This window comes from Rhinolophus sinicus, chromosome 3 (assembly GCF_057876585.1).
Source record: "Rhinolophus sinicus isolate RSI-liver-muscle chromosome 3, RSI-T2T, whole genome shotgun sequence".
Lineage (NCBI taxonomy): Eukaryota > Metazoa > Chordata > Mammalia > Chiroptera > Rhinolophidae > Rhinolophus > Rhinolophus sinicus.
In genome coordinates this window covers 100,006,546-100,078,634 of record NC_142503.1, presented here as the reverse complement: position 1 = coordinate 100,078,634, position 72,089 = coordinate 100,006,546, and the positions used below count along the sequence as shown (strand labels likewise).

General features: G+C 38.4%; 1 protein-coding gene and 1 pseudogene across 4 annotated transcripts; both read left to right on the top strand.

Annotated features, from left to right (window-relative positions):
* The first annotated feature begins 26,196 nt into the window (after positions 1-26,196).
* ZNF713 (zinc finger protein 713) lies at positions 26,197-71,816 on the top strand. Of its 4 annotated transcripts, XM_074328518.2 has the most exons (6): positions 26,197-26,572; positions 44,861-44,955; positions 45,697-45,785; positions 55,347-55,473; positions 56,520-56,612; positions 68,589-71,816. In XM_074328518.2, the coding sequence occupies exons 2-6, from the start codon at positions 44,946-44,948 to the stop codon at positions 69,617-69,619; spliced, it is 1,350 nt and encodes a 449-aa protein (XP_074184619.1). In that variant the 5' UTR covers positions 26,197-26,572; positions 44,861-44,945; the 3' UTR covers positions 69,620-71,816. The 4 variants fall into 4 exon arrangements, with proteins under 4 accessions (XP_074184619.1, XP_074184621.1, XP_074184620.1 ...); XM_074328519.2 differs by lacking the exon at positions 44,861-44,955 and having other exon boundaries at positions 26,198-26,572; XM_074328520.2 differs by lacking the exons at positions 44,861-44,955; positions 45,697-45,785 and having other exon boundaries at positions 55,295-55,473.
* On the top strand, positions 46,292-49,031 carry LOC109438907 (interleukin-13 receptor subunit alpha-1-like; annotated as a pseudogene).
* Positions 71,817-72,089: the final 273 nt, after the last annotated feature.

The following is a 72,089-nucleotide window of genomic DNA, read 5'->3' as shown; positions in this document are numbered from 1 at the left end:
CATCCACTATCCCTCTGTACGTTCCCCAAATTAATTTTCAAACCCCCATGACCATCTTGTGGTTACCGACTATTTTTCAAAACCTCTCACCTTCCACTTATCCCCACCCCCCCGCCCCTCTAGCAACCCTCTGTTTTTCTTCCATGTTTCCAAAACTGTCTCTGATTAGTTCATTCACTTATTCTTTTCTTTAGATTCTGCATATAAGTGAGATCATATGGTATTTGTCTTTCTCTTTCTGACTTATTTCACTTAACATAATGTTCTCTAGGTCCATCCATGTTGTTGCAAATGGTAAGATTTCTTTCTTCTTTATGGTTGTGTAATACTCCATTGTATAAATGTACCACAGTTTCTTAATCCAGTCATCTACCGATGGGCATTTCGGTTGTTTCCAGGTCTTGGCTATTGTGTATAGTGCTGCAATAAACATAGGAGTGCATAAAGATTTTTGAATTGGAGTTTTGGATTTCTCCGGATAGATACCTAGGAGTGGGATTGCTGGATCATAAGGTAGCTCCATTTTCAGATTTTTGAGATACCTCCAAACTGTTTTCCATAGTGGCTGCACCAATCTGCATTCCCACCAACAGTGCACCAGCGTTCCCTTTTCTCCACATCCACGCCAGCACTTGTTGTTTGTTGATTTATTGATGATAGCCATCTTGACTGGGGGGAGGTGGTATCTCATTGTGGTTTTTATTTGCATTTCTCTGATGGTTAGTGAGGTTGAACATTTCTTCATATGTCTGTTTGCCATCTGTATGTCCTTTTTAGAAAAATGTCTCTTCATGTCCTCTGCCCATTTTTTAATTGGGTTGCTTGTTTTTTTGGAGTTGATTTGAGTGAGTTTTTTATAAATTTGTGATATTAACCCCTTATCAGATATATCGTTGGCAAATATATTTTCCCATTCAGTAGGATTCATTTTTGTTTTATTGATGGTTTCCTTTGCTGTGAAAAAGCTTTTTAGTTTGATGTAATCCCACATGTTTATTTTTTCTCTTACTTCCCTCGCGCGAGGGGATATATCAGTAAAAATCTTACTCCGGGTAATGTCTGCGAAGATTCTTCCTATATTTTCTTCTAGGAATTTTATGGTTTCAGATCTTACATTTAAATCTTTAAGCCATTTTGAATTTATTTTTGTATGTGGTGTAAGGAGGTGATCCAGCTTCATCTTTTTGCATGTGTCTGTCCAGGTTTCCCAGCACCATTTATTGAATAGACTGTCTTTACCCCACCGTACATTCTTGCTTCCATTGTCACAGATTAAATGGCCATATAGGCATGGATTTATTTCTGGACTCTCTATTCTGTTCCATTGATCTATGGGTCTGTTTTTATGCCAGTACCATGCTGTTTTGATTACTGTAGCCTTGTAGTATAATTTGAAGTCAGGTATTGTTATACCTCCCACTTTGTTCTTATTTCTCAAGATTGTTGAGGATATCCAGAGTCTTTTGTTATCCCATATAAATTTTAGGATTATATGTTCTATTTCTATGAAAAATGTCGTTGGTAGTTTGATAGGAATTGCATTGAATATGGATATTGCCTTAGGCAGTATGGACATTTTAACTATATTAATTCTTCCTGTCCATGAACATGGTATGTGTTTCCATCTATTTGTATCTTCTTTCATTTCTTTCTTCAGTGTCTTATAATTTTCTGAGTACAGATCTTTTACTTCTTTGGTTAAATTTATTCCCAGGTATTTTATAGTCTTTGGAGCAATTGTAAATGGAATTGCTTTTTTAATTTTTCCTTCTGATGTTTTATTATTGGTATATACAAATGCAACTGATTTCTGAATATTAATTTTGTATCCTGCTACTTTACTAAATTCATCTATCAGCTCTAATAGTTTCTTGGTGGAGTCTTTAGGGTTCTCTAAGTATAGTATCATATCATCTGCATATAATGACAGTTTTACTTCCTCCTTACTGATTTGGATGCCTTTTATTTCTTTTTCTTGTCTGATTGCTGTGGCTAGAACTCCCAGCACTATGTTGAATAGAAGTGGAGAAAGTGAGCAACCTTGCCTTGTTCCTGATTTTAAGGGGAATGGTTTTAGCTTTTCCCCATTGAGTATGATGTTAGCTGTGGGTCTATCACATATGGCCTTTATTATGTTGAGATATGATCCCTCTATTCCCACTTTCTTAAGGGTTTTTATCATGAATGGCTGCTGAATTTTATCAAATCCTTTTTCTGCATCAATTGATATGATCATATGATTTTTATTTTTCATTTTGTTAATGTGGTGTATCACATTAATTGATTTGCGGATGTTGAACCACCCTTGCATACCAGGGATGAATCCCACTTGATCATGGTGTATGATCTTTTTAATGTATTGCTGAATTCTGTTCGCTAGTATTTTGTTGAGGATTTTTGCATCTATGTTCATTAGCGATATCGGCCTGTAGTTTTCTTTTTTTGTGGTGTCTTTGTCTGATTTTGGGATCAGGGTGATAGTGGCTTCATAAAAAGTGTTTGGGAGTCTTCCCTCCCTCTGGATTTTTTGGAAGAGTTTGAGGAGAATAGGTGACAATTCTTTTTGGAACGCTCTGTAAAATTCACCTGTAAAGCCATCTGGTCCAGGGCTTTTGTTTGTTGTGAGATTGTTGATTCCTGATTCAATTTCCTTGGTGGTAATCAGTCTATTCAGGTTTTCTGTCTCTTCTTGAGTTAGCCTTGGAAGGTTGTATGCATCTAGGAAAATGTCCATTTCTTCCAGGTTGTCAAATTTGTTGGCATACAGTTGCTCATAGTAATTTCTTAAAATTTTTTGTATCTCTGCGGTGTCTGTTGTCACTTCTCCTCTTTCATTACTGATTTATTAATTTGGGTCCTCTCTCTCTTTTTTTTAATGAGTCTGGCTAAAGGTTTGTCAATTTTGTTTATCTTCTCTAAGAACCAACTCTTGGGTTCATTGATCTTTTGTATTGTTTTTCTGGTTTCTATTTCATTTATTTCCGCTCTGATCTTTATTATCTCCTTCCTTGTACTCCCTTTGGGCTTATTTTGTCGTTCTTTTTCCAGATCCCTTAAGTGTGAAGATAAACTGTTGATTAGTGATGTTTCTTGTTTCTTTAGGTAGGCCTGCAGTGCTATGAACTTCCCTCTTAGGACTGCTTTCGCGGCATCCCATAGATTTTGAGTCGTTATATTTTCATTTTCGTTTGTCTCGAGATATCTTTTGATTTCTTCCTTGATCTCCTGCTTGACCCATTCATTATTTAGTAACATATTATTCAGCCTCCATGAATTTGTGTGTCTTCCAGTTTTTTTCCTGTAGTTCATTTCTAATTTCATAGCACTGTGGTCAGAGAAGACAATTGGTATGATTTCAATTTTCTTAAATTTATCCAGACTTGCTTTGTGGCCTAACATATGGTCTATCTTGGAGAATGTTCCATGTGCGCTTGAGAAGAACGTGTATTCTGCAGCATTGGGGTGGAATGCTCTGAAAATATCGATTAAATCCAAGTGGTCCAATGTGTCATTTAAGGCTGTTGTTTCCGTATTGATTTTCTGTCTGGAAGACCTGTCCCTTGTTGTCAGAGGTGTGTTGAAGTCCCCTACTATGATAGTGTTACTGTTGATCTCTGTCTTTATGTCAGCCAATATCTGTTTTATGTATTTAGGTGCTCCTATGTTGGGTGCATAAATGTTTACTAGGGTTATGTCCTCTTGTCGAATTGATCCCTTTATTATTATATAGTGCCCATCTTTGTCTTTTAATATTTTCTTCATTTTAAAGTCTATTTTGTCAGAGATAAGTATTGCAACTCCAGCTTTTTTCTCATTTCCATTTGCATGGAATATCTTACTCCAACCCTTCACTTTCAGCCTGTGTGTGTCTTTTGATCTGAGGTGAGTCTCTTGTTTACAGCATATACAAGGGTCTTGCTTTCTTATCCACTCAGCCACCCTATGTCTCTTGATTGGAGCATTTAAACCATTTACATTTAAAGTGATTATTGATAAGTACGTAGTTATTGCCATTTTTAAATTTGTGGTTAGATTGTTTTCATCTTTCTTCTATTTACAGAAGTCCTTTTAGTATTTCTTGCAATGCTGGCTTGGTGGTAATGAATTCCTTTAGCTTATTCTTTTCTGGGAAGCTCTTTATCTCTCCATCAATTTTAAATGATAGCCTTGCTGGATAAAACAACCTAGGTTGTAGGCCTTTGTTTTCATCACTTTGAGTATCTCCTGCCATTCCCTCCTGGCCTTCAATGTTTCTGCAGAAAAGTCATTTGATAGTCTCATAGGAGTTCCCTTGTATGTAACCCTCTGTCTTTCTCTTGCTGCTTTTAGGATTCTCTCTTTGTCTTTAATCTTTGCCATTTTAACTATAATGTGTCTTGGAGTGGACCTGTTTGGGTTTCTCCTGGTTGGAACTCTCTGCACTTCCTGGGCTTGTATGTTGGTTTCCTTCATCAGGTTAGGGAAATTTTCAGACATTATTACTTCAAATATGTTCTCAATCCCTTGTTTCTTCTCTTCACCTTCTGGTATTCCTATGATGCTCATGTTGTTGCGCTTGATGTTATCCCATAGTTCTCTTAAACCATCTTCATTGTTTTTTATTCTTTTTTCTTTCTGTTGTTCTGTTTGGGTGATCTCTGCTAACTTGTCTTCTAAGTCGCTGATTCGATCCTCTGCTTCATCTAACCTGCTGTTAATTCCTTCAAGTGAGTTCTTTATTTTGGTAACTGTGTTCTTTAGTTCTAACTGGTTGTTCGTTATGATTTCTACATCCTTCTTGATGTCCTCTCTAAGCTCCGTAAACATTCTTATCATCAGTATTCTGAACTCTGTCTCTGATAGTTTGGTTTCCTCTGCTTCATTTAGTTCCATTTCTGGAGCTTTCTTCTGTTCTTTTATTTGGGATATGTTTCTTTGTTTCCTCATTCTGGCTGACTCTCTGTGTTTGCTTCAATGTATTAGGTAGATGCCCTGGAGTTCTTAGTTCCTGCTGGATTAGTATGTAATAAATGTCCTTTATATTTCACTTGCACTACTTCGTTCTTCTCCCCTGCGTGTGCTCCAAAAGTGACTCTTGTGTTGTGTATATTGTCCTGTTAAAGAAGATCCTTAATTGCTTTTCGCTTGTGAGTAGGTGGGGTTAACTCCTAGGCTGACTAGTTGTGAGACTTGGCTCTGACCACGCAGAGTATTCTGCTGCGTGAGGGTTGACCGCTTAGATGTGGGTTGACCGCTTAGATGCGGTTTGGCCTGTATGTGCCTGTAAAGAATCCCCTCTGGGTGTGTCACTTGTAGGTCAAACCCGGTAGTACTCTGGATTGGTCTGGAGTTGGCCGCTGGATATGTTGAATCTTGTGCCTCTTAAGCTGGGCACTGGTAGGGCAATTACAGAACAAAGCAAATCACCAAGCACAACAACAACAACAAGGAAAAAATTAAATACATTCACATGTAAAAAACAATCGACAACCCCCACTCGACACAGGCAAAGATGTCAAAGATATAAAGACAGATCAAAACAGAACAAAAAACAGCGCCAGTTGTGGCTTAAGCCCACCAAGTAATCTCCAGGTTGTTCTCTGCTTTAGCACAGAGTCCCCTGCATATTGTGCAGGTAGAGCCGGTCACCTGGTGCCCAGAGTAACGTTGGGGCTGCAGCTTTAGATGCGTGGGGCTGAGGGGTCTGGACAGTAGTTTTTACAAAGCCAGTGCAGTTTCTGCCCTTGCCTGCACATATGCACACTGAGAGTAGCACCACCAGCCCTGTGTCCAGTTCTCCTGAGTCTTAGGGCACCTCTTCCCTGTGTGTGTGTGGCGGGCAGGAGATTCCTCAGCTGCTGAAAGCTGAGAGCTGCGTCTGCCACTTACTGCTGATCCCTGGGAGTGCCTCCACTGATGTAATTGCCCCGCCCTAGGCAGGCCAGAAAGAGTGGGGGCTGGGGATGGAAAGAGGGGTCTTCTCTTTCCCAGCCCAGCTGTGTCACACCCCACCTGCAGGCCAGAAACGGTGGTGGCTGGGGATGCAGGAGACTCCTGTCTCCTAGGCCAGCGCAAACCACACTCTTCTCAGCCTCTTCCCTGGGCCAGAGCCGCCCTCCAGTCTTCCCAGAGCCCACACACCAAGGCTCCTCTGTAATCTGACACTGCTCTTCAGATCAGGAGCCAGTTCAAGTCTCTGGAAGGGTGGGGGCAGGATTGGAAGAGCGGGGGGAGGGGCCCAGGTATGGAGTTTGTGTCCTTTGTCCAGACTAAGGCTTAACTGGGGGTATCAGCTGACGTTAATTGCCTCAAATGCTAGATATGCTGCCTCCGCGGGGGAGAGGTCTGCTGTGGGACGCAGAGTAAAGAGTCCGCCACCTGGCTTTTGTGTTCTCTCTTTTGTCCTGGGAACCCCTGCATCTCTGCAGCTGGGGATGTGGTTGCCCCGCCCTAGGCTGGCCAGAAAGGGTGGGGGCTGGGGATGGAAGGAGGGGTCTTCTCTTTCCCAGCCCTGCTGTCTTACACTCTTCCCGCAGGCCAGAAAAGGTGGTGGCTGGGGATGGAAGATTTCCCCCTCTCCCAGCCCAGCTCCTAGCCTCCTCCCTGGGCCAGAGCCACCCACCTGTCTTCCCGGAGCCCGGGCACCAATGCTCCTCTGTAATCTGTCACTGCTCCTTAGTGCAGGGGCTAGATCAAGTCTCTAGAAAAGCAGGGGTAGGGTCGGAAGAGCGGGGGGAGGGGCCCAGGTATGGAGTTTGTGTCCTTTGTCCGGCCTAAGGCTTAATTGGAGGTAGCTGAAGTTATTGCCTCAAATGCTGGATATGCTGCCCCTGCGGCGGGAGAGGTCTGCTTTGGGACGCAGGGCAAAGCGCCCACCTCCTGGCTTCCGTGCTCTCCTCCGTCCTGGGATATCCTGCATATCTGTAGCCGTGGGTGTGGGTTGGATTTTCACAGGCACAGGTGCGGAGCAGATTTCCACAACCCAAGGGTGGGGGCCGAATTTCTACAGCCACAGGTGTGGACCGCGATTCCAACCCGCGTCCCCACTGCCGCCGCAGGTGTGGCGTATCTCCGCTCCGCTCCCTTCCTTCTTCCCCTGCTCGCCCAATTTTTCCCCACCTGCAAGTAATCCCTGCACGAGTCTCTTCGCTGGTCTGCTGATGAGCAGAGAGTCCTTTGATGGGTTATAAGCTTCCCGTTTCTGATAAGATCTGATGGAGAACTCAAAAAGTGCGCCCCGCTGCCGCCATTCCTATCCAATGACATTTTTTAAAGAAATAGAACCAAAAAAATCATCAGATTTGTTTGGAACCATGAAAGACCCCAAATAGCCAAAGCAATCCTAAGGAAAAAAACAAAACATTGCTGGAGGTATCACACTCCTTGACTTTAGCTTGTACTACAGGGCAACAATAATCAAATCAGCATGGTATTGGCAGAAAAACAGACACGTAGACCAATGGAATAGAATCGAGAACCCAGAAATAAAACCACATAAATATGGACAGATAATATTTCACAAAGAAGCCAAAAACATACAATGGAAAAAAGACAGCCTCTTCAGTAAATTATACTGGCACAATTGGAAAGCCACATGCAAAAGAATGAAACTGGACTGCTATCTGTCACCTTGTACCAAAATTCATTTAAATGGACCAAAGACTTAAGCATAAGACGTGAAACAATACACTGCATAGAAGAAGACATAGGTACTAAACTTGGGTTCAAAGAGCATTTTATGAATTTGACTCCAAAGGCAAGGGAAGTAAGAGTTAAAATAAATGAATGTGACTATATGAAACTTAAAAGCTTCTGTGCAGCAAAAGAAGCCATTGATAAAATAGAGGCAGCCAACCAAATGGGAGAAGATTTTTGCAAACAGTGCCTCCAATAAGGGGCTAATATCCAAAATATACAAGGAACTTGTACAACTCAACAACAACTAAAAACAAACAACCCAGTTGAAAAATGGGCAGAGGACTTGAAGAGACATTTCTCCAAAGAGGACATACAAATGGCAAATAGACATATGAAAAAATGCTCAACATCACTAATCATCAGAGAAATGCAAATCAAAACCACAATGACATATCTCCTCACCCCAGTTAGAATGGCCATCATCAACAAAACAAATAGGAACAAGTGTTGGAGAGGCTGTGGAGAAAAAGGAACCCTCATACACTGTTGGTGGGAATGCAGACTGGTGCAGCCCTTATGGAAGGCAGTGTGGAGGTTCCTCAAAAAATTACGAATAGAATTGCCATATGACCCAGCAATCCCTCTCCTGGGTATCTACCCAAAAAATCTGAAAACATTTAGAGATAAAGACACGTGTGCTCCAATGTTCATTGCAGCTTTGTTTACGGTGGCCAAGACATGGAACAACCAAAATGTCCTTCGATAGATGAATGGATGCAGAAGTTGTGGTGTATATACACAATGGAATACTATTCGGCGGTAAGAAAAGATGATATAGAAACATTTGTGACAACATGGATGGATCTTGAGAGAGTAATGCTGAGTGAAAGAAGTCAGACAGAAAAAGCAGAGAACCATGTGATTTCACTGATATGTGGTATATAAATCAAAAGCAACAAAAGAACAAGACAAACAAATGAGAAACAGAAACTCATAGACACAGACAATGGTTTGGTGGTGCCAGAGGGTAAGGGTGGGGTGGGGGTGGGGAGATGAGGGTAAGGGGGATCGAATATATGATGATGGAAGGAGAACTGACTCTGGGTGATGAACACACAATGGAATTTATAGATGATGTAATACAGAATTGTACACCTGAAATCTATGTAATTTTACTAACAATTGTCACCCCAATAAATTTAATAAAATAAAAAAAATTACGAATAGAATTGCCACATGACCCAGCAATCCCTCTCCTGGGTATCTACCCAAAAAATCTGAAAACATTTAGAGATAAAGACACGTGTGCTCCAATGTTCATTGCAGCTTAGACATGGAAACAACCAAAATGTCCTTCGATAGATGAATGGATAGAGAAGTTGTGGTATATATACACAATGGAATACTATAATTGGTTGTTACACAGTAATCGTGGGGATGTAGGGTATAGGATAAGGAATATAGTCAATAATATTGTAATATCTATGTGTGGTATCAGATGAGTACTAGATTCATCAGGGTAATAAATGGGAGGGGGGTTAGGAGGCAGGGTGAAAAAGGTGAAAGGATTAAGAAGTACAAATTGGTAGTTACAAAATAGTCATGAGGATGTAAAGAGCATAGAGAATATAATTAATAATATGGTATTGACTATGCATAGTGCATGGTGGGTACTAGACTAGTCAGGGGGACCACTTCTTAAATTATATAAGTGTTGATCCACTATGCTATACACCTGAAATTAACATAATATTGAATGTGGGGCCAGCCCAGTGGCTCAGGTGGTTGGAGCGCTGTGCTCCTAATGCTGAGGTCACCAGTTCGATTCCCACATGGGCCAGTGAGCTGTGTCCTCTACAGCTAAGATTGTAAACAATGTCTCTCCCCGGAGCTGGGCTGCCATGAGCCGCAGGAGGTCGGTGTGAACTGCTGTGGGCTGCCGGGGGCTGCTGTGCTGCCCGTGGGCTACCGTGCGCTGCCAGGAGCAGCCGGTGGCCAGTGTGACTGGCCGGCAGCCAGTGTGAGCAGCTGGCAGCCAGCATGAGCAGCCGTGGGCTTCTGTGTGCAGCCTTGAGCAGCCGGCAGCCAGCATTAGTGACCGGCAGCCAGCAAGAGCAGCTGTGAACTGCTGTGAGCAGCCGACCAACAACTGGCAACTGACTGCCTCAGCCTGGGGGAGTGCAAGGCTTATAATACCAGCATGGGCCAGGGAGCTGTGTCCTACATAACTACACTGAGAAACAATGGGGTGGGGGAGGCGAAAGAAGGGGGATAAAAAACTATTGAATGTCAAAATAAATAAAGTGTAAAACAATAAACAAACAGACTCATACAACAACAGCAAAAATTTGATTAAAAAATAGTCAGAGGACCTGAATAAATGTTTTTCTAGGGAGGATATACAAATGACCTACCCACAAAGATGCTCAATATCACTAATCATCAAGGAAATGCAAAGCACCACAATGAGATATCACTTCACAACTGTCAAAATGGCTATCATCCATAAATAAAAAAACAAGTGTTGATGAGAGAGGAGAAAAGAGAACACTCGTGCACTGTTAGTGGAATTGTTAATTGGTGCAGTCACTATGGAAAACAGTACGGAGGTTACTGTAAAAAATTAAAAATAGAATTACCATATGAACATACTCAGCAATTCCACTCCTGGTAACCCAAAAACTCCAAACACTAGTTCAAAAAAATTTTGTCCACCTACGTTCACTGCAGAATTATTTACAATAGCCAAGATATGAAAGCAACCTATGTGTCTATCGAAAAATGAATGAGTAAACTAGATGTGGCACATATATAAAATACAACATTACTTGGCCATAAAAAAGAAGGAAATCTTACCATCTTTGACCTGTGGATGGAACTAGAGAGTATTATGCTAAGGGAAATAAATCAGACAAATACAAATACCACAAAATTTCACTTATATGTGGAATCTAATAAACAAAATAAGTGAAGAAACAAACTCATTGATAGAAAACAAACTGATAATAGCCAAATGGGAAAGGGATTGGGGGCGCAATAAAAAGGGGAAAGGTAAAGACATTAGAAAAAAGGAAAATTATATGCTAATATCCCTGATGAACATAGATGCAAAAATCCTCAACAAAATTTTAGCAATTCAAATTCAGCAATACATTAAAAAGATCATACACCACGATCAAGTGGGATTTATTTTCAGGATGCGAGGTTGGTTTAATAACTGCAAATCAATTACCGTGATAAACCACATAAACAAAGTGAAGGGTAAAACTCATATGATAGTATCAATAGATGCAGAAAAAGCATTTGACAAAATTCAGCACTGATTTATGATAAAACTCTCAGCAAATGGGGAATAAAGGGAATGTACCTCAACATAATAAACAAGGTATATGACAAACCCGTGGCTAACAGCATACTCAATGGGGAAAAGCTATAAATATTTTGCTTAAGATCACGAAAATGACAAGGATGTCCACTCTCATCGCTGTTATTCAACATAGTTTTGGAAGTCTTACCCACAGCAATCAGACAACAAAGAGAAATAAAAGGCATGCAAATTGGAAAAGAAGTAAAACTGTTATTATTTGCAGATGACATACTATATAGAGAGAACCTAAAAGATTCCACACACACACAAAAAATTATTAGAACTGGTAAATGAATTCAGTAATGTAACAGGATACAAAATTAATATTTAGAAACTGTTTGCATTTTTATATGCCAATAGCAAACTATCAGAAACAGAAATTAAGAGAACAATCCCATATACAATCGCATCATCAAAAAAATACTTAGGAATAAATTTAACCAAGAAGGTAAAAGACCTATACTCAGAAAACTATAAGACAATGAACAAAGAAACTGAAGAAGATACAAGTAAATGGAAACATATACTGTGCTTATGGATAGGAAGAATTAGTATAGTTAAAATGCCCATACTACCTAACACAATATATAGATTTAATGTAATCCCTATCAAAATATCAATGGTATTTTTCAAAGAAATAGAACAAATAATTCTAAAATTGATATGGAATCATAAAAGACCCTGAATAGCCAAAGCAATCTTGAGAAAAAAAGAACAAAGTTGGAGGGATCCCACTACCAGATATGAAACTATACTACAAGGTTATAGTAATCAAAACAGCATGGTAGTGGCATAAGAACAGACACATAAATCAATGGATCAGAACAGAGAGCCCAGGAATAAACCCATGCCTATACAGTTATTTAATTTGTGACAAAGGAAGCAAGAATATACAGTGGGGTGAAGACAGCCTTTCAATAAATGGTGTTGGGAAACCTGGACAGACATATGCAAAAAATGATACTAGACCACCTTCTTAAACAACATATAGGAATAAGCTCGAAATTCATTAAACAATTCAATGTAAGACCCAAAATCATAAAATTCTGAGATGAAAACAAAGGCAGTAAACTCTGACATTGCTCTTAGTAATATTTTGTGTGTGTGTGATATATCTCCTCAGGCAAGGAAAACAAAAGAAAATATAAACAAATGGGACTACATCAAACTAACTTTTTTTTGTTAACCCTCTATGACAAGTTATGCTCTTATAGAAGTGTATGTGGACTTAGGTGAAAAAAAACTAAAATGTTTTGCACAGCAAAGAAATCCATGAACAAAATGAAAAGACTATCTAGCAATTGAGAGAAGATATTTGCCCTTCATACATCCAATCAGGGGTTAACATGCAAAATATATAAAGTACTCATACAATTTAATACTAAGAAAACAAGCACTTCGATTAAAAAATGGGCAGATAAACTGAATAGGCCTTTCTCCAAAGAAGACACACAGATGGTCAATAGACATATGAAAGATGCTCAATGTAATCAGAGAAATGCATTTCTTAATGCAATCAGAGAAAGGCACATTGAAACAAATTTCAGCATTGATTTATGATAAAAACTCACCTGTCAGAATGGCTATTAGCTAGCAATAAACCAACAAACAAGTGGTAGTGAGGCTGTGGAGAAATGGGAACCCTCAAGCACTGTTGGTAAGATTGCAAAGACTTATTCCTGATGACAGGCAGGAAGGAAAGGGAGATCTCAGTCCTACAACTGCAAGAACTGATTTCAACCAACAACCTGAATGACACTTGAAGTATATTCATCCCCAGAGCTATCAGAATGGAACATAACTCTGCTGGCATCATAATTTTAGTCTTGCAAGACTCTAAACAGAAGACCCAGGTGAATGACACTATACCTGGATTTTTGCCTTACAGAAGTAATAGTGTGTTAATTGTAAGCTACAAGGAACCTGCCAAACCATCCACACACTTGGATCCTTTAGGCAAGCTGACTACAGGCCAAATATTATCATAATTGTGTCAGAAATCACTGGTCAGAAAAATTAGAAAATTCAAAAGTGAAATACTTCATCACACCAGAATTTCTTCACAAATTTTTTAAAAATGGTACACTTGAAACCTATATAATTTTACTATCTATTGTCATCCCTGCTGCAGCCCTCATGGCCAGAAGGGCCAAGAGATTGAGAAAAGACAAGGAGACAGGAAAGCTGGGATCAGGAGGTCCACCGCCCATGGATGGCGGAGCAGTGGCACAGTCTTTATTTCATACAGAGTATATATACAGTGTTAGAACAGTTGTTTATACAAACAAGTATTAGCAGAACAAGCACATATCAGTAGAACATTTTGTTTTGTGTATTGGCAAGTTTCTATGTCTGTGGCTGCATTAGTGTTATCTTGTACTTTCTGGGAAGATGTTGAGGTGAGGCTTCCCATGGGAATGACCTTGCAGGCTGCAAGGCCCTTGTCAGCTAACAGCCTGCTCCCTACACATCCCAATAAATTTTAACTTAAAAAAATGAAAATAAGTCTGCAACTAAAGTAGATTTGCTAGGTTCCTCATGAGTCAACATATGTTATAGATTCTGTTCAGTTGTTGTTTGTCAATGCGAATTTTGAAGTGACTAAAGGAGTCAATGCTAATTTTGAAGTGACTAAAGAATTAGCTTTTATGAATAATCTGTGTACAACTTCAGGAGAGAATATTTTCAAAGAAAGTTGAGAAAACCCTCATTCAGTACTACATCAAGTGGAATTTGCTAGGCAGGTACTTTGTGGAAAATACTTAAATCTACCATGGTTTATTGAACGAATAATGTCTACAGTAAACTTTACTTGGTCTCATGAACTCAACCATTGTTAGTTTCAAGAATTTTTGTCAAAAATAGAAAATAGAATTCCGGTCATCAAAATGGCAGCGTGAGGTGAGCCTCTGTAAAGCTCCCCTGGAATTTACAACTTATCAAACAACAATAACTCCACAAAGGACTCCCTGCACAGCAGACATGCAAGACGTAGATGCCCACTACTTAATTCACCTAAAGGTGGGCGAATCGTGCGAGCGGGAGAGGAGGGAAGGGAGAACTGCGGAGATGGAGCCGCATGGGCGAAGGACACAGACCTCGCTCAGTACTCCAAAATCACTGCATCCCGGAGCTAACTCAGCTGTGGGAGAGGGAAGATCTAGGACTGTTAGGGCTCCGCTTATGGCCCACAGGGCTGAGGGGGCAGCATATAACACAGCTGAACCCAACGCTCACAGCAGAGACCTTGGAGAAAAGACTGAAGGAGGAAGGCTGAAAACGGTGGTTTAAGCCCTCACTGCTGAGCAGAGAATGGAAGCCTTGGGCACTGAGACTAGCCGCCCACTCTCTACCCTCCCAGAGCTCGCCCCGTCCCCACCTGCCGGTGCTAGATACAGAACATTAGCAGTGTCAGATCAAAAGAACAGAATATTTGCTGTTCTGAGAACTGTGGACCATAGACACAGATTCGCAGCACAACTAGTTCTGGCAAAGGGGAGAGAGCTGTGGAACCAGGAATGGCTGTGGGGCTGGTCACCGCCATTGCTCTGGGCCACCTCTCACAACCAACCATGACCCTGGCCCCACCTATCTGGGTGGATCCCTGCAGGAGTAAACAGAACTGCTGAAACATACGGACTCTGAATCTGGTGCAGGAAGAGCTTTGGAACTTCAAAAGCTCTCCGCATACCCACACAGACACTGCGCCCTGTGACCCAGGTGAACTATTAACAGAGGAGTAGCCCGTCTCTCAGGGAATCCCCCCCATTGTGTGAGAAGCTGGAATAGTGCAGAGAAAACATAGCACTACCGTGTGAGAGAGAGAAAAAGGCTGCAGTCGGAAAGAAAATAAAACATTCTACCAACAAGTATTGGAAAACAAAGGAAAGGCTTCTTCCTGTCAACCTGTTGCAGAACCGACTCCTTTACATGTCTAGGAAGAGAAATAATAAATCAGTAACTGCCATGAATAACCAAGGCAACAAGATAGCTCAAAAAGAAAGTGAAAAGTCTCCAGAAAAAGAGCTTAAAGATATGGAAAATGTGACTTAAATGACAGAGAATTCATGATTGCAGTTCTGAAAAAACTCAACGAGATACAAGAAAACACAGAAAGGCCATTTAATGAACACAGAAAAACAATCAAATAACAACATGAGCATTTTACAAAAGAGATTGCAATTTTAAAAAAGAACCAAATAGAATTGCTGGAGATTAAGAACTCAATAGAAGAAATTAAGAATGAAATAACCAGCTTAGGTAGTAGAGTTGACCAGATGGAGGAAAGAATCAGTGACATCGAACCCTGGAAATTACACAGAAGAAGAGAGAGACTTGAGACTTCAAAGAAGTGAAAGAACTCTACAAGAACATTCTGACTCCATCAGAAAGAGCAATATAAGAATAATGGGCAAACCAGAAGGAGAAGAAAGAGAGAAGGGAACAGAATATATTCAAACAAATTGTCGATGAGAACTTCGCAAACTTGTGGACAGAACTGGACCCTCGAATCCAAGAAGCAAATAGAACACCTAATTACCTCAATCCCAACAGGCCTTCTCCAAGGCACATTGTATTGTTGCTGTCTAAAATCAACGACAAAGAAAAAATCCTCAAGGCAGGGAGGGAAAAGACGACGGTAACCTACAAACAACTCAACAACAAAAAAACAAACAACCCAATTAAAAATTGGGCATACAACCTGAAGAGACATTTCTTCAAAGAGTACATACAAATGGCAAATAGACATATGAAAAAATACTCAACATCACTAATCAGAGAAATGCAAATAAAAACCACAATGAGATATCACCTCACCCCAGTCAGAATGGCTATCATCAACAAGACAAATAGTAACAAGTGTTGGAGAGGCTGTGGAGAAAAAGGAACCCTCATACATTGTTGGTGGGAATGCAGACTGGTGCAGCCGTGATGGAAGGCAGTGTGGAGGTTCCTCAAAAAATTATGAATAGGATTACCACATGACCCAGCAATCTCTCTCCTAGGTATCTACCCAAAATTCTGAAAACATTTATACATAAAGACACGTGCGCTCCAATGTTCATTGCAGCTTTGTTTATGGTGGTCAAGACATGGAAACAACCAAAATGTCCCTCGATAGGTGAATGGATAAAGAAGTTGTGGTATATATACACAATGGAATACTATTCGGTGGTAAGAAAAGATGATATAGGAATATTTGTGATTACATGGATGGATCTTAAGAGTGTAATGCTGAGCGAAATAAGTCAGACAGAAAAAGCAGAGAACCATGTGATTTCACTGATATGTGGTATACAAACCAAAAACAACAAAATAACAAAACAAACAAATGAGAAACAGAAACTCATAGACACAGACAATAGTTTAGTGGTTACCAGAGGGTAAAGGGGTTTGGGGGTGGGAGATGAGGGTAAGGGGGATCAAATATATGGTATTGGAAGGAGAACTGACTCTGGGTAGTGAACACACAATGGGATTTATCGATGATGTAATACAGAATTGTACACCTGAAATCTATGTAATTTTACTAACAATTGTCACCCCAATAAATTAAAAAAAAAACAAGAAATACTAAAGGAGGCTATTCGACCACCATCAACAGGGACGATTTGTTTCAACCAAAACATAAAAAGAGGGAGAGTAAAGCCCTGAACCGGAATATGGGAATGGAGAAAGTAACTGTGCTGAAGAAAATGGAGTACTCTAAACATAAAACTTTCTTTTACATAAACTTAAGGGTAACCACTCAAAAAAAAATCGAGAACTGAAACATATACTGCAACAAAAGAAGAAACGGAGGGAAACATCATGGAAAACCACCACAAGAAAAATAGACATCTTTGTGGAGGACTTCCGGAAAAATGGCGGCGTGAGGTGAGCCTCTGCAAAGCTCCCCTGGAATTTACAAAGAATAGAACAACAAAAACGCCACAAAGGACTCCCTGCACAGCACACAGGCAACACGAAGAGGTCCACTACCGACTGAAATCACCTACAGGTGGGAGATTCGCGCCAGTGGAGGGAGGAGGAAAGGGAGAAGTACGCGGAGACAGAGCCGCGCGGGCACAGGACGCAGACCTCGCTCAGTGCACCGAGCTTGCTGCTTCCCGAAACTACCTCAGCTGCGAGTGAGGGAAGAACTCGGACTGTTAGGGCTCCGCAAGGGCTCCACAGGGCTGAGGGGACAGCATATAACACGGCTGAACCCAACGCTCACGGCAGAGACCTCGGAGAAAAGACTGAGGGAAAAAGGCTGAAAACGGTAGTTTAAGCCTGCACTGCCAAGCAGAGAACAGAGCCTTAGGCACTGAGACTAGCCGCCCCCTCCCTCCCTTCTCAGAGCTCACCCCGCCCCCACCTGCCCGGTGCTAGAAGGGAAACAGTAGCAGTGTCAGATCAAAACAACAGAAAATTTGCTATTTTGAGAACTGTGTACCGCAGACACAAATTCACAGCCCAACTAGTTCCGGCAAAGGGGAGAGAGCTGTGGAAGCAGGACCGGCTGTGGTGGTGGTCGCCACCATTGCTCTGGGCCACCTCTCACAACTCACCCCGCCCCTGACCCCACCTATCTGGGAGGATCCCTGCAGGAGTAAACAGAACTGCTGAAACATACGGGTTCTGAATCAGGAGCTGGAAGAGCTTTGGAACATCAAAAGCTCTCCGCATACCCACTGGGACACTGCACCCTGTGACCTAGACGAACTATTAGCAGAGGAGAAGCCCATCTCCCAGGGAATCCCCCCATTGTGTGAGAAGTTGGAATAGTGCAGAGAAAACATAGCACTACCGTGTGGGAGAAGAAAAATAAGTTGCAGTTGGAGAAATAATAAAATATTCTACCAACAAGTACTGGCAAACAAAAGAAAGACCGCTTTCTATCAACCTGTTGCAGAAGTCACTCCTGTAGATGTCTAGGAAGAGAAATAGTAAACCAGTAATCGCCATGAATAACCAAGGCAACAAGATAGCTCAGAAAGAAAGTGAAAAATCTCCAGAGAAGGCACTTAAAGATACAGAAATATGTGACTTAAGTGACAGAAAATTCAAGATTGCAGTTCTGAAAAATCTCAACGAAATACAAGAAAACACAGATAGGCAGTTAAAGGAACTCAGAAACTCAATCAAAGAACAGCATGAGCATTTTACGAAAGAGATTGAAATTTTAAAAAAGAACCAAATAGAATTTCTGGAGATTAAGAACTCAATAGAAGAAATTAAGAATGAAATAACCAGCTTAGGTAGTAGAGTTGACCAGATGGAGGAAAGAATCAGTGACATCGAAGACAGAAACATGGAAATGACACAGATAGAAGAAGAAAGAGACTTGAGACTTAAAAGAAATGAAAGAACTCCACAAGAACTTTCTGACTCCACTAGAAAGAGCAATATAAGAATAATGGGCATACCAGAAGGAGAAGAAAGAGAGAAGGGAACAGAGAATATATTCAAACAAATTGTCGATGAGAATTTCCCAAATTTGTGGACAGAACTGGACCCTTGAATCCAAGAAGCAGATAGAACACCTACTTACCTCAATCCCAACAGGCCTTCTCCAAGGCACATTGTACTGAAGCTGTCTAAAATCAACGACAAAGAAAGAATCCTCAAGGCAACCAGGGAAAAGAAGACGGTAACTTACAGAGGAAAGCCCATTAGATTATCACCAGATTTTTCAGCAGAAACTCTACAAGCCAGGAGGGAGTGGAACCAAATACTCAAATTGTTGAAAGAGAGAAATCATGAGCCAAGAATAATATATCCAGCAAAGATATCCTTTAGATATGAAGGAGGAATAAAGACCTTTCCAGACGTACAGAAGCTGAGGGAATTTTCTAATACACGACGTGCACTACAAGAAATACTAAAGGAGGCTATTCGACCACCATCAACAGGGACAATTTGTGGCAACCAAAACTCAAAAAGGGGGAGAGTAAAGGCCTGAACAGGAATATGGGAATGGAGAAAGTAAGCGTGCTGAAGAAAATGGAATACTCTAAATATCAAACTTTCTTTTACATAAACTTAAGGGTAACCACTAAAAATAAATCCAGAATTGAAATATATACTGAAATAAAAGAAGAAACAGAGGGAAACATCATAGAATACCACCATACAGAAATAATAGACAACAACAAAAAGGCAAAGAAACAATGGAGACACAGCCTTACCAGAAAACTAAAGATAGAATGACAGGAAATCCTCACATATTAATATCACCCTAAATGTAAATGGACTGAACTCACCAATAAAAAGGCACAGAGTAGCAGATTGGATCAAAAAACTAAACCCAACCATATGCTGTCTCCAGAAGACACATCTCAGCTACAAGGACAAGCATAGACTCAAAGTGAAAGGGTGGAAATTGACACTCCAAGCAAATGGTACCCAGAGAAAATCAGGTGTAGCCATAATGATATCAGATGAAACAGACATCAAAGTGGAAAAAAAAACAAGAGACAAAGATGGACATTTCATAATGGTGAAGGGGACTGTACAACAAGAAGACATAACAGTCATCAATATTTATGCCCCCAATCAGGGAGCACCGAAATACACCAAGCAACTACTAACAGAACTAAAGGGAGAAATTGACCAAAACACAATTATACTAGGGGACTTAAATACATCATTGACAGCTATGGATAGGTCATCCAAACAGAAAATAAATAACGAAATAGTAGCCCTAAATGACACATTAGATGAAATGGACATAATTGACATTTATAGAGCACTTCATCCTAAAACATCAGACTATACATTCTTTTCTAGTGTACATGGAACATTCTCAAGGATAGACCATATATTGGGACATAAAATCAGTCTCAACAAATTTAAGAAGATTGAAATCATACCATGCATATTCTCTGATCACAAGGCTTTGAAATTGGATATCAACTGTAAAAAGAAAGCGGGAAAAAACACAAATACATGGAGATTAAACAACATACTTTTAAAGAACGACTGGGTCAAAGAAGAAGTTAGAGGAGAGATCAAAAGATACATAGAAACAAATGACAATGAAAATACATCCTACCAAAATTTTTGGGATGCAGCGAAAGCAGTTTTAAGAGGGAAATTTATCTCATTACAGGCCTATCTCAAGAAACAAGAAAACTCCCAAATAAATAACCTCATGTTACACCTTAAAGAACTAGAAAAAGAAGAACAAGTAAAACCCAAGGTCAGCAGAAGAAAGGAAATAACAAAAATTAGAGCAGAACTAAATGAAATAGACAACAAAAAGACAATAGAAAAAATTAATATGACAAAGAGCTGGTTCTTTGAAAAGATTAACAAAATTGACAAACCCTTGGCTAGACTTACTAAGATAAAAAGAGAGAAGACACTGATTAACAAAATCAGAAACGTAAAAGGGGAAGTTATCACGGACACCACAGAAATACAAAGGATCATCCAAGAATACTATGAAGGACTATGTGCCACCAAACTCAACAACCTAGAAGAAATGGACAAGTTCTTAGAAACATATAGCCTTCCAAGGCTGAACCATGAAGAACTGGAAAATCTAAACAGACCGATCACCAGTAACGAAATTGAATCAGTCATCCAAAACCTTCCCAAAAGCAAAAGTCCGGGACCAGATGGCTTCACTAGTGAATTCTACCAAACGTTCAAAGAGGATCTAATACCAATTCTGCACAAACTCTTCCAAAAAATTCAAGAAGAGACAGTACTCCCTAACTCATTTTATGAGGCCAACATTACCCTGATACCAAAACCTGGTAAGGACAGCACAAAAAAAGAAAACTACAGACCAATATCTCTAATGAATACCGATGCAAAAATCCTAAATAAAATTCTAGCAAATCGAATACAACAATGTATTAAAAAGATTATTCTTCACGACCAAGTGGGGTTCATCCCCGGGGCACAAGGATGGTTCAACATACGCAAATCCATCAATGTGATACATCACATAAACAAAATAAAGGACAAAAATCATATGATTATATCAATTGATGCAGAAAAAGCATTTGACAAGATACAACATCCATTTATGATTAAAACACTTAACAAAATGGGTATAGAAGGAAAATACCTTAACATAATAAAGGCCATATATGACAAGCCCTCGGCTAATCTCATAATTAATGGAGAAAAACTTAAGCTCATTGCTCTATGTTCAGGAACACGACAGGGATGTCCCCTATCACCTCTGCTTTTCAACATCGTGTTGGAAGTCCTTCCAGAGCAATCAGGCAAGAGAAAGAAATAAAAGGCATACAAATTGGGAATGAAGAAGTTAAATTGTCACTCTTTGCAGATGACATGATGCTATATATAGAAAACCCTAAAGACTCCACCAAAAAGCTATTAGAAACAATCAACGAATACAGTAAAGTTGCCGGCTACAAAATCAACGCACAAAAGTCCATTGCCTTCCTATATACTAACAATGAAATCTCAGAAAAAGAAATACAAAAAACAATTCCTTTTGCAATTGCAGCAAAAAGAATAAAATACCTAGGAATAAACTTAACCAAGGATGTGAAAGACCTATATGCTGAAAACTATAAGACATTTTTTAAGTAAATTGAAGAAGACACAAAGAAATGGAAAGACATTCCGTGCTCATGGATTGGAAGAATCAACATAGTTAAAATGGCCATATTACCCAAAGCAATATACAGATTCAATGCAATCCCCATCAAAATCCCAATGGCATATTTTAAAGAAATAGAACAAAAAATCATCAGATTTGTTTGGAACCACAAAAGACCCCGAATAGCCAAAGCAATCTTAAGGAAAAAGAACAATAATGGAGGTATCACACTTCCTGACTTTGGCTTGTACTACAGGGCTACAATAATCAAAACAGCATGGTATTGGCAGAAAAACAGACACATAGACCAATGGAATAGAATTGAGAACCCAGAAATAAAACCACATAAGTATGGACAGATAATTTTTGACAAACAGGCTAAAAACATACAATGGAGCAAAGACAGCCTCTTCAATAAATGGTGCTGGGAGAATTGGATAGCCACGTGCAAAAGAATGAAACTGGACTGCTATTTGTCATCATGTACCAAAGTTAATTCAAAATGGATCAAAGACTTAAGCATAAGACCTGACACAATAAACTGCATAGAAGAAAACATAGGTACTAAACTTATGGACCTTGGGTTCAAAGAGCATTTTATGAACTTGACTCCAAAGGCAATGGAAGTAAAAGCTAAAATAAACGAATGGGACTATATGAAACTTAAAAGCTTCTGCACAGCAAAAGAAACCATTGACAAAATAAAGAGGCCACCAACTGAATGGGAGAAGATTTTTGCAAACAATGCCTCCGATAAGGGGCTAGTATCCAGAATATACAAGGAACTCATGCAACTCAACAACAAAAAAACAAACAACCCAATTGAAAAATGGGCAGAGGACCTGAAGAGACATTTCTCCAAAGAGGACAGACAAATGGCAAATAGACATATGAAAAAATGCTCAACATCACTAATCATCAGAGAAATGCAAATCAAAACCACAATGAGATATCACCTCACCCCAGTCAGAATGGCTATCATCAACAAGACAAATAATAACAAATGTTGGAGAAGCTATGGAGAAAAAGGAACCCTCATACACTGTTGGTGGGAATGCAGACTGCTACAGCCGTTATGGAAGGCAGTGTGGAGGTTTCTCAAAGAATTACGAATAGAATTGCCATATGACCCAGCAATCCCTCTTCTGGGTATCTACCCAAAAAACCTGAAAACATTTAGAGATAAAGACACGTGTGCTCCAATGTTCATTGCAGCTTTGTGTACGGTGGCCAAGACATGGAAACAACCAAAATGTCCTTCGATAGATGAATGAATAAAGAAGTTGTGGTATATATACACAATGGAATACTATTCGGCAGTAAGAAAAGATGACATAGGAACATTGTGACAACATGGATGGATCTTGAGAGAGTAATGCTGAGCGAAACAAGTCAGACAGAAAAAGCAGAGAACCATGTGATTTCACTGATATGTGGTATATAAACCAAAAACAACAAAAGAACAAGACAAACAAATGAGAAACAGAAACTCATAGACACAGACAATAGTTTAGTGGTTGCCAGAGGGTAAGCGGGCGGGGGGTGGGGGGTGGGAGATGAGGGTAAGGGGGATAGAATATATGGTGATGGAAGGAGAACTGACTCTGGGTGATGAACACACAATGGGATTTATAGATGATGTAATATAGAATTGTACACCTGAAATCTATGTAATTTTACTAACAATTCTCACCCCTATAAATTTAATAAAATAAAATTTTAAAAAAAAATCAACATACAAAAATCCATTGCATTCCTATATACTAACAATGAAATCTCAGAAAAAATATACAAAAAACAATTCCTTTTGCAATTGCAGCAAAAAGAATAAAATACCTAGGAATAAACTTAACCAAGGATGTGAAGGACCTATATGCTGAAAAGTACAAGACAGTTTTGAAGAAATTAAAGACACCAAGAAATGGAAAGACATTCCGTGCTCATGGATTGGAAGAATCAACATAGTTAAAATGGCCATATTACCGAAAGCAATATACAGATTCAATGCAATCCCCATCAAAATCCCAATGGCATATTTTAAAGAAATAGAACAAAAAATCGTCAGATTTGTTTGGAACCACAAAAGACCCCGAATAGCCAAAGCAATCTTAACAAAAAGAACAATAATGGAGGTATCACACTTCCTGACTTTGGCTTGTACTACAGGGCTACAATAATCAAAACAGCATGGTATTGGCAGAAAAACAGACACATAGACCAATGGAATAGAATTGAGAACCCAGAAATAAAACCACATAAATACGGACAGATAATTTTTGACAAAGAAGCTAAAAACATACAATGGAGCAAAGACAGCCTCTTCAATAAATGGTGCTGGGAGAATTGGATAACCACTTGCGAAAGAATGAAACTGGACTCTATTTGCCACCATGTACCAAAATTAATTCAAAATGGGTCAAAGACTTAAGCATAAGACCTGACACAATAAACTGCATAGAAGAAAACATAGGTACTAAACTTATGGACCTTGGGTTCAAAGAGCATTTTATGAACTTGACTCCAAAGGCAATGGAAGTAAAAGCTAAAATAAACGAATGGGACTATATGAAACTTAAAAGCTTCTGCATAGTGAAAGAAACCATCGACAAAATGAAGAGGCAACCAACTGAATGGGAGAAGATTTTTGCAAACAGTGCCTCCGATAAGGGGCTAATATCCAAAATATACAAGGAACTCATGCAACTCAACAACAAAAAAACAAAGAACCCAATTGATAAATGGGCAGAGGACCTGAAGAGACATTTCTCCAAAGAGGACATACAAATGGCAAATAGACATATGAAAAACTGCTCAACATCACTAATCATCAGTGAAATGCAAATCAAAACCACAATGAGATATCACCTCACCCCAGTCAGAATGGCTATCATCAACAAGACAAATAGTAACAAGTGTTGGAGAGGCTGTGGAGAAAAAGAAACCCTCATACACTGTTGGTGGGAATGCAGACTGGTGCAGCCCTTATGGAAGGCAGTGTGGAGGTTCCTCAAAGAATTACAAATAGAATTGCCATATGATCCAGCAATCCCTCTCCTGGGTATCTACCCAAAAAATCTGAAAACATTTAGAGATAAAGACACGTGTGCTCCAATGTTCATTGCAGCTTTGTGTACGGTGGCCAAGACATGGAAACAACCAAAATGTCCTTCGATAGATGAATGGATAAAGAAGTTGTGGTGTATATACACAATGGAATAGTATTCGGCGGTAAGAAAAGATGATATAGGAACATTTGTGACAACATGGATGGATCTTGAGAGTGTAATGCTGAGCGAAAGAAGTCAGACAGAAAAAGCAGAGAACCATGTGATTTCACTGATATGTGGTATATAAATCAAAAACAACAAAAGAACAAGACAAGCAAATGAGAAAACAAAAACTCGTAGACACAGACAATAGTTTAGTGGTTACCAGAGGGAAAGGGGGGTGGCGGGTGGGAGATGAGGGTAAGGGGGATCAAATATATGGTGACGGAAGGAGAACTGACTCTGGGTGGTGAACACACAATTCGATTTATAGACAATGCAATACAGAATTGTACACCTGAAATCTATGTAATTTTACTAACAATTGTCACTCCAATAAGTTTTTTAAAAAAAAGAAGTACAAATTTTTGTTACAAAGTAGTCATGGGGATGTACGGTATACCCTACAGAAGGAATATAATCAATAATATTGTAATAAGTATGGGATCAGATGGGTAGTAGAATTATCTGGGTAATAGATGTGAGAAGGTTTGGAGGACAGGGTGAAAAAGTGAAGGGATTAAGAAGTATAAACTGGTAGTTACAAAATAGTCATAAGGATGTAGTGTAAAGCATAGAGAATTTAGTCATAATATGGTAATAGCTACGTATAGTGCCAGGTGGGTACTAGACTAGTAAGGGGGATATCTTCTTAAATTATACAAATGTCTAACCACTGTGCTGCACAAGATACACTGAGAAAAGTTAAAACAAGAAGTGAGCTCTCTACCCCATGCAAAATCAGCAGAGGATACATTTCCAAGCACTAACTATTAGCACTTTCGCACCTCTGTGCAAGTACAAACGACATTTCTGTATTTCTAAATACATTTAACTGAGTAGTTGAGGAGCTGCTACTTAACCTAAATTTAGAAGCGATTAAGCTACAGTTTAATGAGGTGCTAAAAGGCAAATGTCAAGAGAAAATAATGGAATTCTATAAATGCCTTCCAAGCAATGAATATGCTCAATTTAAATCATATGCTTATGGCTACCAGTATTTAGCAGTATCTATTTGAAAAATTTTCAAAGATGTAATTCTCTAAAATCGTATTATAGACCAGCATTAACACATGAACCTTAGCAATCCATTTTGATGATGGAGAACTAATTTTGAATCCCAATTAAGCAAAATGTTATCCTCATTAAAAGGATTTATTCTCATCAGTAGACCTGTACTGCAAAAAATAAAAATGTATCCTATCATTATTATTACGTTTAGAGTTTCGTCGATATAAAATGAGCAGAGGGGGGCAGTATTCCAGGACTGAGAAGAACGGTGGCTTGTGTTGTTGCCTTGGGGACGAAGAGACGACACCGCGCAGGAGCCAGGCAGTCCAATGTTTCTGATTGGCAAGGGTTATGGGAGGGTCTTCATCACCTCCTCCTGTGCCCCCACAGAACGCGAAATTCTTTGAGAGTCGTGGGCGGAGGCCCACGCTTCCTCGGTTAGCCAGCCCTGGTGAAAAGCAGACAGCGCGGCAGCGGCGGGGAGGTCCGGGGCAGGTGGGAAGCGATCCGCCCTAAGCGCCACTGGCGCATGCGTATTGGCGATCCAAAGCCAGCGGAGTGTAGTCGCCATTGCGGGGGTTTCTTCAGAGCCCACCTGGCGCCGGGCGCTGGTAGAGCCCGCGGCCCAGTCACTGGGAGTCATTGGCTCAGGCATCAGGGCTCTCACCCTCTCTCGCTTCGGCTGGGACTGGCGGCGGAGGCGGTGTCAGGGGGCGGCGCGCCCTTTGTCTGTGGAGGCTGGTGAGTGCGCCCGACTGGGACCGAGCTGTGGGCGCAGGGAAGGGCGGGCGGGCCGTGGGCGCTCTGCCATCGAAGCCGCCCCTGCGCGGGAACCAGAGTCTCCCAGCAACGCCCTCAGCCTTCTTGTGGATCCTGTGTTCCTTCTTTGATAGGAACGCCTCCCCATCCCAAGATTATAAACGTGTTTTCTTCCAGTATCTTCTGCAATTTATTTTTGTGGAGGTGTGGGTGGGTATCATTTTTTGGAAAGTTTCCCCCGTCTCAAGAATGTTAAAACACAAAAACTCAGAGACAATAGTTTAGTGGTTACCAGAGGGTAAGGGGGTGGGGGGTGGGAGATGAGGGTAAGGGGGATCAAATATATGGTGATGGAAGGAGAACTGACTCTGGGTGGTGAACACACAATGGGATTCATAGATGATGTAATACAGAATTGTTCACCTGAAATCTATGTAATTTTACTAACAATTGTCACCCCAATAAACTTTAATTTAAAAAAAAAAAAGTTATTGTAGTAAAAAGTATATTCTTAAGAATTTTCCGCCCTGCATTCTTAGCTCTAGGATTAGTCCAGTATGGTTGTCACTCAGATTACAGTCAGGATGATGGATGCCAGATGGTCCTGATGTCAGGTGGTCCTGAAGATGGGCACCAGATGTCTGGTCACATACCGTGGTCCAGATAATGGATGTCAGGTGGATGTAATCAGGGGGTAATCAGGTGGTCTGGATAAGTGAGTCCTTTGAAGGGGTAATTAGAGGGCTATCTGGAGGTCCAGATGTATTTCCAGGCATTGACACAGGACTGGAAAGTTTTGTAAAATTTAAGTTCCCAGGCTAGTTATAAGAATAGTCTTTCCTCATGCCTCAATTGTATTAATAATTTTAGCAGCTTGGTTAAAGTGACTCCATTTTATATATTCCCTATCTTCACTCTTTCCTCTTTTCCCTCTTGTGATCAGGATTTTTCTTTCAGAAAACATCAAACAAAACATTTTAAAGTCCCTCATTGTCAGGGTGGCAATGCCTTCCCTGGTCCTTCAGAGGGATGATATCAGTTAGAGACCCACTTGCCATTTATGGGTCTTATAACCCACCAATATTTATGCCAATTTTAGGCTAAAGTATTAGGAAAGGACCAATTATTTTTACATATCAATTTCAGTCAATGGCTAATTGTGCTCAATGAGCTAATTTATAGTGATCACAGCATGAACTGGCACATGCCTTGGTTTTCTTGTAGTGTTTATACAGCATACATAAATCTTGTAAATGATCATAAGAAATATTCCCAAGATAATAACAATCACCCCAATTTGAAAGATATTAATTTTTTTATTTACGTATAGTTGGTATACAATATTATATTGGTTATATTAGTTTCAGGTGTCAAATATAGTGATTCAAAATTTTTATAACTTACAATGTAATCACCCCACTAATTCTAGTAATCATTGGTCACCATGCAAACTTATCACAGTATTATTAACTGTATTCTCCTTCCCCTTTTCACTTATTCCCCCTTCTGGTAACCATCCCTTTGGTCTCTGTTTCTGAGTCTGTTTTTGTTTTGTTTGTTCACTTGTTTTGTGCTTTTATTCCACATATAAGCGAAACCAGATGGTATTTGTCTTTCTCTGCCTGATTTATTTCACATAGGATAATCTCTAGATATATCCATTTTAATGCAAATAGCAAGATTTGATTTTTTTTTATTACTGCATAATATTACATTGTGTATATATATGCACTGCTTCTTTATCCATTCATTTATTGATGGGCACGTAGGTTGCTCCCATATCTTGGCTAGTGTACATAATATTGCAATGAACATAGGCGTGCATGTATCTTTCTGAATTAGTGTCCTTGTTTTACTTGGATAAATACCCAGAAGTGGAATTGCTGGGTCTTGTGGTATATCTATTTTTAGTTTTTTGAGGAACCTCCATACTGTTTTCCTTAGGGGCGGCACCAGTTTGCAGTCCCACCAACAGTGCACAAGGGTACACTTTTCTCCACATCCTCACCAACACATGTTATTTTTTGACTTTTTGATAATAGCCATTCTGACCGGAGTGAGGTGATATCTCATTGTGGTTTTGATTTGCATTTCCCTGATGATTAGTGATATTGAGTATCTTTTCATATATCTGTTGGCCATCTGTATGTCTTCTTTGGAGAAATGTCTTTTCATGTCCTCTGCCCATTTTTCAATCAGATTGTTGATTTTTTTATTGAGTTGTATGAATTTCCTATATATTTTGGATATCAACCCCTTTATTGGATATATCATTTATGACTATATTCTCCCATTCAGTAGGTTGTCTTTTTGTTTTCTTGAATGTTTCCTTTTCTGTGCCAAAGTTTTTTAGTTTAATGAAGTCCCATTTGTTTAGTTGTGCTTTTGTTTCCCTTGCTTGAGGGGATGTATCCAAAAATATGTTACTCACTGATGTCAAATAGTTTACTACTTATGTTTTCTTCTAGTTTTATGGTATCTGGTTTTATGTTTAAGTCTTTAACTCATTTTGAGTTTATTTTTATATATGGTGTAAGAGTGGTCCAATTTTTTTTTTTTTTTACATGTATCTGTCCAGTTTTCTCAACACCATTTGGTGAAGAGATTGTCATTAGTCCGTTGTATATTTTTACCTCCTTTGTCATAGATTAGTGGACCATATAAGCTAGGGTTTATTTCTGGACTCCCTATTCTGTTTCATTGATCTATGTGTCTGTTTTTGTACTGGTACAATACTGTTTTGATTATTACAGCTTTGTAGTATATTTTGAGATCAGGTGTCATGATATCCCCAACTTTGTTCTTCTTTCTAGAGATTGCTTTGGATATTTGAGGTCTTTAGTGGTTCCATATAAATCTAGGATTATTTGTTCTAGTTCTGAGAAAAATGACATTAGTATTTTGATAGGAATTTCATTGAATCTGTAGATTTCTTTGGGTAGTATGGTCATTTTAACAATATTAATCCTTCCAATCCATGAAAATGGTATGTCCTTCCATTTATTTGTCCTCTTCAATTTCTTTCTTCAATTTTACAGTTTTCAGAGTGCAGATCTTTCACCTCCTTGATTAAATTTATTCCTAGATATTTTACTATTTGATATACTTCTAAATGGGATCATTTTCTTAATTTCTCTTTCTGATTGTTCATTATTAGTATTTAGAAATGTGACAAATTTCTGTATATTAATTTTGCATCTTGCTATTATACTGAATTCTTTATTCTGTTAATTTTTTAGTGTATTCTTTGGGATTTTCTGTATATAGTATCATCATATGCAAATAATGGCAGTTTTACTTTTTTCCTTTCCAATTTGAATGCTTTTTATTTCTTTTCCTTGTCTGATTGCTGTGGCCAGGACTTCCAGTACTGTGTTGAATAGTAGTGGTGAGTGTGGGCATACTTGTCTTCTTCCTGCTTAGAGGAAAAGCTTGTAGCTTTTCACCATTGAGTATGATGTTAGCTGTGGGCTTATTGTATATAGCCTTTATGAATGTGGTAAGTTCCTGCTATACCCACTTTGTGGGCAATTTTTATCGTAAATGGATGTTGAATTTTGTCAAATGCTTTTTCTGCACCTATTGGGGTAATCATATGATGTTTATCCTTGGTTTTGTCGATGTGATAAGTCACATTAATCGTTTCGAGGATATTAAACCACTCTTGTGTTCCTGGTATAAATTCCACTTGATCATGGTGTCTCCTTTTAATGTACTGTTGAATATTGGTTTGCTAATAATTTGTTGAGAATTTTTGCATATATGTTCATAAGAAATATTGGCCTGTAATTCTCTTTCTTTGTATTGTCTTTGTCTGGTTTTGGTATCAGTAACGCTGGCCTCGTAGAATGAGTTTGGAGGTGTTCCTTCCTCTTCAAATTTTTTTTCAAATTGTTTGAGGATAGGTACTAATTCTTCTTTAAATGTTTGGTAGAATTCACCTGTGAAGCCCTCTTGGCCTGGGCTTTTGTTTGTTGGGAGTTTTTTTTTTTTTCTCCTGCTTCAGTTCATTGCTACTAATTAGTCTATTCAGATTCTCTGTTTCTTCATGCTCTAGCTTTGAAAGTTTGTATATTTCTAAAAATTTATCCATTTTTCTAGATTGTCAAATTTGTCAGCATATAATTGTTCATAGTATTCTTTAATGATCCTTTGTATAGCTGTGGTGTCAGTTGTAATCCCTCCTCTTTCATTCCTGATTTTATTTATTTGTGTTCTCTTTTCTGCTTCATAGGTCTTGCTAGAGGCTTGTCAATTTTATGTACCCTTTTTAAGAACCACCTCTTTGTTTCTTTTTTTTTTAATTGGGGTAACAATGGTTAGTAAAACTACATAGGTTTCATGTGTGCATTTCTATAATATATCATCCATATATCATCACATTCTGTGCTCAGCTCCCAAAATCAGTTCTCCTTCTAGCGTCATATATTTGACTCCCTTTACCCTTTTCTACCATCTCTCCTCCCGCTTTACCCTCTGGCAACCAGCTCTTTGTTGCATTAATCTTTTCTATTATTTTTCTATATACTTTTTCTTTTCTTTTTTTCTTTTTTTTTAATTTATTGGGGTGACAATTGTTAGTAAAATTACATAGATTTCAGGTGTACAATTCTGTATTACATCATCTATAAATCCCATTGTGTGTTCATCACCCAGAGTAAGTTCTCCTTCCATCACCATATATTCGATCCCCCTTACCCTCATATCCTACCCCCCACCCCCCGACCCACTTACCCTCTGGCAACCACTAAACAATTGTCTGTGTCTATGAGTTTCTGTTTCTCATTTGTTTGTCTTGTTCTTTTGTTGTTTTTGGTTTATATACCACATATCAGTGAAATCACATGGTTCTCCGCTTTTTCTGTCTGACTTGTTTCGCTCAGCATTACTCTCTCAAGATCCATCCATGTTGTCACAAATGTTCCTATATCATCTTTTCTTACTGCCGAATAGTATTCCATTGTGTATATATACCACAACTTCTTTATCCATTCATCTATCGAAGGACATTTTGGTTGTTTCCATGTCTTGGCCACCGTACACAAAGCTGCAATGAACATTGGAGCACATGTGTCTTTATCTCTAAATGTTTTCAGACTTTTTGGGTAGATACCCAGGAGAGGGATTGCTGGGTCATATGGCAATTCTATTCGTAATTCTTTGAGGAACCTCCACACTGCCTTCCATAACGGCTGCACCAGTCTGCATTCCCACCAACAGTGTATGAGTGTTCCTTTTTCTCCACAGCCTCTCCAATATTTGTTACTATTTGTCTTGTTGATGATAGCCATTCTGACTGGGGTGAGGTGATATCTCATTGTGGTTTTGATTTGCATTTCTCTGATGATTAGTGATGTTGAGCATTTTTTCATATGTCTATTTACCATTTGTATGTCCTCTTTGGAGAAATGTCTCTTCAAGTTCTCTGCCCATTTTTCAATTGGGTTCTTTGTTTTTTTGTTGTTGAGTTGCATGAGTTCCTTGTATATTCTGGATACTAGCCCATTATTGGAGGCACTGTTTGCAAAAATCTTCTCCCATTCAGTTGGTGGCCTCTTTATTTTGTCAATGGTTTCTTTTGCTGTGCAGAAGCTTTTAAGTTTCATATAGTCCCATTCGTTTATTTTAGCTTTTACTTCCATTGCCTTTGGAGTCAAGTTCATAAAATGCTCTTTGAACCCAAGGTCCATAAGTTTAGTACCTATGTTTTCCTCTATGCAGTTTATTTTGTCAGGTCTTATGCTTAAGTCTTTGATCCATTTTGAATTAACTTTGGTACATGGTGACAAATAGCAGTCCAGTTTCATTCTTTTGCACGTGGCTATCCAATTCTCCCAGCACCATTTATTGAAGAGGCTGTCTTTGCTCCATTGTATGTTTTTAGCTTCTTTGTCAAAAATTATCTGTCCATATTTATGTGGTTTTATTTCTGGGTTCTCAATTCTATTCCATTGATCTATGTGTCTGTTTTTCTGCCAATACCATACTGTTTTGATTATTGTAGCCCTGTAGTACAAGCCAAAGTCAGGAAGTGTGATACCTCCATTATTGTTCTTTTTTCTTAAGATTGCTTTGGCTATTCAGGGTCAACAAATCTGATGATTTTTTGTTCTATTTCTTTAAAAAATGCAATTGGGATTTTGATGGAGATTACATTAAATCTGTATATTGCTCTGGGTAATATGGCCATTTTAACTATGTTGATTCTTCCAATCCATGAGCATGGAATTTCTTTTAAAAATGTCTTACAGTTTTCAACATATAGGTCTTTCACAGCCTTGGTTAAGCTTATTACTAAGTATTTTATTCATTTTGCTGCAATTGCAAAAGGAATTGTTTTTTGTATTTCTTTTGCTGAGATTTCATTGTTAGTATATAGGAATGCAGTGGACTTTTCTATGTTGACTTTGTAGCCGGCAAATTTACTGTTTTCGTTTATTGTTTGTAATAGCTTTTTGGTGGAGTCTTTAGGGTTTTTTACATATAGCATCATGTCATCTGCAAAGAGTGACAATTTAACTTCTTCATTCCCAATTTGGATACCTTTTATATCTTTCTCTTGCCTGATTGCTCTGGCGAGGACTTCCAACACTGTGTTGAAAAGCAGAGGTGATGGGGACAGCCCTGTGGTGTTCCTGAACGTAGAGCAAAGGGCTTCAGTTTTTCACCATTAATTATAAGATTACCTGTGGGATTGTCATAGATGGCCTTTATTATGTTAAGGTATTTTCCTTGTTTACCTATTTTATTAAGTGTTTTAATCATAAATGGATGTTGTATCTTGTCAAATGCTTTTTCTGCATCAATTGATATAATCATATGATTTTTGTCCTTTATTTTCTTTATGTGATGGATCACATTGATGGATTTGCGGATGTTGAACCAGCATTGTGCCCTGGGGATGAACCCCTCTTGGTTGTGATGAATAATCTTTTTAATGCAGTGTTGGATTCGATTAGCTAGAATTTTGTTTAGGATTTTTGTATCTGTATTCATCAGAGATATTGGTCTGTAGTTTTCTTTTTTTGTGCTGTCCTTACCAGATTTTGGTATCAGGGTAATGTTGGCCTCATAAAATGAGTTAGGGAGTACTGTCTCTTCTTCAATTTTTTGGAAGAGTTTGTGCAGAATTGGTATTAGATCCTCTTTGAAGGTTTGGTAGAATTCACTAGTGAAGCCATCCGGTCCCAGACTTTTGCTTTGGGAAGGTTTTGGATGACTGATTCAATTTCGTTACTGGTGATCGGTCTGTTTAGATTCTCCAGTTCTTTATGGTTCAGTCTAGGAGGGCTATGTGTTTCTAAGAACCTGTCCATTTCTTCTAGGTTATTAAATTTGGTGGCATATAGTCCTTCATAGTATCTTTGGATTATCATTTGTATTTCTGTGGCATCCGTGATAATTTCCCCTTTTTGATATCTGATTTTGTTTATTAGTGTTTTCTCTCTTTGTATCTAGTGAGTCTACCCAAGGGTTTGTCAATTTTCTTAATCTTTTCAAAGAACCAGCTTTGTCACATTAATTTTTTTCTCTTGTCTTTTTGTTCTCTATTTCATATAGTTCTGCTCTGATTGTTATTGTTTCCTTTTTTCTGCTGACCTTGGGTTTCATTTGTTCTTCTTTTTCTAGTTCTTTAAGGTGTAACGTGACGTTGCTTATTTGGGATTTTTGTTCTTTCTTGAGATACACCTGTGGTGATATAAATTTCCCTCTTAAAACTGCTTTTGAGATTTCCGGAAAAATGGCGGCGTGAGGTGAGCCTCTCTAAAGCTCCCCTGTAATTGACAAAGAATTGAACAGCAAAAACTCCACAAAGGACTCCCTGCACAGCAGACAGGCAAGACGAAGAGGCCCACTACCGACTGAAATCACCTACAGGTGGGAGATTCACGTGAGTGGAGGGAGGAGGAGGGAAGGGAGAAGTGCGCGGAGACGGAGCCGCGCGGGCGCAGGACGCAGACCTCGCTCAGTGCGCCGAGCTCACTGCTTCCCGGAACTACCGCAGCTGCGGGAGAGGGAAGAACTCGGACTGCTAGGGCTCCGCCAGTGTTCCACAGGGCTGAGTGGACAGCATATAACACGGCTGAACCCAACGCTCACGGCAGAGACCTCGGAGAAAAGACTGAGGGAAAAAGGCTGAAAACGGTGGTATAAGCCCGCACTGCCGAGCAGAGAATGGAGCCTTAGGCACTGAGACTAGCTGCCCCCTCCCTCCCCTCCCAGAGCTCGCCCCGCCCCCACCTACCCGGTGCTAGAAGTGAAACAGTAGCAGTGTCAGATCAAAACAACAGAAAATTTCCTGTTTTGGCAACTGTGGACCGCAAACAGAAATTCACAGCCCAACTAGTTCCGGCAAAGGGGAGGGAGCTGTGGAAGCAGGACCGGCTGTGGAGGTGGTCGCAGCCATTGCTCTGGGCCACCTCTCACAACTCACCCCGCCCCTGACCCCACCTATCTGGGCGGATCCCTGCAGGAGTAAACAGAACTGCTGAAATATACGGGCTCTGAATCAGGAGCTGGAAGAGCTTTGGAACATCAAAAGCTCTCTGCATACCACCAGGACACTGCGCCCTGTGACCAAGATGAACTATTAACAGAGGAGAAGCCCGTCTCCCAGGGAATCCCCGCATTGTGTGAGAAGTTGGAATAGTGCAGAGAAAACATAGCACTACCGTGTGGGAGAAGAAAAATAAGTTGCAGTTGGAGAAATAATAAAACATTCTACCAACAATTACTGGCAAACAAAAGAAAGACCGCTTTCTATCAACCTGTTGCAGAAGTCACTCCTGTAGATGTCTAGGAAGAGAAATAGTAAACCAGTAATCACCATGAATAACCAAGGCAACAAGATAGCTCAGAAAGAAAGTGAAAAATCTCCAGAGAAGGCACTTAAAGATACAGAAATATGTGACTTAAATGACAGAGAATTCAAGATTGCAGTTCTGAAAATACTCGAGATACAAGAAAACACAGATAGGCAGTTAAATGAACACAGAAACTCAATCAAAGAACAGCATGAGCATTTTACAAAAGAGATTGAAATCTTAAAAAAGAACCAAATAGAATTTCTGGAGATTAAGAACTCAATAGAAGAAATTAAGAATGAAATAACCAGCTTAGGTAGTAGAGTTGACCAGATGGAGGAAAGAATCAGTGACATCGAAGATAGAAACCTGGAAATGACACAAATTGAAGAAGAAAGAGACTTGAGACTTAAAAGAAATGAAAGAACTCTACAAGAACTTTCTGACTCCATCAGAAAGAGCAATATAAGAATAATGGGCATACCAGAAGGAGAAGAAAGAGAGAAGGGAACAGAGAATATATTCAAACAAATTGTCGATGAGAACTTCCCAAATTTGTGGACAGAACTGGACCCTCGAATCCAAGAAGCAGATAGAACACCTAGTTACCTCAATCCCAACAGACCTTCTCCAAGGCACATTGTATTGAAGCTGTCTAAAATCAACGACAAAGAAAGAATCCTCAAGGCAGCCAAGGAAAAGAAGACGGTAACTTACAAAGGAAAGCCCATTAGATTATCATCAGATTTTTCAGCAGAAACTCTACAAGCCAGGAGGGAGTGGAACCAAATATTCAAACTATTGAAAGAGAGAAACCATGAGCCAAGAATAATATATCCAGCAAAGATATCCTTCAGATATGAAGGAGGAATAAAGACCTTTCCAGACATACAAAAGCTGAGGGAATTTTCTAATACACGACCTGCACTACAAGAAATACTAAAGGAGGCTATTCGACCACCATCAACAGGGTCAATTTGTGGCAACCTAAACTCAAAAAGGGGGAGAGTAAAGGCCTGAACCGGAATATGGGAATGGAGAGAGTAAGCGTGCTGAAGAAAATGGAATACTCTAAATATCAAACTTTCTTTTACATAAACTTAAGGGTAACCACTCAAAATAAATCCAGAATTGAAATATATACTGAAATAAAAGAAGAAACAGAGGGAAACATCATAGAATACCACCACACAGAAATAATAGACAACAACAAAAAGGCAAAGAAACAATGGAGACACAGCCTTACCAGAAAACTAAGGATAGAATGACAGGAAATCCTCACATGTCAATAATCACCCTAAATGTAAATGGACTGAACTCACCAATAAAAAGGCACAGAGTAGCAGATTAGATCAAAAAACTAAACCCAACCATATGCTGTCTCCAAGTGACACATCTCAGCTACAAGGACAAGCATAGACTCAAAGTGAAAGGGTGGAAATTGACACTCCAAGCAAATGGTACCCAGAGAAAATCAGGTGTAGCCATAATGATATCAGATGAAACAGACTTCAAGGTGAAAAAGATAACAAGAGATAAAGATGGACATTTCATAATGGTGAAGGGGACTGTACAACAAGAAGACATAACAGTCATCAATATTTATGCCCCCAATCAGGGAGCACCGAAATACACCAAGCAACTACTAACAGAACTAAAGGGAGAAATTGACCAAAACACAATTATACTAGGGGACTTAAATACATCATTGACAGCTATGGATAGATCATCCAAACAGAAAATAAATAACGAAATAGTAGCCCTAAATGACACATTAGATGAAATGGACATAATTGACATTTATAGAGCATTTCATCCTAAAACATCAGACTATACATTCTTTTCTGGTGTACACGGAACATTCTCAAGGATAGACCATATATTGGGACATAAAATCAGTCTCAACAAATTTAAGAAGATTGAAATCATACCATGCATATTCTCTGATCACAAGGCTTTGAAATTGGATATCAACTGTAAAAAGAAAGCGGGAAAAAACACAAATACATGTAGATTAAACAACATACTTTTAAAGAAGGACTGGGTCAAAGAAGAAATTAGAGGAGAGATCAAAAGATACATAGAAACAAATGACAATGAAAATACATCCTACCAAAATTTCTGGGATGCAGCGAAAGCAGTTTTAAGAGGGAAATTTATCTCATTACAGGCCTATCTCAAGAAACAAGAAAACTCCCAAATAAATAACCTCATGTTACACCTTAAAGAACTAGAAAAAGAAGAACAAGTAAAACCCAAGGTCAGCAGAAGAAAGGAAATAATAAAAATTAAAGCAGAAATAAATGAAATAGAGAACAAAAAGACAATAGAAAAAATTAATGTGACAAAGAGCTGGTTCTTTGAAAAGATTAACAAAATTGACAAACCCTTGGCTAGACTTACTAAGATAAAAAGAGAGAAGACACTGATTAACAAAATCAGAAACGTAAAAGGGGAAGTTATCACGGACACCACAGAAATACAAAGGATCATCCAAGAATACTATGAAGGACTATATGCCACCAAATTCAACAACCTAGAAGAAATGGACAAGTTCTTAGAAACATATAGCCTTCCAAGGCTGAACCATGAAGAACTGGAAAATCTAAACAGACCGATCACCAGTAACGAAATTGAATCAGTCATCCAAAACCTTCCCAAAAGCAAAAGTCCAGGACCAGATGGCTTCACTAGTGAATTCTACCAAACCTTCAAAGAGGATCTAATACCAATTCTGCACAAACTCTTCCAAAAAATTGAAGAAGAGACAGTACTCCCTAACTCATTTTATGAGGCCAACATTACCGTGATACCAAAACCTGGTAAGGACAGCACAAAAAAAGAAACTACAGACCAATATCTCTAATGAATACCGATGCAAAAATCCTAAATAAAATTCTAGCAAATCGAATACAACAATGCATTAAAAAGAGTGTTCATCACGACCAAGTGGGGTTCATCCCCGGGGCACAAGGATGGTTCAACATCCGCAAATCCATCAATGTGATACATCACATAAACAAAATAAAGGACAAAAATCATATGATTATATCAATTGATGCAGAAAAAGCATTTGACAAGATACAACATCCATTTATGATTAAAACACTTAATAAAATGGGTATAGAAGGAAAATACCTTAACATAATAAAGGCCATATATGACAAGCCCTCTGCTAATCTCATAATTAATGGAGAAAAGCTGAAGCCCTTTGCTCTACGTTCAGGAACACGACAGGGATGTCCCCTATCACCTCTGCTTTTCAACATAGTGTTGGAAGTCCTTGCCAGAGCAATCAGGCAAGAGAAAGAAATAAAAGGCATCCAAATTGGGAATGAAGAAGTTAAATTATCACTCTTTGCAGATGACATGATGCTATATATAGAAAACCCTAAAGACTCCACCAAAAAGCTACTAGAAACAATCAACGAATACAGTAAAGTTGCCGGCTACAAAATCAACGCACAAAAGTCCATTGCCTTCCTATACACTAACAATGAAATCTCAGAAAAAGAAATACAAAAAACAATTCCTTTTGCAATTGCAGCAAAAAGAATAAAATACCTAGGAATAAACTTAACCAAGGATGTGAAAGACCTATGTGCTGAAAACTATAAGATATTTTTGAAAGAAATTGAAGAAGACACAAAGAAATGGAAAGACATTCCATGCTCATGGATTGGAAGAATCAACATAGTTAAAATGGCCATATTACCCAAAGCAATATACAGATTCAATGCAATCCCCATCAAAATCCCAATGGCATATTTTAAAGAAATACAACAAAAAATCATCAAATTTGTTTGGAACCACAAAAGACCCCGAATAGCCAAAGCAATCTTAAGAAAAAAGAACTATAATGGAGGTATCACACTTCCTGACTTTGGCCTGTACTACAGGGCCACAATAATGAAAACAGCATGGTATTGGCAGAAAAACAGACACATAGATCAATGGAATAGAATTGAGAACCCAGAAATAAAACCACATAAATATGGACAGATAATTTTTGACAAAGAAGCTAAAAACATACAATGGAGCAAAGACAGCCTCTTCAATAAATGGTGCTGGGAGAATTGGATAGCCACGTGCAAAAGAATGAAACTGGACTGCTATTTGTCACCATGTACCAAAGTTAATTCAAAATGGATCAAAGACTTAAGCATAAGACCTGACACAATAAACTGCATAGAAGAAAACATAGGTACTAAACTTATGGACCTTGGGTTCAAAGAGCATTTTATGAACTTGACTCCAAAGGCAATGGAAGTAAAAGCTAAAATAAACGAATGGGACTATATGAAACTTAAAAGCTTCTGCATAGTGAAAGAAACCATCGACAAAATGAAGAGGCAACCAACTGAATGGGGGAAGATTTTTGCAAACAGTGCCTCCGATAAGGGGCTAATATCCAAAATATACAAGGAACTCATGCAACTCAACAACAAAAAAACAAAGAACCCAATTGATAAATGGGCAGAGGACCTGAAGAGACATTTCTCCAAAGAGGACATACAAATGGCAAATAGACATATGAAAAACTGCTCAACATCACTAATCATCAGAGAAATGCAAATCAAAACCACAATGAGATATCACTTCACCCCAGTCAGAATGGCTATCATCAACAAGACAAATAGTAACAAATGTTGGAGAGGTTGTGGACAAAAAGGAACCCTCATACACTGTTGGTGGGAATGCAGACTGGTGCAGCCATTATGGAAGGCAGTGTGGAGGTTCCTCAAAGAATTACGAATAGAATTGCCGTATGACCCAGCAATCCCTCTCCTGGGTATCTACCCAAAAAATCTGAAAACATTTAGAGATAAAGACACGTGTGCTCCAATGTTCATTGCAGCTTTGTTTACGGTGGCCAAGACATGGAAACAACCAAAATGTCCTTCGATAGATGAATGGATAAAGAAGTTGTGGTACATATACACAATGGAATACTATTCGGCAGTGAGAAAAGATGATATAGGAACATTTGTGACAACATGGATGGATCTTGAGACAGTAATGCTGAGCGAAACAAGTCAGACAGAAAAAGCAGAGAACCATGTGATTTCACTGATATGTGATATATAAACCAAAAACAACAAAAGAACAAGACAAACAAATGAGAAACAGAAACTCATAGACATGGACAATAGTTTAGTGGTTGCCAGAGGGTAAGGGGGGTGGGGGGGGAGGTGAGGGTAAGGGGGATCGAATATATGGTGATGGAAGAACTGACTCTGGGTGATGAACATACAATGGGATTTATAGAGGATGTAATACAGAATTGTACACCTGAAATCTATGTAATTTTACTAACAATTGTCACCCCAATAAATTTAATTTAAAAAAATAAAATAAAATAAAATAAACAAAAGAACAAGACAAACAAATGAGAAACAGAAACTCATAGACACAGACAATAGTTTAGTGGTTACCAGAGGGTAAGGGAGATGGGGGGTGGGAAGTGAGGGTAAGGGGGATCAAATATATGGTGATGGAAGGAGAACTGACTCTGGGTGGTTAACACACAATGGGATTTATAGATTATGTAATACAGAATTGTACACCCGAAATCTATGTATCTTTACTAACAATTGTCAACCCTATAAACTTTAATTAAAAAAAAGAACAATCCCAGATAAATAACCTCACGTTACACCTCGAAGACCTAGAAAAAGAAGAACAAATGAAGCCCAAAGTCAGCACAATATAGAAAATAATAAAAATCAGAGCAGAACTAAATGAAACAGAGAACAAAAAGACAATAGAAAAAAAGAATGCAACAAAAAGCTGGTTCTTGAAAAGACTGATAAAATGACAAACCCTCGGCTAGACTCACTAAGGTTAAAAGAGAAAAGACACAAATAAAATCAGAAATGAAAGAGGGGAAGTTATCATGGATGGCACGAAATACAATGGGTCATCCAAGAATACTATGAATGACTGTGTGCCACCAAATTAAATAAACTTGAAGAATGGACATGTTCTTCGAAACATACAGCCTTCCTTGGCTGAATCGCGAAGAATTGGAAAATCTAAATAGACCAATGAACAGTAAGGACATTGAATCAGTCATCCGAAACCTTACCAAAAGCAAGTCTAGGACCAGATGGCTTCACTAGTGAATTCTACCAAACATTCAAAGAGGATCTAATACCTGTCCTACTCAAACTCTTCCAAAAATTTGAGGAAGAGACAATACTCCCTAACTCATTTTGTGAGGCCAACATTACCCTGATACCAAAAACTGGTAAGGATAACACAAAAAAAGAAAATTACAGACCAATATCTCTAATGAATACAGATGCATAAATCCTAAACAAAATTGTACTGAAGGTTTCTTTGATAGATGATTGAATGAAGAAGTTGTGGTATATATACACAACGGAATACTATTCTGCCATAAGAAACGATGAAATAGTGCCATTTGTCACAAATTGGATGGATTTTGAGATTATTATGTTAAGCGAAATAAATAAGACTGAAAAAGTCGAGACTCATATGATTTCATTGGTATGTGGTATATAAAACTGAAAACAACAAAGGAACAAGACAAATTAAGAAACAAAAACTCATAGACAGATACAATAGTTTAGTGGTTACCAGAGCGTAGAGGGGTGGTAGATGAGGGTAAAAGGGATCAAATATATGGTGATGGAAGGAGAACTGACTCTGGGTGGTGAACACACAATGTGATATATAAAAGATGTTTTGCAGAATTGTACACCTGAAACCTGTTTAACTTTAGTAACAATTGTCACCCAATAAACTTTAACTTAAAACAAAAAAAGAAAAGAAAAAGTAAGTATGGTAGTTGGAAAGGAGTGTATAGCCAGTGAAAGTTTTTAATGTTGGGATAGACACTAAATTACTTTTAATGATGATAGGAAGGAGTCAATAAAGTTGAAAAATAAAGTTGATGATATAGAAATGAGAAGATATGTGCTAGATTCAAGCCTGTAGGGAAACTGTAGAAAATTGAGTAATTCCAGGGAAGAAATACATTTTAGTGCAAATTCCTGGGTTAATAATACGAGGTCTAATAATTAAGTTTGCGAACTCATCCTAGAAAAAGTGCGATATACCTCATTGATGAATATCACTACAGTCACCTTCAAAGTACTTATCTTGGGAAGCTATGCACCAATGCCAGTGCCTAATTCACCCTTCAAAGAAATTTTGGAACTCTCTGGAATGGCCATCAGAGCTGGTGTTGTATTAGCCTTGATGTCCTGAATGTCATCAAAATGTCTTCCTTTCAATATTTCCTCTGTCTTTGGTAAAGAAAGAAGTCGTTGGGGGCCAGGTCAGGTGAGTAGGGAGGGTCTTCCAGTACAGTTCTTTGTTTACTGGCTAAAAATTCCCTCACAGACAGTGCTGTGTGAGCTCGTGCATTGTCGTGATGCAAGAGCCATAAATTGTTGGTGAAAAGTTCAGGTTGTCTTAACTTTTTCACACAGCCTTTTTAGCACTTCCAGATAGTAAACTTGGTTAACTGTTTGTCCAATTGGTACAAATTCATAATGAAAATCCCTCTGAAATCAAAAAAAGGTTAGCAACATCGTTGCAACAAGTTCGCAAACTTAATTTGCAAACCTCATACCCACCAGAGATGCTGTTTCATTAGGTCTGGGATCTGCTTTCAACAGATACCATGATTCAAGTGATCTGCAGACCACACTTTGATAAACACTTGTCTTTTTTTCTATTCCCCCATCTATTAAGCCACTCTAATCTTCACTTTCTTCCCCATCCAGTCTAGAACCTAGGTCTCCTGGTTCATATTATACTATTTTCTAACGTAAGAAAGATATCAGAAGTGGTATGGGTCTACAAGTGGGTGACTAAAGTAAAATGATAGTGAAAATCATTGGGATTGAGGAAGTAAAGGAAATGAAAAGCTCTGAAAGCTGTTTGAATTCTTGTTTGCATCAAAATAACTTGTCAGTCATTTAAAAAATATGTGTTGCTAGACTTCACTCCAACATATTCTAATTTTGTCGCTCTAGGGCGGAACCTGGATATGTATGTATTTACATTTGTGTACTTTTCATCTGGGCTGAGTCTAGTGCAGAATCCAGACCGAGAACCACTACATGGGTTTTCTACATGGTCAGAAAAGTTCAGTTGGCTTTTTGGAAGAGCTTGGGATAAAAAGGAAAACTGTTAAGCCCAGAGTCATTTGTTGTCTGAATTGATTATAATTCTAGTATTCCTTAGGCAGTCAAGGGAATTTGTTACTTTCCAAGCATCATGGTTACTTGTTTGAAAAACTCTGGCAATCCCACAGGTTTCTCTGGAAAGGTCCGCCTATGTGTTGCATGAAGAATTACACATGGTTTGGGGGTGGGGAATGGTTTTCTTTTTTGTTGTTATTCTTTCCAGTACAGGATTAATAAGGGAAATTATGAGAAGAAAGGGGATAAGATTAACCAAAAAAAGGAAAAGGTGGAGAACAACTATGCTAAGGACTTTAGAGTGTACTCGATGGAACCCAGGACTGTGACTCAGGAGACTTGGGTTCCAAAAGCAACTCCCTTTCACTTAGCTCTGTGAGCTTCAACTTTAGAGTCCTTCATTAGACGGAGGAACTGAGAACTGAATCAGCATTTACAGTGGTGTGTTCTATGGAACCTTATTCTTAGCAGATGCCATAAAGAAAATGCTCAAATTAACTAAATTTTCATACAATACATATTTGACATGCGCTTCATCCCCTTGATTTCACACATATGAAGGAGAAACCCTGTTCTGCCTAAGTTGGTAAATGTGGTTTTTGTTGTTCGGAATAAATGGTTTTGAGGTGATTGGGTTTGAAACATCAGGGCATTCTCACATATTCTGTCTGGCTCTTCAGACAGTAGGACTTTTTTAGAGCTTTTGATTGGTGAAATAATGGCGTGGTTCTTAAAGTGGTTTTAAATCACTCCTGAGAAGTTTACCTCTTACTGGTGGTAAAATGCTAGATTTGCGCCATGTCTTGGGCAGTGAGTGACTTCCTTATCTAACAGGGCCATCCAACAGGAGCTACAGTTTCTCTCCAAAAAGTGCTTCTCAGAAATGGCTTCATTCTTTAATTCCATCACTAGTTTTTGAGAGTTTTTTGAGAATACAGAAAAAGAATGTATTCTTTCATGACTATTAGCAAATCAGTACATTTCAATCTGTCACTGGTGTTGAAAGTTTTTTACTGTGAAAGGACCATGTTTTCTATTCTAAAAAGGGGTGGGAAAGGATTGAGGCTAAAGTTTGTTGTAGTTGATGCATCTATACATTTCTACTTTTTTGTAGTGTATAAATCTGAGAAATTCTAAAAATGTTTTCTTATTCTTTTAAAGAATTCTATACCCGACTGTGCTCTGTCTTCATGAATGAGTAGTTTATATGACTTTTTACAGACTGTAGTTGTATAGGTGATTGAGACTGCTGGATTTTCTTATGTTGACTCTGGTACATCTCATTGCAGGTGCTCAACATGAAATTGTAGCTTAGAAGATCCCTGCCAGAACACAGATTTCAATATCATAGTGAAGTCTGTACATGAAGGATTGATGCCTTTAGGTAAAATAATAATAATAATAATAATAATAATAATAATAATAATAATAATAATAGCCTCCTTGAACAAGGCAAGATTCTGAGAGTGGCTGGCTGCCCCTACAAAGTAGAAATCATTCTTGTGAATATTCATTGGCTCCTGAGATTCTCATCAGAAATGAGGCACCTTTAATACTTGGGGGTGACTGTTCCCCACAAGACACTGGAAAATCAGTTTTCAGGGACTAACAAGGATGCTGAGGATGTTAGTACTGGTATATTTCCTGACTGTCCTGCTAGAAGAAAACAAAATTTTGGTGACATTACAACTTAAGAACTGCAAAGAGTGCAGTAATCCTGGTAGAGGACTGAATCCAGGTATTCAAACAGGAAGGTGAACATTCTGAAAAATGGGAAGAGTGAAATATCCTTTGTATAATAGGAGGATCACTTTAAAGAGCAGAGGAGAGGAGATCTCTGGAGTTTGAGTTTGAAGCAAGGGCTGAAAACCACTGAGCTCTCTTGAGCTTCCCATGTGCCACCGTAAGTGGAGTTGTACCACAGAAGACAGAAGTCCTCCACTGAATTCCTCAATGTAATAAAGGAATGAGAATGCCACAGTTAAGTCATCCAACCTTTAAAGCTTATGTCTTAGAGGATTTCTCTCTGAACTGTCTGCCATCCTAACACAAAGCAACAGCTCAAAGGTTAGGTTCAGCCTTAATACTATGTATTGACAAGATGCTTCTTTTCTCTTTTTCCCAGTTATGCCTTCTCAGAATGCTGTGCTTTCCCAGGAGGGCAACGTGGAGGAAAAGGAAATGAATGATGAATCACAGATAGTCAGGTCCCAGGTTAGTTCAGTTTTACTCTCCTCTGAAATGCTATTCTAGTTCTCAGAATGTGTGCACTTTTCATTTTTCAATTCTCAAAAGTGCTGAGCCCCAAACTCCACAGACAGAGCCCTTGAAACTCTTGTGACAGACGATAATCTCTATAGGATGCTTCCCATTCACCTTATATATCCCTTTATAGCTATTTTCCCCTCCAGCATTTTTACCAAATCATGTACTCACACCTGTGCTAGATGTTGTAAAGGAAACAAAAGAAGCTGTAGACTTTCTTAAAATCACCCTTCACTTAAGTAGCTCACCAGAATTTAAACACTTGCCATTCTCTCTGTAAACAATGAATGATGCCCAGGTCACTATGACTCTTTGGCGCTAATGGTATTATTAAATATGCGTGAGGACATTTGATGCCACAAGTTAATTTTCATCAAGGACCTGTTGTATTTCTTCCAAACCTGGTTAAGCCTATTGTTATAATTCTGTAATTTGATTAAGTATTATGTAAACCGATGAGGTATAACTGTTTGTATGAAAACGTTGTTTCTATGAAAACTAGTTGAATGTTTTGGAAAGACTCAGTAAATGCAGCTATTTTTCTTTTAAATGCTATCAAATTAGGTATGAGCAAAACTGTAAAACACTGAAGGAAAATCATAAAAATCTTAGAGGATTCTACACCTATATTATTTACCAAGTGTCATTTGCTTGTTGCACTTAAATGAAACAGAAACTGATGCATATGAATATGGGCACTCAGACATTAAAATCACTCTTAGCCATCACCCCCCACCCCCAGCTTCTGAGTAGTTGTTCTAAAGTCTTTCTTAGTAGTTGTTCTCTACCTTTACCTTTTTGTCGTTGTCATTAATCTTATCCTCTGTCTTCTCATAATTTCCCTTATTATAGCTGTATTGGAAAGAACAACAACAAAAAAGAAAACCATTTCCCTCCCCCACCCCCAAACCGTGTGTAATTCTTCATGCAGTACACACGCAGACCTGTCCAGAGAAGCCTGTTTGGATTGCCATAGTCTTTTTCAAACAACTAACCATGATGCTTGGAAAGTAATAAATTCCCATGATTGCCTAAGGAATACTAGAATTGTAATCAATTCAGATGACAAATGACTCTGGGCATTTAACAGTTTTCCTTTTTACCCCAAGCTCTTCCAAAAAGCCGACTGAACTTCTCTGACCATGTAGAAACCCATATAGTGGTTCTCGGTCTGGGCTCTGCATTACACTCAGCCCAGATGAAAAATATATGGATATAAATACGTATATGTCCAGGTTCCACCCTAGAGCTACTAAATCAGAATCTCCCCCGCTCCTGTCTGTGCTGGCCCCGGGTCTCCAGGGCCTGAAGCACGGGTCCAGTGGGGGTGGGAGCGAGGGCAGGGAGACTGGAGAGGCCGCCGCCTGCTGGACTCCAGGGCAAGGGGCTGCGTGGAGCTCCACTCCGCGGGCTGTGGGTGCTGCTGCCCTGCTTCGTGGGCAGCGGGAACTCCACACCCATGGAAACTCAGCCACCAGGGACAAATTTGAGTGTTTCTGTTGAAAACCTCTGCATGGTGACATGGAATCCTCTGGAGGGAGCCAACATGAATTGTAGTCTATGGTATTTTAGTCATTTTGGCAACAAGCAGGATAAGAAAATTGCTCCAGAAACTCAACGTTCGAAAGAAGTGCCCCTGAACAAGAGGATTTGTTTGCAAGTGGGGTCTCAGTTTAGCACCAGTGAAAGTGACAATCCCAGGACTTTGGTGGAAAAGTGTGTCTCGCCCCTGAAAGTGATCTGAGTCAGCTGTGACTGAGCTACAATTCGGAACAACCTGAGCTACGTGAGTGTACTTGGCTCCCTGGAAGGAACACACGTCCTGAAACTATACTCTCTCTATATATACTGGCACAGGAGCCGGGGGAAATCCTTCAATGTGAAAACTTTTATAGAGAAGGTCAACACATTCTTTGTTTTCTTCTCCTTTGCTCTGAATAAAGCGAAGGATTCCAGTTTTCACCAACACAGTGTCCAAGTAATGTTCAAGGATAATGCAGGAAAAATTAGACCATCTTTCAATATAGTGCCTTTAATTTCTCATGTGCAACCCCATCCTCTACATATGAAAAATATCTTCTTTCCACATGGTGACTTATATTTTCTAGGGAAGATTCCACAGAATTTTTGTAGCAGAAGCTTATCAAGTAGAAGTCAAGAATAGCCAACTGAGACCCATTATATTTTATGCATTTAAGAACCCAAATGTGATAATTTAGAATTTGAGGGAAACCTAGAGGCTACAATTTGTTTCCGGATCCCTGGTGGTTTTCCTGATGCTTTGAACATAGAATAAGAATCAAAAGACACAACTTATGCTATGAGGATGACAAACTCTACAGTAATGGAGTCCAGCAATAAATGCAGATAAGAAGGCCCATCCTGAAAACGGAGGCCAAACCAGTCTGGGGCTCATGCTGCCTGCGCCGCTCAGCCAATAGACCGACACAGGAGTTGGCTCATAGAATAAGCATTTATTATCAGAGCTCCGGTGGTCTGAGAAGACAGCAGATTAACACCTCCAAAAATTGCCTTAACATTCTCAGACTAACCTGGGATATTTAAGGGAAAATCTGGGCATTCCTCCAGAGGCTACATGATGCTTCCAGAGGTCTGCATGGAGCCTCCCCTCTGGAGATGTGGCTCTCTAAAGTGATCACCAACCCAGGAGCAGTGATGACAATAACCTGGAAAGAATGCTAGGCCATGAAGATTGTAATCGGCAAGCATGGGGGGCATTGTGACTGGTAAGCAAGCATAAGTGTCAGAGTAATTATCTAAAGCAGGGAACTGAGAGGGGACAGCCTAAGCTTAGGAACTGGGACAGGGAACATTCCAAGCTCAAACTGCAGGGTGGGGGTTGATCAAATGTTAAGCTCTAGGGCAGGGAGAGGCGGAACCTCTTTTGTGGGGCTCCCAACCAGGCCCTGTTTCAATCCCACGTTCTCTGTAACCATGTTGCTTATCATTCCAGTGATCGTTGCAGGTACAATCATAGTCCTGCTTTATTTTAAAAGACTCAAGATCATTATATTCCCTCCAATTCCTGATCCTGGCAAGATTTTCAAAGAAATGTTTGGAGACCAGAATGATAATACCCTGCACCAGAAGAAATACGACATCTATGAAAAGCAAACCCAAGAAGAAAATGACTCTGTGGTGCTGACAGAAAACCTGAAGAGAGCCTCTTGGTGATGGGCATAATTTATTTTAACCTTCAGTGTGACTTTGTGAAGACTCATCCCATTCTCCATTTGTTAACTGGGAACTTGTTAAATGGAAACTGAAACTACTGGATCATTTAAAAACAGGTAGCTTATGTTGAGCTATGTGCTGAAAAACCAAAAATAATGGGCCCTTTGGAGAACAGAGTGGAGTCATTCTCATTGAATTATAAAAGCAGATACCTTTTGTGAAGGCTTCAAACAAGGGGACAAAGCAAAAAGTGATGATCACAGTAGAATTAATCTTATCAAGAGTTGTAACAACTTCCTGAGAGATCTATGTCTGCTTTGTATTCTCTGTATCAAACAATACCAACAAATTTTATTTGTGGGGGAACTCATTTTGGGTGCAAATGCTAATGCCAAACTTGAATCACAGAGAACACCTAACAAACAAAATTGACAAAATCTGTTCTTTGTTGTTTGAGATCCCATTAAGTAATGTTTGTGGCTATTAAAACTTAAGAGTCTGAATCCTCATCCCTTCAGCAGCATTTCCCACTGCTTTGAAAGGCCCACACAGCAGTGTTGGTCTGATGAAGAGAACTATAGAAAAAGCAGAGGCAGCTTCTTTTACCAAGGCCTTTCAAAGCCATTTCAGGGTTGTAAGGACAGCAGAGACAGATGACTTACTGGGTATTAGAGCTTGAACCTCAGAGTGTCTAATGATACATTGTTTTTTCTTCACATCTGCTACTCAGATCAGGTATTTACTGTGTGTCCAGACTGTGGTAGGCCCCCAGGTGTTAGGCACAGGCCTCTCCAAGTGTCTACAGTCTGGTTGGGACTTCTCAGTTCTCAGCTTACTTTTCCCCACCAGTCATGTTTTAGACCTTTCAACTTCCCAATTCCCACACCGATTTTCCCCTTTGCATTCTCCCTCATTGTAGTCTTTCACCATTCCTTAGATATTAGAATATAAATCTGCTCACAACACCTAAAGGAGCAGGGTGATTTGCATCTCAGGTAAAGGGTGAGTAGAAACATTGATGAATGCTTGCATATTTTGTAACTTCTATGTGAGTCTGCATTTATTTGAAGATTTTCATCATTTACTGTTTCTCTACATATTTTCTGAACAGAAAGGAGGTATTACCTTCACTTAGAACTTTGCTATTTGCTTGATAAAAAGAATAGTTTTATCTTTTCCTCTTTTCCCTTACTGCCACAGATAGTTAGTAGTAGGTTTTGTGTCTTAAATTGATAGCCAGCATCCAAGGCTCCAACGTTTATATGCATTTTCTCCTGTTCATTCTTATTCTTAGCTTTACATCAAAAGATGAGCCAATGAATATACATTTATATATTTTAAATTAAAATAAAATGTTTAAGATCTCTTTTATGAATGTTTGAAAAATTAAAATAACACCACTGTGGTAGGAGTGGAGAGAGGGAGAGAGTGACTAGAGGTAAGTGTCAACGAAAAATATCCAGCCTAAGAGAATGCTAAGAGTTTATCAGAGCCAAACTGACGACAATTGCTGGGAAGCAAAATCTCAAGGGACTGAGGAAATGCTCCACAAAATGGTGGTTTGAAGCTTATTTTATACATAGAAACAGAAGAGGGTTTACATGAAATCCACTGGTGGTAGAGTAAGGGGATGGGAGAAAGCAAAGCAGAGAAATCTCTGGGATTGCATAAAAGTGAATTGGAGAGACAGGTACTTCTTTCACACAGGTGGGTGCAGGATAGTTAATAGTTCACATAGAGATATTAACCAAGGGACAAGAATAATAATGAGGGATTCTGTATTTTCCTGCTCTTGTCTGGAAAAAAGGACTACTGGTATTCCAAGGATGTCATCTTAGGTGCAAAAAAACAATAAAAAGTCTCACTTAGGTGAAGATTGACTTTATGAAGGAAGCGTCAGGCTAAAGATGTGACTTCCCGCAATGGCCCACCTTAGTTATGAATTTTTTATGTTCACGCCATCTTATGTGGTTATTTTCAGTCTCCTGACCTTGTCAGGTTTAACCTGTGGCCCCTTTTCTGTCCTCATAAGCTTGGAGAAGCATACACAGACTGAGTATGCAGTGCCTTGTGGCCATAAAAAGTATGAGTTTCATTCTAAGTGCAGTGAAAAGACTTTGAGAGAATTCAGGCAGGATGAAAAAGCCATCCTAGTGCGTGCTGTGTAGTAAGTGAATTTATGCAAGGTAAGAATGGGAAGGGGAGAGAACCACTTAGGAAGCTGTTGAGTATTCTAGATGATAGAAAATGATGGCTTAAAACTAGAAGATGGAGAAAAATAGGTGAGTTCGAGAGCTTTGGTTTGGGAAACAGCAGATATTAGCAAGAGGGGTAAAGGCAAAGGAAGAAAAAAAGATGATTTCAAAAAAAGGTAGCCCAGGAAAGGGCAGGGTAATGATAAATAAGACCATGTCACTCCTCTGCTCAAAATATGTGGCTCCCGTTTCACTCAGAGTAACAGCCAAAGTCCTTATGATGCCTAAACAGTCTTACAGAATCTAGCATCTGAGCCTGTCACCTTTCCTACTTTATCATTATCTCTCCCCCTTGCTCACGCCACTCTAGCCACCCTGGGCTCATTCTCCTCCCTTGAACAGGCCTCACACACTATTGCCTTGGACCTTTGTACTGTTAACTTTTCAAATCCTTTCTCAAATGTCACCTCTCCAGTGACATCTTTTCTATATATATTTTTAATTCTTTAGATGATATGAGAGCTTTTCCCTGGAACAAATTGTGAAAACCTCAGAAGCAAGTACTTTTTAATGCATGTTTTATATCTGTCTTGAAAGATGATAGAAAGTACTAATTGTTGTTTTAAAATTTTTGACCTGGATTACTCAGAGCCCTGAAGATTCTCAGCACAAAGGCTTAGACCTCCTAACCTCCATATAGTTTTAATACATATAGTTATACATAGAATTTTGTGTGTGTTAACTTTATGTTATATACATATATTATTATATACATACCTTCCAGATACAGCCACTGAGAGGGCTTGGAAGCAATCATACTCCAGTAGCATTGGACACACCTAGCGCCCAAATCTGGGTTCTGAAATTCTACATTTAAAAAAAACTGAGACATAGCCGCTCAGTACTACATCAGCAGAGCAGAACACGACACACTGCAACCCTGTGGTACTCTGGTTGGAAGCAGAGACACTCAGTATTTGACCATTAAATGGAACCAGGGATCATTGGAGAAATGGCTGACTCCAGGCTTGGGGCAGGAAAACACAAGATGAACCTTTCTTTAAAGAACATTTTCTGTCCCCAGAAGTAAAGAAATGCTCAAAGAATGATAGGGACATGTCAAAAGGTCACAGAAGTAAGTCTGAAAGGGCTCCCAATAGCTAAATCTAGGACAATCTAAGCATTAAAATAGTGGTAGTAGATGATTATAATTTATTAAATAAAATAAATAAATCCATTTGATATAAATTGATGAATGAATGAGAAGGGAAATATTTTCAGGACAGTAGAAAGCCAACTAACAATATACAAAGAATGATGGAATTAGAAAAGCACTGTTTAGTAACCATCATAATTACCATTGATTCAGGCAAGAATTACCAGTGGGTGCTAAAACCAGTAGATGAAAGTTTGAGGAGGAACAAGATATTAATATTTACATAGTCTCAAAGTATCTCCCCCACAAGACACTTATTAATTACAGGGTAAGATAGTAATTTTCTAGTGGAAATTACTGGTAGATAACCACCTTAACCAGGTTATCAAAGTTAACATTGCAGGCCAGTAATGAAACTCGTCAACAATGTGAGCCTCCTGTTTGATTCACTGAGAAGAACCCTGCATCTCTTCTGTACTTTTCCTGCCAGATGTGCATTGTGTGAATCTACTCAGGTGGAGAAACTAGGCAAGACCAAATTTAGGTTATTCTCAAGATAACTAGCCTGTACTTTTCAAAATGTCAGTGTACAAAGAAAGGCTCAGGAATCATTGCAGATTAAAGGAGACAAAAAATACAAGAAAACCAAATGGAGTGCATGATCTTGAATTTTCTTTTGTTATGAAAGACATTATTAGGACATTTGGTGAAATCTGAATAATTATGTAGGTTAGACAAGAGTACTGTATCAGTATTAATTTCCTAATTTTGATCATTGCACTGCTATTATGTAAGAGAATTCCTTGTTTTTTAGGAAATAAACACTAAATTTTTAAGCATAAAGGGGTATCATGTCTGCAACTTACTCTTAAGTGGTCCAGAAAAATTATAGAGAGAGAGTAAAAGGGAGAGGAGAGGAAAGAATTTCTTTTATTCTTGCAATTTTTCTTTAATCTGAAATCATGTAAAAAAAATTTTTAATTTAAAAACAATAATGACGTAGCTCTCTATATCCTAATATGTCTAAGATGGAAAGATTTCCAGCATTAATTGTTAATTTAAAAAGCAGTGTATAAAATATGTTATCTTTGAGGTAAAAAAAAAAAAAAAAGTGGGAGGAAATAAGAATCCATATTCGTATTTGCACAAAGAATAATTTTGGAAAATACACTAAAAACTAAGGAATAATCCCAATAATAAGTTATTGGGAATAGAACCTGGACAGAGAGGAAAGAAGCCTGGTAGAGATTTTTACTAAATCTTTTTAATATGTTTTTGTTTCTAAACCATATTAATATATTATCTGCCTAAAAACAGAATTCAAATATGGATATGAAAAAAAGAAGAAAAAAGGAAAAACAAGCAACAGGTAACCAAGTGCAAGCAAGATCATCAGTAGAAGGTATAGAAGGAAGCAGTAACTGTAGGCACAGTACTGATTAAAGCAGTCAAAAAGAACTACATATATGGATATTAAAGAATGTAAACTATAATTCATAATTTTCCTCATCCTGGTGCTTCACTTAAGAAGCATGGGAAAAGTTGAATGGAAATTAGAAATAAAAATCATCCCAAGGGAAGATATTACGAAAGCAGAAAAGACGTCTTTGTGGTATGATGGAAAGAGCATAGGCTTTAGAACAGGGGTGTCCAAACTTTTTTCAACGTTTTTTACCAAGGGCCATATGCGGTAAAATACACAAACAGCCGGGCCACTCACTCGAGGTGTAGTACGTATTGCCTCACCTGGTTTATTTAAGTAAACTAAATATATTTTTGGGCCAATTAAAAATGGATTGCAGGATGCAGTTGGCCCGTGGGCTGCAGTTTGGACACCCCTGCTTTAGAATAAGATCTAAGATGAAATTCTGTTCCTGCTAATTACTAGCTGTATGTCCTTGGATAAGTTATTTAATTTCTTCTAGCCTCAGTGACTCATCTCTAAATTGCCTTCATCACTGAATTATATTTTAGAAAGGTGTGTTACCAAAGCATGCAAATTAATTTAAAGAAAATGCCAGTACTATACTTAAATATTGAATCTTAACTTATGGGAAAGAACACTTATTTGGAATACCACACTCTACTCATTCTGAAGAATTGAGGAGTTATTGTACCCATGAAATGGGTTGTATTGGGGAGGGGTTGTTGGGTAATAAAGGAGCAGGGGGAGGGGGATGTGTGTGTATGTATGTACACATACATACACACAGGGTGCCAAAAAAATATATACACATTTTAAGAAAGGAAAAAACTATTGAAATTGTAATACTTAATATATACCAATAACAAAAGATGAATACAAGTCACATTTGACTTCTGCAATTATAAGAGGTGCTCAAAGTGATTACCATTAGTGCAATTTTAATACGGTTTTAACACAATGGCTGCTTCGATGTCCTCAATCATTTTGACTTTGGGGAAGAGACAAAAGTTGCTCTTCACTTGTGCCAGACCCAGTGAATAAGGTGGATGAGGACACACCGTAATGTTTTTATTTGATAGAAATTGCCATATACCAGAAGCGATGTGTGACACAGAGCCTTTCCGTTGTGATCAAAATATATGGTGAATTCTGCTGCCGAGTGCCATCCAATGGAAAGGCAGGGATCTTCAATATGGGAAGCAGCATGACACATAACAGTGTGTGACAAGTTTCAACTTCTTTGGTGCAGTTGGGTGTGAGCTATGGTTGAGAGACGTGTTTTCAAGTGTGCCGTAAATTCTAAAAAACTTAAAAGCATTATTTCATGTTTTATATATATATATCTTGAAAGATGATAGAAAGACAGACACTAATTATTGTTTCAAAAATCTTGAGCTGGATTACTGAGAGCCCTGAAGACTCTCAGCACAATGGCTTAGACCTCCTAACCTTTGTCTACTGCTATGTTTTTGCCCTGTCCCCTAAGGCCCCAGGAAGAAATGGTTCCTGGCTGAGCAGGGATGTACTTGATGTTTCAGGAATCACTGACATTCCAGGATGTGGCTGTGAACTTCACCAGAGAGGAGTGGGACCAGCTCTACCCTGCTCAAAAGAACCTCTACCGAGATGTGATGCTGGAAAACTACAGAAATCTGGTCACACTGGGTGAGGATGGTGTCCCTGTAAGACTAGAAACCATTCTAATGGGCTTACAGTCATCCCCCCTTATCTGCAAGGATATGGGCCAACACCCCAGGGGATGCCTAAAACCACAGAGAGTACTGAACCCTACATGTACTGTGTTTTTTCCTGTTCCTATGCACCTATTATAAAGTTTAATGCCCTTTTCCCTCTTAACTAGGCATTTATCGTACAGTGTAGCCGTAACTTGCAGTTTGAGGTGCAACAGCAAAACTAGCAAGAACTTTTTTCCTTCACAATTTCATGATTGATGTGTTCTTAACCATAGATCTAAGCAACCTCAGCATATAATTTTTTTCTTTCCTTATCAAGTTGAGAACTTTCACCTTTTCACTTAAAGAAGCACTTTATGGCTTCTATTTGGCATACCTGAATTGCCAGCATCACTACTCTTACACTTTGAGGCCATTATTAAGTAAAACAAGGGTTAGTTAACCACAAGCACTGTGGTACCGTTGTTACGGTAGATACCATCTAATAACCGGATGGCTACTGGGTGACTAAGGGGTGCACATTATTTACAGTTGATATGCTGGACGCAGGGATGATTCATGTCCCCAGCAGGACAGAGCCGGATGGCACAAGATTTCATCACAGTACTCAGAACAGCTCACAGTTTAAAACTTATGAATTGTTTATTTCTGGAATTTTCCAGTTAATATTTTTGGACCGTGGTTGACCACAGGTAACTAAAACCACTGTAGGTGAAACCGTAGACAAGGGGTGACTATTTTCTCAAGTAGTGAAAACTTCCAATGCCTTTGTGAATATAGTTCAGGCCAGGAAAAAAGAATGATAATCAGTTTCATAGACAGAGACCTTTGTTTTCTGCTTTTTCTCCTCAGGTAAAGTCTTTGTTGAGTTTGAGACGGGTAGCTTTATTCTTCTCCCTCTGAAGCCTCCCCTTTCCAAATCAGAGGCCCTTAAAGACTCAAAAAGTTGGAAATGAGTTCTGAAAGAAGTTTTCGTTCTCAGTATAAATTTCTGAAATACATTTTTCCTATGAATAGGGCATCAACTTTATAAGCCAGAGGTGATCACTCAATTGGAGCAAGAAGAGCAGTGGATGATGGAAAGAGATAGCCCACTGGATATTCATCCAGGTGAGAAGCAAGTCTTTTAGCATTTGCTACTGAGTGAAGGGAAATAGTCACTTTTGAAATACTCACCTGATTGTGCTCCAAATATTTCCCTCTGGGATTTAAAGAATACTGAGGACTTTTTAAAAATTTAGTTCATATTTGACTTTTTTCCAAAGTGGAAGTGGCTCTCATTTTTTTCTGATTAAACATATTATATATACTTATTTAAAAATTTACATAATACAAGTTATTTTGAAGTATTAATTTGTTTTTTTGTTTTTTTTAAATTAAAGTTTATTGGGGTGACAATTGTTAGTAATGTTACATAGTGAAGTATTAATTTGAATGTCCATAAATACCTTGATGTTGCAAATCTCCACATAGCATTTTCCTTCCTTTTTTTTTTATTCATACATTCTCAGTATTCTTTAAATATTTCTTTTCAATATCAAATATCCTCTGCCATTTTTACCTACTTTTCATTTTTCTTTTTCCTTTTATTATCAAACTCTTTAAACTTGGCTGAAATCCACAGTGCTGATTGATTGTCTCTCACTCACTTTTGTAATATGACCTATCCTGCTGACGTTACTAAAATTTTCTTGGAGATTAGCACTAACCTCCTTCCAGTCACATCTAGTGGCTAAAAAAAAAAACACTGCTGTGTCTCCTATGATCTTGTATTTGACTGTGTTGACTTTACTCTTTTGAAATTTTCTTCTACCCTGGCTTGTGATGCATTCTCTTCTTGCTTTTTCCAGCCTTTTCTATATCTTTTTCTTTTTTTAATTTATTTTTTAAATTTATTGGGGTGACAATTGTTAGTAAAATTGCATAGATTTCAGGTGTACAATTCTGTATTACATCATCTATAAATCCCATTGTGTGTTCACCACCCAGAGTCAGTTCTCCTTCCATCACCATATATTTGATCCCCCTTACCCTCATCTCCCACCCCCAACCCCTTACCCCCCTTACCCTCTGGTAACCACTAAAATAGTCTGTGTCTATGAGTTTCTGTTTCTCATTTGTTTGTCTTGTTCTTTTGTTGTTTTTGGTTTATATACCACATATCAGTGAAATCACATGGTTCTCTGCTTTTTCTGTCTCACTTATTTCGCTCAGCATTACACTTACCTGCTCCTTTTACTACCTTCTCTCCCTCCTTTAGAAGACACATTCTTCTAAAGGTGTGTCTTCTTATGGACTTTGTGTTTCATTCTATAGTACAATGCTTTTAAGTCATTTTCCCATTTCTACATTTCTAGTCTATAAGTATTTTGCCTACATTCTTTTTCCAGATTTTAGATTATATTTTGGTTTTTGAATGTCATGTTTTTATTTTAATTAAGTACTGTGTTTCAAAATCTGGATTTGTTGACTTTATACTCCTTTCTTTAAAACATCTCACTAAATATGAGCCTTCTTGACCAAAAAAAAAAAGCAAACAAATGAACAAAAAACCCTCCTTAGTTTGCTTCATTGGCATAGCTCCTACTTGGGTTATATGAGCAAATAGTTGACTGCTAATGTATACTATTTTCCACTCTTGTCCATTAAGCTAAGCTAACCTACCCCATCTCTATCTAGTTTTCTACTCTGATTCTTTGGTCTGGAACCTTGTTTCATCATTTGTACATGGTTTTGTGTCATTCAAACTTCAGCCTTTTCATTTTGACTTTGACTTGGCTGTGTCCTCCTTGCTTTTAGTGCTCTAGGTTATCTTGGACAGGAAACTTTGTTCCTATTTCAGCCTCATTGAATATGAATTTTGGCCTGACCAGTGCTGGCACTCAGTGAGTACAGGCTGGTAATTAAAACATTTTGTCAAGAACCTAGCACTTTCCCTAACAACAGTGGGTGACTTTATTTCTGTGAATCTCCATACCCTGGACCCTAGAAATAAAATGGACCCTGAAACCAAAGAAATAAAATGAAAAACTCCCTTCTCAGGTAAATTGCCAGGAAATTGCCATCTACCGCAGAAGGCAGAGTTATTCTTTCCCATGGTTTCATATGCTGCCATGTGTAGGATCCACACTGTCTCCCATTATGTCCCTACCCACAGACCCTCAACTAGAGAAAGTAATTGCTGACTTAAGAAAATTTCCAGACATCATTATGCATTTATATGTGGATACCCATGGCTCTTGGTTCATAGATCAACTTGAACAGGTGATTTTTTTCCATATCTTCCTTGTCAGAGACAAGCAGGCTAGCAATCTCCTCCAACGAGACTTTTGCATTTTTGCATTATCTTGTGAGACATAGTGGTTCCGCTTATGAGGATGTGGTAAAACATTTCCGTTGATGGAAGGACTGAAATAGAATGATCTGGCTTTTGTGACCTAATTCTGGTATGCTCTGTGGGGTTCTGCTTGCCTCATTATTATTGACATCTGCTGATGTCTGTTTATCTAGAAATCTCTTCCTAGCTAAGATGAGACCTAGAAAGCATCCAATGGATTTCTAGCAAAGAGGTTAGTAATTATATTTAACAAGATAAATTACAGGACAGTAATTAGAAGAACAATCAATTTGTACATTGAGTGAACAGCGATAAGGAAGTAGAACTAGTAAGTGTACAGTACCCTTTACAAGAAGCAGGAATGAGAAGGGGAGACAGTAAAGAGGATATTTGCTAGAATAAGAAAGTAGTACCTAAGAGGATTGTTCTACAACTAGATTGAAGACAACGAGCTGCCGCTGAGCTTCCAGAGAGGCAGCCGGCCGGATGGCTCAGTTGGTTAGAGTGTGACCTCTCAACAACACGGTTGCTGGTTCAATTCCTGCATGGGATGGTGGGCTGCACCCTCTGCAACTAAACATTGACACGGTGACTGGACTTGGAGCTGAGCTGCGCCCTCCACAACTAGATTGAAGGACAACGACTTGGAGCTCATGGACCCTGGAGAAACACACTATTCCCCAATATTCCCCAATAAAAAAATAAAAAATAGATTTAAAAAAGAGGATTATTCTAAATTTGGCCTTGACTGCCATATAAGGTTCATTCAGCATGACAAATGCTGACACTAAGACTTCCTAGCAATGAACCTTCCTATCACCGTGGGACCACACTATCCAACCAAAAGGTTGGTCATCAATGCATCCTTCAGATTGATTTATGACCAAAAGGGGAAACTGAGGATGGAAAGGGAGCCACAGGTTAAACCTGACAAGGTCAGGAGACTGAAAATAACCACATAAGATGGCGTGAACATAAAAAAAAAATTATAACTAAGGTGCGCCATGGCAGGAAGTCAACATCTTTAGCCTGAAGCTTCCTTCCTAAAGTCAATCTTCACCTTAAGTGGGCCTGTCTGTTGTCTTTTTGCACCTAAGATGACATCCTTAGAATGCCAGAATCCCCTTTTCTGGACCAGAGCAGGAAAGTACAGAATCCCTCGTTATTATTTCTGTCCCTTGATTAACATCTCTATGTGAACTATTAACTGTCCTGCACCCACCTATGTAAAAGAAGTACCTGCCCTTCCAATTTACTTTTATCCAATCCTGAAGATTTCCTTGCTTTGCTTTCTCCCACCCCCTTAATCTACCACCAATGGATTTCATGTAACCCTCCTCCTTTGATTCCATGTATAAAATAAGCTGCAAACCACCATTTTGCAGAGCATTTTCTCAATTTGTTAAGATTTTGCTTCCTGGCAATTGTCGTCAGTTTGGCTCAAATAAACTCGTACAAGCTTTAAAAAAAAAAAAAGATTGTTCTAAGCAGGAATGATTTTAGCATGCTTATAATGGCTGAAGGGAAGGATTCAGTAGAGAGGGTAAGTAAACTAGATACAGAAGATGGATCAAGGTTCTAGAAGAAACAGGATTTGAATTGGAGAGATTAGGGTGATTTTGTACATAAGTAAATTTGTTCATGGAAGATTTGAAGGAGTTCATGCATGGTGATTTTTGTTTCCTTGGTAAAAAAAGGAGACAAGGTCCTCCGTTGAATGTAAAGGAATTGGAAGGCCAAGTAGAGAATTTGAGAAGCACTTGCTATAGGTCAAAGGAAGATGACCAAAGAATAGTAAAGGGATTACTGAGCAGCTTTGAGGGCCAAAAGAGATTTTGCCCTATACATATGTGGTTTCTAATTTCCATGGGTATGCCATTTCTCCTGTTATATTCATCATTGGAAGAAGTTTGTAGAGCCTAGGTTGAGGGCTGTTCGACCAGTGGAACTAAAGGAGGAAAACTGTGAGAGTTAAATTCAAGAAGTAAAGTAAGGTCTAAAGAGGACTGAAAACCAAGACAACAAAAGAGTCAAGGAAATGGAGGTCTAGAGGAGGTCAGAAAGCCAGCAGGATGTGACTAAGGGCATGAGTCCACTCATTGGGCAGGAAAGTGTGACACTGAGTTTGAGGTTTTTTATATGGAGCAAAGTTCAGAGTATACCTGTTTAGCCAGGTAAGTAGATTGTTGAAGTACAATGAAGGTAAATGCACAAACAACTATCATTAGAAAATGAAATGGAAAAGAAGAGTCCCATTCAATAGCAGATAAAAAGATAAAACATCTAGAAATAAACTTTTGACAAGAAATGTGCAACACCTGCAGGAGGAAAACTTTAAGACACTTCTGACAGACACAAAAATAGACTTGACTAAATGGACATTCCAAGATGTCAGTTCTCTATTGTGCATGTAGGATTATCCCATAAAAAGTGCCTACAAGATTTTGGGAGGCTCTAGATAAGCTTATTCTAAAGTTCATATGAAAAAAAAACAAAAACAAAGTAATCAGGAAAACTCTAAAAGGAAGAACAATAAGGGGATTATCCCTATAGATAATATACAGTAAAATTTCACGAATTAAAACAAGTCAGAACAGAACAGAAAATCCAGAAATAGACCCAGATTAGTAAACAGGAGTTTAGTATATGATAAAGATATGATATGTTATATGACATATATGACATATATGACATGACGTGATAAATATAATTATTTCAAATTAGGAGGCAAAGGTAGCAATCTTCATAAATGGCGTTCAGACAACTGGTATTAAACATGTAGACCTTTTAATAAATAATGAGTAGCCACCTGGAAAGAGAGAAAATTGGATCCAGAGCTTACTTACCCCTTAAACCAAGATAGACTCCAAAGGTATCAGAGACTTTAAATGTAAAGCATGAAACCATAAGAGACCTGAGAGAAAACACAGGGGAAATCTTTTCTAACCTTAAAATGGAGAAGTCTTTTCTGACTATAATTCAAAATTTAGATGCCATAAAAAAAAAATTCATACATTAAATACGTACAAATCCCATATTCTGCCTGGTGTAGAATAATAAGCAAAATAAAAAGATAAATAGCAATAGGGGAAATACTTGCAACTTATACCAAAAGAGCTAATCTCCCATTAATATATGAAAAGCTCCTCTAAATCAATAAGAGGTCAACAGCCCAATAGAAAAATACACAAATATGAATGGTTCTTAGATAAATGAATTCAGATACCTTACCATATAAAAAATGTTTAGTCTCACTCATGATAAGAGAAACACAAACTGAAACTATACCAGGTTACATTTTCTCACCTATCAGATTAGCGAAAGTCCAAAAGTTTGATAATACACACTGTTGATGAGTCCATAGGGAAGAAAGCACTTTCATACAGTGCTGGTATAAGATGAACCACCAGTCAGCAAAAGGATGTCCTAATCAAGGGGCTCCCTGACCAGATACCGTTTTTGGTATTGTAGACCCTTTGAATGAACAAAATGTAGTCTAGAGTCACGTTTTTTAAATAAAGTTTTATGGAAACAGGCCACACTCTCTTACATATTGTTTATGGCTGCTTTCACACTATAACAGGTATGGCCCACAAAACCTGAAATATGTATTATGACTCTACAGAAAAAGCTTGTCAACCTCTACTAAAGTCATTATTTATGACTAACACTCTCATTAAGAAATGTGTATTTATTATAACCCATAAGATAAGCTGTAAAATTGAGACAGTTTTGCCAAATAACATTTGTCCTTATTGCTATGTCTGATGAACTCTATTTTCTATTCTCTTTTAGTCTATTCTGTTACATTTTTTAATTCATTTATTTCTACTAAATTAATATCATAACCCACTATAAATCATGAAACATTTTTTAAGTTAACAAAACAGAACTAGAAATATCATAACACTTGCAAATAGAAAGGATAAATTTTTAAAAATTTGTTTGCCTCCTTCCCTTTCTCCTTAATTCTTTCATTCTCTTACTCCTTCTTTCCTCTGTCTCACACTTCCTCTGTTTTCTTCCTTCCTACTTCCTGAGTAATTCAGTTCAGAAGGCATTAGGTGGGGCTGAGCAGGTAAGTATCTACTTGATGAGGTGTGCAGTAAGTAGTGCAGAAGGCCCGGCAAGACGTTGTCCAAGTTGCCCAGTGGCATCACAATATGCTGACACTGACCAACAGCCTGTCTAGATGAGGTATCCCTTCTTCGGTACAAAAGAGGTCCTAAGTGCCCTAGAAATCTAATCTTATTAAAGACCCATAACTCCTAGAGTTGATCCAGGGAAGAAAATGGAGTCAGTGGGGACGAATACCAACCATGAGAGACTACGGTACTTTGTGCAAAACCCGTTTTTCTTTATGAAGAACCCTTAGGACCCCTGTACGAATGATAGAATCCTGATGCTATATGAGCTATATAAGCTACAGTGCCTTAGTCTGTAGCTATGACACAGATATTACACTCATTTAACTTATGATTGAGCACAAGGTAGATTGCATGTCATTCTTGCAGTGTATTCAGAAGCTCTTCTGCTTCCATATCTGAAAACACTTTCTTCCCAAGTATCAATTTTGTCTGTAATCTCAGACAATGGGGTGTGTGCGGTGTTGGTGTGAAATCTGATAGGGGTATAGGCACAGGTACAAAGTGGGGCTTGGGGGTTTCAGTGAATGATTGGGTTTCTCAACAGGTAAGGCCCAACCAGGAAGGAAGTAGATAGTGGGTAATGAGTGCACAGCATCTTTACATGTACCCATGTACATGGCATGATTAGGGTACTCACCCTCATCAGTGTCTACCCTCCTCTGAAAGGCACTTGCAGTCATGTCTTACTAACATGGGGACTGAGGTTAGGTGAGAAGCTGGGGCAAAAATGACTAAAGTTCTTCAAAACTGCTTTGAAGACCAAAAAAATCATTGTCTCAATCTGGAGTCTAGATACTGTCCCCTGGCAGCCAACTGGAAGATAGATAGGCAACCCTGTCATTGAAGATCTGACGTGCCTTGAGGGTATCCACAGTGGGGGAGCAGTACCTGTACAGTCTGTGCACAGTCACAGACTGTAGCAAGTAGGTGGCAAGTCTGTCAACCAGCAGCAAGTTTTCCCTTTTCCCTCATTCAGACAAGCCATGAAGAGAAGGAAATCAACAAAAGTGGCCGTAGTCATGTTGATCAGGCTGCCATGTTTACAAGGAAACAAAAGTTCTGGAAGTTAGGCCTTAGGGAATGATTGCCTTGAACTCTGTTCCTAGGCAGTAGGAGCCTAGAGCACCATACTTATCTGTGCTTCCAGGAGCTAGGCCTGCAGCTATGGATTTGGATGCTAAGAGAATGTGGAAGACAGTTTTCAGAGCTCCAGCCAATCATTTCAAACATTTTAGAGTCAAGTCCCTGAGCAGACAAAAGCTTTTGAGCTGAAAATAAAGTGGTCCAGTTGATAATTCAGTTGAAATGATAAGTTGGTTCAAAATAAATCTTCTAAATCTCTTTTTTCCACGTATAATTTTAGACCAAAGTAAGTTCTGTTTATGTATCTTCTTGTACATCTTTGAGCATATTGATCTGTTTTTCGCAATTTTATGACTTACACTTTTTTCTTTTTAAAATTTACATTTATGTTCCGCCAACAAACTATTCTGCTGTGCTGTTTGTGATAACAGTAAGTTCAATGTGACCTAAATGTGGACTGATTAAAAATACTTTGGTACACTACATCCATAAATTAGATAATTTCAAGTGCCTTAAAATTATATGGAAATTATTGAAATGGAAATGTGTTCATAATATGCAGTGAGTAAAAAAAGCAAACTACAAAACATTATTATGGTATAGTTCCATATAATTTCCCCAGAACAGTTCCTGGCATAACTATTAATGGTACTCCTACGGTCAAATGTCCTCTTTAGGACAATAATCAAGTGCACCACTCCTATAGTTTTGATAAACCTTAGAGGCATACCTCAGAGATATTGCTGGTTCAGTTCCAGACCACCACTACAGAGTGAGTCACAATAAATTTTGTATGTCCCAATGCATATAAAAGTTATGTTTACATTATACTGTAGTCTATTAAGTGTGCGATAGCATTATGTCTAAAAAACATAAGTACTAAATTAAAAAATACTTTATTGCTTAAAAATGTTAACCATCATCTGGGAGTCCAGTGAGTCATAATCTTTTTGCTGGTGCAGGGTCTTACCTCCATACTGATGGCTGCTGACTGATCAGGGTGGTGGTTACTGAGGGTTGGGGCAGCTGTGGCAATTTCTTAAAGTAAGAAATGAAGCTTGCTGCATCAATTGACTCTTCCTTTCATGAATGATTTCTCTGTAGCATGCAATGCTCTTTGATAACATTTTACCCACCGTAGAGCTTTTTTCAAAATTTGAGTCAACCCTCTCAAACCCTGTTGCTGCTTTATCAACTAGGTTTATGTAATAGTCAAAATCCTTTGTTGTCATTTCAACAATCTTCACAGCATCTTTACCAGGAGTAGATTCTATCTCAAGAAACTAGTTAATTTGTTATCCATAAGAAGCAACTTCTCATCTGTTAGTTTTATCTCGAGATTGCAGCAGTTCAGTCACATCTTCAGGTTCCACTTCTAATTCTAGTTCTCTTGCTATTTTCACCACATCTGTAGTTACTCCCTCCCCCCAATGAAGTCCTGAACCCCTCAAAGTCATCCATGAGGGTTGGAATCAACTTCGTCCAAACTCCTGTTAATGTTGATATGCTGACTTCTTCCCATGAGTCACAAGTGTTTGTAATAGCATCTAGAATTGTGAATCGTTTTCAGAAGGCTTTCAAATTACTTTACACAGATCCATCAGAGGAATCACCATCTGTGGCAGCAATAGCCCTATGAGGTGTACTTCTTAAATAAGACTTGAAATTTGAAATTAGTCCTTGGTCCATGGGCTGCAGAATGGATGTTGTGTTAGCAGGCATGAAAACATTAATCTTGCTGTACATCTCCATCAGAGTTTTTGGGTGACTAGGTGCATTGTCAATGAGCAGTAATATTTTGAAAAGAATCTTTTTCTGAGCAGTAGGTCTCAATAGTGGGCTTAAAATATTCAGTAAACCATGTTGTAAACAGATGTGCTGCAATCCAGACTTCATTTTTCCATTTATATAGCATAGGCAGAGTAGATTTCACATAATTCTTAAGGGCCCTAGGATTTTTGAAATGGTAAGTGAGCACTGGCTTCAACTTAAAGTCACTAGTTGCATAAGCCCATAAAAAGAGGGCCTGTCCTTTGAAGCTTTGAAGCTGGGTATTAACTTCTCTCTAGCTATGAAAGCCCTAAATGGCATCTTCTTCCAATATAAGGCTGTTTCATCTACACTGCAAATCTGTTGTTTACTCTAGCCACCTTCATGCACTGTCTTAACTAGACCTTGTGGATAACTTGCTGCAGCTCTTCCATCAGCACTTGCTGCTTCACCTTGCACTTGTATGTTATGGGGATGGCTTCTTTCCTTAAGCCTCATGAACCAACCTCTGCTAGCTTCAAACTTTTCTTCTGCAGCTTCCTCACTTCTCACGGCCTTCATAGAATCAAAGAGAGTTAGGGCCTTGCTCTGGATTAGTCTTCCACTTAAGAGAATGTTGTGGCTGGTTTGATCTTCTATCCAGACTACTAAAATTTCTTATTATTCATGTGTTCACTGGAGTAGCATTTTTCATTCCTTCAAGAACTTTTCCTTTGCATTCACAACTTAGCTAACTGTTTGGCACAAGAGGCCTAGCTTTCAGCCTATCTCAGCTTTCAACATACCTTCTTCACTAAGCTTAATAATTTCTAGCTTGTGATTCAAAGATGGAGATGTACAACTCTTCCTTTCACCTGAACACTTAAATTGTTAATTGGCTTAATTTCAATATTGTTTCTCAGGGAATAGGACGCCCCAAGGAGAAGGAGAGAGATAAAGGGAGGGCCAGTCAGAGCAGTCAGAACACACACATTTAACAGATTAATTTCACTCTTACGTGAGTGCAGTTCATGGCACCCCAAAAGAATTACAATCTTAACATCAAAGATCACTGATTACAGATCACCATAACAAACATAATGGAAAAGTTTGAAATATTGTGAGAATTACTAAAATATGACACAAATGCAAAGTGAGTAAATAGTGTCAATAGACATGGCTGATGTAAAGTTGCCACAAACCTTCAGTTTGTAAAAGCACAATAAAGTGGAACAAAGTGCAATAAAATGGAGCACAATAAAATGAGGTATGCTAGTACATTCCCTGTGGCTAGAAGACCAAGACTAGTGTGTGAATCTAAAAAGCTAAAGCAGCCCAAGGCCCAAGAACAGCTGACTAATGAAATAACTTTGGTCATGAGCTAGGAGAAGCGGTTGAGTTAAGAGCAGTGTACAAGTTTTTTTGGGAGAAGGTATCATGAGTGTTTTCATGAGTCAGCCAGCATGATCTTGGATCTTGTTCAGTAGGATTTATGTCCTGGGCTGGTCCTAAGGGACTACCCAAAATAGAGATGCTTTATCTAGATTGTGGAAATTACAAGAGAGAAGGGTCCAGCAAATGCCTGCCAAGAGTCATAAAAGTTCCCCAAAGTGAGTCTATTTAACCCTTTGCTAAGCTGAGAATATGAAACCACCAGCCATACAAAAATTGCCCTATCTCTTATTTTTTCCCCCTCCATACAGCTCCTCCCCTTTAACCCTTGTTAGAATGGAACTAAACAACAGTAGTGAGTGATGGAAGAGGTGAGCAGGGAAATAGTTAAGTGGAAAGAGAAGAGAATAGAGTTGGAGAAAAGACTAGAATGGAGAGAGTAGAGTCAGGGGAGGGGTCTACAAGAAGAAAGTAGAGTGAGGGAAGACGCAGGCAGGGACAGAGAAGAAGGTATATGACTCTGTAACGGACCCAGGGGAGGGGAGTTTTAGGGTTTTGACTATTACATAGTATGACTTAACATTTTAATTACTGAATAGAGACTTTATGACTTAATGTAACAGTAGGAGTATCTGTTATATAAGAATTAGAGGAAAAGTCATGTGACTTGCCCAAATCTTCATCTAGAAGCAGAGGAAGAATGCCCCATTAAATAAAGTTTAAAGTAGTAGGAGACTGAAATGAAATTTTGTTTTTATAACAGTCCATGAGTCATGCTTGTTCTAAATATGGTTTACATTTATATTTGTGTGAGCATAGGAAAAGCCTGGCAAGATAGGTCCCAAACTATTAACAATGATTACTTTTAAGGGGTAGAATTCTTATTTTTTTCCACATTATTTGAATGTGTTACTATAAACAGGTGTTATTTTTATTATTTTAAACAAAAGATTAAAAATAGGAAGAAATACTTTTTAAATAAACAAGTAGCTGTCATTACTATAGAATAGTCTACAGATGAGACCTGTCTTCGATAAATACCGGCTTTCCTCTAGTATCTCCCACCTCTGAACACAGATCATTCTCTGATATTTTTTATTCTCCTGTCCATTTCCTTTTTTTTTTCCTTTTTAACCATGGATACTCCTGGATTATCTCTTTATGATTACCACAAGTTTTAAAATTTCCCCTAGTCTACTGCTTCTTGTCATCTTTTTTATAGTCTTTCCACTTGTTACATGGCCACATTATTTTAAAACTCTTCAATGCCTTGCTCCCATTACTGTCAATTTCATTTGGTAATTTATTATGCAACAATGTCTTTTTCAAAACATAGAGGATACTGCAAAGTATTTGTGTGTTGTGAATTACTTTTAGATGGGGAAAATAGACCTGAAATAAAAAAATCAACTCCAAAACAGAATATTTCTGATGACAATCAAACCCATGACATGATAATGGAGAGACTAACAGGAGACAGTTTCTGGTACTCCATCCTAGGAGGACTCTGGGATTTTGATTACCAGTTAGAGTTTAACCAAGAAAACCAGCAGAGACATTTAGAACAAGTATCTTTCACCCAAAAGAAGATCACACAGGAGAGAAGCCTTGAATGTAATAGATTTGGGGAAAACTATAAAATGAACTCAAACATTATTATGAATGAGAGAATTTCTTCAATTAAAATACCCCTTAATTCAGACACATGTGGAAATAGCATCAAACATAATTCAGGATTGATTGACTATCAGGGAAACTATATAAGAGAAAATACTTATGAATATAATGAGTGTGGAAAAATCTTCAGTCAACATATTCTTCTTACTAATCATGTTCATATGGAAGAGAAACCCAGTGAATGTAGGACAACCTTCAGCCACAACTCATCTTTTACTCAACCTCAAATAGTCCTTACAGGAGAGAAGCCCTATAAGTGTGATGAATGTGGGAAAAGATTCAGCCAGAGGATACATCTTATTCAACATCAGAGAATTCATACAGGAGAAAAACCTTTTATATGCAATGAATGTGGGAAAGCCTTTCGCCAACATTCATCCTTTACTCAACATCTAAGAATTCATACTGGAGAAAAGCCCTATAAATGTAATCAATGTGGTAAAGCTTTTAGCCGTATCACATCCCTTACTGAACATCATAGACTTCATACTGGAGAGAAACCTTATGAATGCAGTTTTTGTGGGAAAGCCTTTAGCCAGAGGACACATCTTAATCAGCATGAGAGGACTCATACAGGAGAGAAACCCTATAAATGTAACGAATGTGAGAAAGCCTTCAGCCAGAGTGCACACCTTAATCAACATAGGAAGATCCATACTCGGGAGAAATTATGTGAATACAATAAATGTGAGAACGCCTTAAGTCACAGTCCTTCACTTAGTAGCACCTAACTCATGGGGTGGGGAATCATGTGAATATATAAAGGTAGGAAATTTTTTGTCAGACCTTTTCATCCAATTCAATATCAAATTATTCATAGTGGAGAGAAAGCATCTAAATAAACATTTAATGCATAGAAAACAAATTTAGACCTTGAACTCGTAGCTTATTATCTTCCCAGGAGAGGTTATAAATAGTGAAAATAATTCATGTCATGTTTCAAATCTGATGTAAAATGTTTTTTAATGACCAGAAATTCTGTAGGCAATAACTTGTAATTATTCACCTGTAAGTTTTATGGTATAAAAATGTTTAATTACATAAACATTGATTAATCAAGACAATGATGTAGTGTAGACAGTCACATAAACTTGAAATGAACAGAAAAGAAACATTTCTCAAACTTTAGTCATTTGTATGTTTCATTTGCAGATTTTACCATATTCAGTGTTTACTTAATATTTTTCTTTAAAGGAACTTAATTTTTAGCCTTATCCTAGGAAATATTATTTATGGAAATTGACTGTTATATGTTAATTATGTTTGTTCTAATTTCCATCAAAATAAATATATACCTGAAATTTAAAATATCCATTGATGTATCACCTAAATCTCTGTGCCATTATTTGAGAAACAATGTGATAGGATATGTCAACATTCTTCTGGGGTTTTTTCGTTGTTCTTTGTTTTTTCCAATCCTTCAATTATTCTCCTCAAATGAGTCCTAGGATCTCTTTAAGAAAAGTCTTGGAGGAGACTGAGGATCATGTTGATGAACTTTGAAAAGTGATTCATAGAAGTGTACTTTTCTATCGTATTGTTCTTATTTTAAATCTCCCTATAGTAAACATAGACTCTTGAATTAAAAATGTTGTTTCTGCTATATTTGAATAGAGAGGTTTGAATAGAGAGAAGGTTTTTTGTTTTGTTTTGTTTTAATTAAAGTTTATTGCTGAACACACAATTTTTTTTTTCTATTTTTTTTTTTTTTTTAGTAATGACCAGATGCTAAGAATCTCTATGCCTCCTAGCACCACTGGGGAAGACAAGAAGTAGGGGTCCATGGTGTGGTATGGTGCCATGTTGAGGCTAAGAATCAGGGAACAGCCTTAATGTCTTTATATATAAACAACTAAGGAAGTATTACCAATTAGCTTATAATTCATTTTATTTATTGAGAGATATTTATGTAACACCTTTTTCTCAAAAGAATTTAGGTGATTCAATTTGATTTTTCTAATTACTGCCTTTTTTTTTTTACAAAAAATTACATTTTGATGTTACAAAGCATTATAAATATAAACCGCCATAACCCGTAAGTAGCTGTAACTATGAGGCTGCTTCAGTTTCTTGCCTTTTCATTTTTCTCTTGGTCTTCTCAGGCATGGCTAAAGAAGCTATAAGACTAAGGTAGGGTTGCAGTCCCCTTGTTTTCTCATCTTTTTTTCTAACATCTCTCCCAGCTCAAGATTTCCCAAATGTTTTTCCTTATGAAGGACTAGATTTTATAGCCCTTGAGCCAAAACTGAAATGATTTCAAGACTTTTAAAAATTAAAACACAAATCACCAAGAAATAATAAAGTAAACTCAGTTTATCACAGAAGTTAAACTTTTCAAAGGACATTTATATTCCATACATCAGTGGATATGAAATGTTTAATAAAATCCTGAGTTACTCTAGTCAGGGAGGATTTCTAACAGTATCTTTTGCTCAAATGTTTGTGTAGTGGAGGTCCATTTTCAGGGCAGATCAGTTCTGGAAGTATCTCTTCACCAAAAGGAACTATGTTTAACATTCATTTACCATAAGGAGACAGAGAATGTAGGGTACTCAGATTTCAGGAAGAGAGTGAGCCAAGGTGAAGTCTGACAGCAAAGGTATGTATTAAAGAAGTAATGATTAGTTTCAACTGGTAAAGGCTTTGATCAAAGTTTAGTTTTGCAACCAGACAAAAGAGCTTAATGCAAACAGTGTATCTCAGGACAGGTTGAAAACAAGAACAATATGGAATTTTCAGAAGAGGATCAACAGAATTTGGACAACCCAGAAAAGAAGTGTCTGGACTAAACCAAACCACAGTTGGCCAAGGATTTTCACCAATTCTTCGTGAATTAGAACCCTATTATATATGATTATATAATATCGTATATCATAAATGATTATGCTTATGTTAATTGTACAGTAAACTATGTCATTCTGGTGTGAATTCATTCTCATGTCTTTTGTTCTCTTCAAAATATTCCAAGTTAAGGAGTGAACCCTAAATATATATTAATTACATCAAAATACTGGTGCTTGGAGTAGGGGAGACAGAGGAGTAGTACTCATTCAAAACCTGTTTGTTATGACATTTCTGTCTAGGAGGGCAAGACATGACCCTTTCACATATATTAGTTCATTTGGTCCATCCAACCAGGTGTTATTGCCCTTATTTTATGAAAAGAGATACTTAAGAGATACATAATAAATGATTTATTAT

Excerpts from the sequence above, each read along its gene's own strand:
- ZNF713 (XM_074328518.2), top strand. Across the intron at positions 45,786-55,346 it reads CACAGATAGTCAGGTCCCAG|GAATCACTGACATTCCAGGA; the intron begins GTTAGTTCAGTT and ends TTGATGTTTCAG. Across the intron at positions 55,474-56,519 it reads CAGAAATCTGGTCACACTGG|GGCATCAACTTTATAAGCCA; the intron begins GTGAGGATGGTG and ends TCCTATGAATAG.